This window comes from Rhamphochromis longiceps, linkage group LG6, assembly GCF_057381845.1.
Source record: "Rhamphochromis longiceps isolate RC_006_pf linkage group LG6, R_longiceps_female_GT1.1, whole genome shotgun sequence".
Taxonomy (NCBI): Eukaryota; Metazoa; Chordata; class Actinopteri; order Cichliformes; family Cichlidae; genus Rhamphochromis; species Rhamphochromis longiceps.
The window spans coordinates 34,987,213-35,044,567 of NC_140562.1; the positions used below are offsets into that span (position 1 = coordinate 34,987,213).

Sequence of the window (57,355 nt, forward strand, 5' to 3'; positions counted from 1 at the left end):
TAATGTCTTAGTAAAAACAAGCCACCTTATCATGACTGGAATCTATCACTAACACTTTGGAGAAACTCAGAACCTGAGAATAGTGAAATAACCGGCTTTACGTAAGGCTTACGGTGTGTTTCTTTTCCTCATCAGGACCAGATGGCACCAGCCATTAGTTAAGAATTTGATCTCAGCTGGAAAATGTTGGATTTCGCGGTCAAAGCCAATGCTCTGTGTGACTCAGCTACCTGCAGTCGATGCCAATGTGACACAGATGCTTTTTACACCGTTAGGGAAAATAGAAAATAGCTAAATGCCCTAAAGTGTTTATAGTAGTGCTATTAATTATCTTTGTGACCATTTTCCCTGAAGCTTAGGCTGTTTATTTAGACACACCATATTTATACATTAAGAACACGGCACTGTGGAAGTAAACCTTTAGCATTATGTGATTTAACCTTAGTTTAACTGTGGGACAGGATGGATATATCTGTAGGTGGGTGAAAAATTAAAGGAAAAACATGAACTCCTGACACACCACAGTAGTGGATATGATGCTGTGTAGTTAGTGCAAACTAATAAAAAGTGATAGAAACCTTTCCCTTCCAATAGAACTAGTCTCTTCCCCACTCACAGGACACAACGAGGGTCACTGAAGGATTTTAAATGTATGAAAATTTTAGTAATTTCATACATAATCCAGCTGAACACCTATGGAGGATTTTGGACCAGCTTGTTTGACAGCACAAATGTCTTTCTAATAATGTTTAGTCTGAGAACAAGAGCTCCAGACACTAGAAGCAATGCCAATGTGCTCTGAAGCTGTTCTGTGGTGCTCCAACACCTTACTGAGACACTTTATGGTGGATTTGCTTTCATTTGTTACTCTTCTGCATTTATTTGGCAAGTTAAAATGAGCCTATGCGTGTTAAGGGGCTGAAAGAAAATATAAAATTTGAAAAGTAGCAACAACAAAGCCGTTAACATGTCAATCAGGAGAACTTATTAATACACCAGGGACTTGGAAGTCAAGGCGTCGGCTACCAGCTGAGCAAATAACTCCGCAGGAGAAAAGCAGGGTCAGGACAGAAAACACAGAGGATGTGGAGGGAGATAAAGGACATTTATATTCATTGTTTGCTTTGGGAGAAACACATGGATAAAAGAGTGAGTGGTACACAATATAATTTGTGTACATTACACAGATGCAGGTCTGTGGACACCTGAACATCACGCCAGCTTAAAAGCATTGAACATTTCAGAGTCATGGCCATTCATCATCAAAGTCCTCTGGGATGGCTTTCCACAAGATTTTGTAACCTGGCTGAACTTCAACCCCAGCTGCAACACCATTAGTGAGATTAGCGAGGCGCTGATTTCGGGTGATAAGACCAAGCTGGCAGTCATTGTTCCAGTTCACCCCAGAGGTGTTTAATGGTTTAAAATCATAGGTTTTTACTGTTCGGTTAAGGTTTTCACACATAACTGCGTATTTCTTTACTGGCCTGACTTTGTGAACGCTGTCGTGTTTAAAGAGGCGAGAGCCTTTCATGAAAGCTGAGCACAATCTGTTATTATATGACTGCTTGCTGAGTGCACGTTCTTTTGCAGGAACAATTATTGAAGGTAAAATTGAGCAGATCAAATTTATGACCTCTGCACATGCAGCACCACAAGGTATATTATTGGTTATACAGTAAATCCCACAGTTGATCAATATCAATATTCTAAATGGGATATTTCTGCTGTGATTTTTCAGTGACACATGGGTTCTGCGCTCATCACGCATGTAAATCCTTGAACTTTTGCAATCATGTAAGTGTTACACTGCAAGATTAAACAAGCAAAATATTATGCACTGAATACATTAATGTAATGTTCTACCATTTCTCCAATAAAAAGCCAGTAATCGCCTGCTTCATGGCCACACATGTAATGCCGTAGACTGCAGTTAAATTGGCAGCTCCCAGATGTGAGCATGTAAACTGAAACAATGTGGTCAGAGTAGCTTCCTTGCATAAACAAATGTTTAAAATGTAATTTATGACATACTTTATGTAAGTTGATCCCAGCTCAGAAGGCCTCAGTGATGCCGCTGTCATAATGACACACAGCAGAGATGAATTTTGCAATCATGACAGGCCCTTAACGCTCAATTAACAAACTTATCAGGATGATTTCTTTAAAAAACAATATATCATGACCCATCGGACTACCACACTGAAAACATTGGATTTATGCGCCAGAACAAATACGGCGATTTGATGAGAAAATTCCCCCAATTTATGCTTTCTGTGAGGTGAGAGGACTGTATAAACATGCATTTTTGAGTCCTACAGATGTGCCAAGACACAGCCGCTCAGTCAGGTCCATATTTATTGAAAAATCAGTGCTGGATTTTGCCCAGATATAATTCTTGTCAGGCTTCATATATTTCTATTGTGTAATGATCTGCAGATTACAATGATAGTGCAGCTGACATTTCATAGATGATGAAAACAGCTGAATGCAGAGCAAAAAGATAATAAACTTTGGTCTGTCGAGCTCTGGTGTAATTTGGACTCGGCAGCTACATCATTGTAAAGAGGGACACGAGATGATTGTAACACTAGTGCAGCACAGTGCTGTTAATGCATGAGATCTGCTGTCATTTAAAGGATGCAGATGTTCCAGACATGTTCCAAAAGTCTGGGTATTAAATATGATACAGAGCAGTGTATAGAAAAAGAAGCCAGTCAGTGGTTAAGAAAAGTAGTAGAACGAATCGGAAAACAGAAAAGCAAAAAAGTGACCCGAGTGGTACGGAGTTCAATAAAATCAGGTGAAGTGCATTGTGAGTTCAGCCCAGAATAATACAGTAGAAAAAACCCCACCCACTTCTAATCTCAATGTGCCAGACAGGGAGTCTGTTTACCTGCGCAGTGTTTACAAGAAACCTGGAATCCCCCTGCTGCACAACAAAAGGTGGACGTGTAAATGTGTGAGTGAGCAGTGTTTGTTACTGTGTGTGTACTACATGCACGATTAGAAGCAACACTTGAGCTCAGCAGCCCATTCTCCAACTGTATCTCCAGTTCATTTAGGTGTGACCAGCTTTGTTTGGAGCCTGGCCTCCTGCTCTCTCCCGGCTCTCCGAGCCGGGCCGCAAGGTCGAGCGAGAAAGAGCCTGAGCGAGAGAGGGAGCAGCCCTGACCTCCGGCGCTCGCTGCGGAAACAATGGCGACGCGCCTCACAGTGACAGCGGGAGACAGGAACAGGCACAAACACAGGAACCGTCCATTCTGCCACTGAGACAGACCTGCCGAGGCCTGAGAATCTGGGGGAGGAACTGTCTCTGGCTCGCTTCGTCTCTCTCGGCTTTTCTTGATATGCCCTAATATGACAAAAAAGTGATGCACTTGTTGATTGTATGCTGTTATTAGCCAGTGGTCCCTAAGGGAGATGCTCCGAGCGCCACAGAGTCGTAGGGAATAGCACAGGGATATTTTAGGACACAATGATGGTCTTTTTTCTTTTGAGCTTATGTACCTTGCGGAAGAATTCAGAAGCTCAATTCACAAATGAGACAAACACATCCATCAGAGATGATTTGACCTAAATACTACTGGATTAGGCTGTTAACACACCAATGTTCTAATGTTTCCCCATATAAAGTAATAAGGAGTATTCATAACATCTTATTGGAATATGTCAAAGTTAAATACTGTTTATCAAGTATATGAATCATAATTAGGTCTGTAGAGTTACTGTGAGGACAAATATCCAAGCTGTGTTTATGCCCACTTCTTACCTACAGATAACTACCTGACCATTAGAACACACCTAACGTGACTTCTAAGCTAACTTGTTTGCAGCAAAGGACTTTCCTCCCAAAATCTTTATTACACACACAAACGTAGAACTAATTATTGAGGAAGTCGGACATAATATCAGCCATTTCCTCAATTTCCTCAATTTTGTCTTGTTTCCATTAGTCCATTCTTAGCTAAAAGTTGAGTGTCTGTGTGTGTGTGGGCCTCACACAGATGTGTGTGTTTATATGGTGGCACATGGAAATACCAGCCCATTCAATCAGTTCATAGTAGAAATAACATTAACAGCTGATAGTTAAATAAGGGCGTGGGCATTCTTGAAATGGCCCAAGAATTTGAACTAAAAGATTTTATCTGATCCCCTGAAAATAAATCCACTCCACACAACTTTTTTCTCGACTTAGACAAAGTAAAATATTCAGTTCATCATAAAACACTGCAGTTGAAGTTCGCTTATTAATAACTGTGAATTTTCCTCTGAACCATAATAATAAAAGGCATTATTGATTCTAAGGAAATAATAAAAATTTAAGTTTCCATTAGAATCTAATAATATCCTGTTATTACACTATACAGAAAATAGTAAACATTTTCTCAGCTATATATGAGGTGCATGTAGGCATTAGAATGATTTTATACCTATGAAATATGTTATGAAATTACACCTAAATGTGGATTCAAATCCTGACCATTGCATTAGCCTCACAGCACATGGGGAGCCTTCTTAACCCAGAGATCTAAATAGCACCCCACCCTGAGACTAATTAATCACACATGCAACATTATGAAGCCATGTTGGAGCCCTAAATTAATCATCTCTGTATCACCTTGATAGTCTTCGTTCCTGAAGCCATGGCTCATTTGTCAGCACCTTCTCTTGAGTTTAAGAGGAAAGGGACTAAAAGTTTAGTTGTTGTCTTAAACAAAATAATGAGAAGGATTAAATTTTTCCATTTGGTCCTTTCAGCTGCGCTGTGTCATTAAGAGTAGGTTCTGGGAAAGCTAACATGCTTTTGAGGAATGATTTTCTGGCAGAGATTTAGATTTCTCTCTGTGCGTGTCACATGACTAACAGTAAGTGCAGTGTACAAAAGTGCATGCACTGAAACTGAACTCAAGCTAAAGCTAAAAGACAGATTCATGCCGGACAATGAGACAGATCTTTATTTCAGTAGTGAAAAAAGAAAATGGAACATTTAAAAAATGTAAAATCATAGAGGTAGGAGGTAACTTGTCATGGTCCCCGTGCCTGCCCAGCCGGCCTCACAAGGCTACACTTGTGTTTTTGCTTTTTCTCTCTCTCTCCCCTACCTCTCTGCCTGGGCAGAGCTCACTGCTGGCTCCCGCCCTTGGCTCACACACCTGTTGGCGGTCAGCTGATTTCCCGACTACTATTTGAGGCTGGGCCACAGATCTTCTCATCGCTGGATGATTGTGCTACTAACGTTAGTCTCTCTTCCCAGCTCCCGTGGTCTTGTACCTTTACGCCCTACCTTCATGACTTGTGAGTGATTTTTCCCTTTCTTGTTCCAGTTTACCTTCCCGAACCTGTGACCTCCCAGCTGTACGAAAGTGTGTGAGTTGGATGTGAGGACGTGAGCGAGCGTGAGAGAGAGAGCCTTCCCCTAATCCCTTGGAACCCTGGATTTTTCCCCGTCACTGTATATATTATCACACTGGTGTGTAAATAAATGGTGCTCTGAGACGTCAACCTGTTCTGCGCTTGGGTCCCTGCTTTCAGATTGTGACATAACTGAGGGGACCTGCCTGGACAACCTGGATGTAGTAGAGGTGGAAAGGAGGAGAGTTGTACAACAGACAGCCTGAAAAGAAGGGTGACCCCCAGAAGTCAGACAGGTATTAGACCAGGAAAATGTGAATGAAGTGAATCTGACAGCACAGCAATACGTAAGACACGAATATATAGAAGAGATTGACGCTTAACACAAGAGGAAAGATCTTCCTCAGTGAGCTTGTGTACAAACTTCATTCGTAAACAGTGGCTCATCATCCATCATCTGACAGTGAACATTTGCATTCCGGTCAGAATCGGTTTCCTGGTCACTTAAAAACACAAAATTTTCTTCTTCTTCTTCTTTTTCTCAAAAGGTCAGCTCTAATAGACTTTTACAGAAAAAGGCATTGATATGATTCTGCTGCAGAAAAACGATGCCAATGTCTTGGACTCTCAAAGGGAGCAAGACAGAGTCTATGTGTGACTGAAAAGTTGAAGCTGCGAGAAGCACAGGCGGTGAAAAAAAAAAGAGTTTAAAAACTTAAGAGTCAACCATCCAAAGTAAAGGATAGTGCACAAGAGAGGTGAAGAAGAGAATGCAGGGTGATGAGTGACAGAAGGATAGCAGGACGAGTGAAAGGGGAGGTTTACAAGACCTGCTATGATGTGTGAATTTGAAACAGTGGAACGGACAAAAACATAGGAGGCTGTGGTGGAGGTGAAGATGTTAAGCTTTTCATTGGGAATGGCCATAATGGACAGGGTTAGAAATGAGTACAATGGAGGGACAACTCATGTTGAGCGGTTTGGGGACAAAGTTAGAGAAACAAGGCTGGGATGGTTTGGACATGTGCAGAGGACGTGCAGCGGACACGCTGGACAAATGATACTGAATATAGAGCAACCAGACAAAAGTGGAAGACCACAAAGGAGGTCAATGGATGCAGTAAATTTGGACATGCAGAGGGTTGGTGCGACAGAGGTGGGTGATCGAGATAAGCCGAGGTGTAGGTAGAGGACACTATGAGAGGATGTTGCATAAAAACAATCCACTGATTACAGGAAAGTGCACCAAATGTTTTAACATGAAAGCCACACACTACAGCAAGGCTGAGCAAATATTTTAATGCATTTTTTTTCAACAAATGAATTTAACACGATATTGCACCAGAATGAGTCATAAAAGTGTCAATTTGCCATAGAATGAATATTTTAAAAATGGATGAGCCAATTTAATGAGCTAGGTTCTGTTATGAATCTTCAGAATGAGTGAAGCCAAGAGAAAGTGCACAATAATATGGTATAAAAGTAAAGTTACGGGAGAAGTGCCATGAGGATTGCCAGGATTTATACATCGGGGAAACCAAACAACCTCTGGCTAAGCGGATGGCACAACACAGAAGAGCTACCTCGTCAGGCCAGGACTCTGCAGTCTATTTACACCTACAGGCCAGTGGACACTCTTTCAATGATGAGGATGTACACATCCTGGACAGGGAGGAACGCTGGTTTGAGCGCGGAGTCAAGGAGGCCATTTACGTGAAAAGGGAAAGACCATCCCTGAATCGAGGAGGGGACCAAGGGTGCATCTTTCACCATCTTACAATGTTGTGATTGCAGGCATTCCCCAACTCGCTGTGAATGGTACTCATGGCCTTTGATCAGTGGGCTTTGATCAATGATCATGAGAATTTGTGTATTAATGATCAAGGAACTGACCTCCCAGCCCATTGTTCCTTCAGTGGACTAGCTTCAGTCATTATACAAATGTACTGTTTATAAGATTGGGGAAACCTGCAGTCAGCTGAGACTGAAGAAGTCACTTTGATGAGTGACGAAACATTTCTCCCACTGAAAATGCTGCGTCCGGATGAACAGAATCAACTTTTGGAGATAAAGTTAATGCTGTTTGCCATCTGTTTACTTTTCTGAGGACTCTCATTTTTTTGCATGCCACGCAAGTGCAGTGCACTCAACAGAACTAAAATGAGCAATGCAACTGTACAACAACCTCATCTGAATGTTTACTCTTATGCACACGCATGTAAACCAAGGATCCAGGACTCTTGCCAGAACCCAATAAAAAGGTCAATGACACTGAGATTTAATACATTTTTTATTCTCTATATGCATTATGTTTGAATTCATTCAAACAAATTACTAATGCCACTAAAAGTTCTTCAAACTTATGAAAAGGGACAGCCACCCTTTATGCAGCGTGGACATTTTTGGGGTTACTTACAGCAGCCTTCTGCTTAAAATGCATGATACATGGTTTTTTTGCATCATTTGCATGCTAAGTTCTTTATTGCCTATATCTACATCTATAATAATTCCCATTCTATTCTTTCTGTGTATATATATCAATACTCTATGCTTCATCTCATAAACTACAGTCTACACAATGGAGCTGCTGATAACAGTACTTAAGCTATAAACCTGCCAACCATTGATATACACCAAAACCCGGACTTCCTCTCTTGCACATTGTGCTGTATTCAATGTAAGTAATTGAAGCCACGAGTGGCAACGCTACAATAAGTGACCAGATTACATCACTCAGCACCCAAAGGGCACTCGACACCCCACCTCACCCCACCCTCACACCCTCCTGCTACCTCCTTTCCTCATCCAGTAATGTGGCATTGTTCATTATTGATGAGATTGACCTTGAGGAAATCCCGCTTAGCTCTGAAGTGGAGACTGTCAGTCTGACATGTGCTGCCAAGGTAAACAGAGTTAATCAACCAAATCGGTCATCTTTATGCCCGTGTGACACCTTCCTAATGTGGATTTAGGCTCTTAGTCCCCATCAGAATTCAGGAATGCAAAACTAAGACTGGAACTGGCACTGGGAACACTGGGGACGTAATGTTGGGAGCAGAGTAGTCTTCCTCCCTCCATCCTGTATTAGTCTCTGAGGCCGAGCTTGAGTCGCTCTCCTCTTTTCAGCAGGAACCCCCCACTGGGTGAGGCATTGCTTTCAAAGAATTCAAATGTACAGCGTGACCCACAATTCTTTTCTCTGTAGGTCGGGTGTGAGAACGGGGCCTGCAAGTTGGCTTCAATGTGTTTTTTGAGGGAGGGAAAGTGTATAGAAAAGATTCAGCCCAAAGAAGGGAACCGCCGACCCAAGCGCCTAATGGCTGTTAACAGTTAATGATGTACATTTAACCCACGAACTCTGCTGGGCTTCCTGCAGGGTGGTGCAGTGTTTCGTGCAGGTCTTGTACCATATGCATTGTGAGTACCTAATTAACCTTATAAGGACAGCTGGAGCATATAGCCAATCCAATGCCATTTGGGAATACTACATGCAGAATAAAGAGTCTCCATCTCTGCACATTTTCAATTTATCCTTAAAAGAAATTCATTTTTACCTCTGGTACTGTCTGAAGATTCACACACAGAAATAGAACATTTTTGTTGTGAATTCCCTGGTGAAAGAATGCTGCCATGTTATCAGAAAAGAAAGAAAAACAATTTTGGGTCCAGCTCAAAGTGGGAAATATTTGGACTCCACGAATTAAACTAGGAGACATTTTACCCGAGTACACAATAGGTGTTGTGATGCGTATTACCCATTGTCTATTGTCATATTCCCCCAGCTTCACCCTGTGTTACCCAACAACACATCCATTTGACTATTACTGGAAAAAACATGGAGTGAACCAGAGAATCTGTAACTTTTTTGTTTTCATACACATCCCTCCAGCAAGTCCTTTGTCTGGCTTTGGTCTGCATTGGCAGGGTGGTGACACTCAAGGCTTCGTAAAAAGAACTGATAAAAGAGAAGATGGCACAAAGCCTGTCAGTTAGCTTGCCAGTACAACAGAGGCTGTGCAGAGAATGTCTCCTCTTACTTTGCCTTTTTTCCCTTTCTTTCCTGTTGATTCTTTTATTTGCCACTGGTTGAATATATATTTATATAATGTCATGTTTAGAAAATGTTAATGTTAAATAATATATACTGAATCCTAATATATCTGCGTTTACTTTTGATTTCCTAATAACATAGACAAATGTTTGCAAACTGAATACAAGCAGTAGATTCAGTTTGCACAGGGCTGATATGATATGATATCAGAAAGCCCTGGATGTACCTCTTGTTAGCAGGGATCAGTTGGATCTCCTGTTTTTTGTGGCTTTCAACCAAATGTAACTGTTTTCAATTACAAAATGGGATTTCCATCACTAATATATAATGTTTCTAATCAGACTTAAGGTCATCACCATATGCTTTAGATTTCCTTGGCGACATGGTGGACTAGGATGTACACAGGATCAGTAAATCTAGGAGGCTAAAAAAAGGCAAATATCCCAGATTTGCAGAGCAAGATTCTTTGTGGGTTATTAAAAAAAATGCTTCTGTTGTGATTATAGAGGCACATCTAAACTCTCATTCAGTTCTTTTCTTTTTTCTTGGGGGGGTGGGGTATCATCTGTTCTTCTCCTGCACTAAACTCACAGATGTGCAACAGTGCAGCCTTTGTTTTATGACTACTACTATTATGTGAGTCAAGCTGCAGAGCTTTGTCTGTAGCATAACCTCACAGTTCATTGATGACTATTTGAAACATACAGTAGAAGAATGACTGTTTGCTTCCCTTGTCTCATAGGCTTTCTCCATCCTGCCCTCTCATCCACCTGCACATTCTAATGAGGTGATCACAGCACTTAAATACCAGACTGTGATCACATTGCATGCTTGCCCCATGTGTACACTTTCCTCTCTTTGTTAGCCCACAGCCTCACGCACATATGGAGGCCTGGGCTGTTTCCTGCAGCCAAACAGAGGGATGTATGTTTCTAATTATAAACTTGATCTCAGGTTAAACACACTCTCTGCTGGCCACCGCAGTAACCAGGATTTATGGTGCCAACGTTTGGGCTCTCACCCCAGAAACCAAGCAGTGAAGCTGATCTGTTGCTGTGTCGTTCACACGGGGAGAAAATAAATCTAAGGCAACAAATCTAGTTAGACGTGTGCGTCACTTTCGTATTTGTGTTGGCTTCTCAAATATAAACTTAACCTGTCTAAGTGTGAGCGCAAAATGTTTCTTAATAGGCCATTGCAGGGAGGCCAGGAATGCACTTTGAATGGCAGTTACTGTTTGCTAGTTGGAAATGTGCTAAAAACAAGGTGGAGTGGTTTTATTTCCTTTCTAATGGTAAGATTAAGGTATTTGGTTAAGGCCATGCAAATGTTTCATTACTTGTAAATTAAATTTAATTATTTTACTAACTAGTTTTCTGGCCAAGGATGGTACATTCATGAAAAAATATTTCAGCAAATATGTTTTGACTGGTCAACTCACACTAATGAAGAAACCCAAGAAAGTATTTGTTAAAAAAGGACTAAACAGACAAACCATACCATGTTTTTCTGAGCTAATCACTTTGAGCTCTCCATAATAAACAGACCTGAGACTTTATCCGACTGTTGGTCAGAAAGCAAATATGTGTATTTCCCAAAATGAGGAACTACATACTTAAAAGCATCTGGCAAAAATATCAGTGCAGTGCTTTTCAACATGAATGTTGTGCAAAATTTAAAAAGTACAGTACTGTGCAAAAGACTTGGTTCCCTTTGTTTCTTTATATTTTCCTTCCAAGGAGCCAGATTTTGTTGTAATTTTAAAGTGATCTTGAGCAATAGTTATCGAGTGTTTCTGGACATTTTTCTTTGGCTTCTTTTTTACCGATTTTCAGTCCAGTGCTTGTACCTTCAAGGTTCAAGGTTCAAGGTTCTTCATTTGTCACATGCGTAGTTATACAAGTATAACACACAGTGAAATGTAACCTGACACGCTCCTCGACATGAGCAAAAATGGGGGGGGGGGGGGGGGGTAGAGGAAGAACATTATATATATATATATAGTATATACATTGGGTGAATGTGCAGTAGTAGCACCTGTACCTGACCATTTTCAGAGTAATGCTTTTTAGGGAACAAACATAATTAGCTCCCATTTCTTTAGTCGAATTGATGAAAAAACAAAAATAACACAGTTTGATAGACATAAAACAGTATTTTTGCAGCAGCAAGAGTCCAAAAATACAAAGAGCAATTAGCCAAAGGTATCTACAGCAGATGAACAGTATCTGAAAGTCCTTACCTTAAGAAGTATGGGGGGGAAATCCAGAAAAGACCTGACACAGGACTTGAGAGATGCATCTCGTCCTTCAGTTGATTATTCTACTGTTCACTGAAGCTTCATCAGAAATATTCCCAGCGGTTTGCATCAAGAAGAAGGGAAACAAGGGGAAGGGGCTGAGGTATACCAATTTACATAAATCTAGCCTGAAAGTTGCAACAGGTCTGATGGAGAGATGAATGTAAAATCTTTGGTTCAAGTATAAATATGTACAGAGGAGACTGGATATATGCCTCTGTCATGGTTTGGGGCTGAATTTCAGCCAGTGGCTTTCAGGATCTTGTTAGAGTTGATGGAACTATGAACACAGAAAAGGACCGTCAGATTTTGATCCACCATATGTTACGGTTTGGAAAAAGTGAGGCTGGCAAAAGCTTCATTTTTCAGCCTGACAATAACCCCAAACACACTGCCAGTAAAAACATACCTGGATAGAAAAACAGACAATGAAACACCATCAGTCATGGATTGGCCAGTCATGAATCGTATTGACGTAGAAGGGTGCAATAGAAATATTCAAAGAAGAGCTAAAATGTCCTTCAAGAAACTTGGAGAACTATTTCTGAAGACTACTTCAAGAAATCTCAAGAAAGCTACCTGATAGAGTTAAGACTTTAGTGAAGAATAGTTGGTCTAACCAAATACTGACTTTCTGGTTTTGCCTTATATACTGTGTTTCCATGCATGGTTGAATATATAATCCAATAAAGCATTGCACCTATTTCCAGTTTTCCTAGCGAAATATAAAGGTTCAGTTCAGTTCAGTTCAGTTCAGTTCATTTTTATTTCAAACATTTCAAACATGTGCCTTCACAATCATTACAAAATATCATTCCATTATTTGTTTGAAAAGGAGTAGGCTGAAGTATTTACTTATTTGTCCCTACCCCCTCAAGTTTTACCTCTCATTCATTAAATTTTTTTTTTGTCTTAAATTAAACAAACAACATATGAAACATATAAACATATGAAGTAAAACAAAACATAACATACATAAATCAAAAACAAGAAATTAGCAAGCCCCACCACAGTATAGTTTCTTTCATATGAAAAATACAGAATGTGTATATTTGCAGATACACAAGTTATGGAAAAACAACAAACCAAAACAAAACAAAAAAACAACCAAAAAAGAACCGCAACACCATTACCAGCAACATTACCATCCTGGGTTAACCCCGTTTTCTTCATTCTTATACTTATTTAAAATTAGGTTTTTATATTTTACTTTAAACTGTTTTATGTTTTGACTGTCTTTTATTTCTTCTGTTAGACTGTTCCATAATTTAACTCCTGCAATTGAGATTGACATAGTTCTTAAAGTTGTTCTAGCACTTTGTATTTTTAAATTCCATTTCCCTCTTAAGTTATACCCACCTTCTCTTTCTATGAACAATTTACAGATTTCTTTGGGAAGCAATTTATTTCTGACTTTATACATTATTTGCGCTGTTTTAAGCTTCACCAAGTCTTGGAATTTAATAGCTTGCATTTTGACAAAGAGTGCATTTGTATGGTCCCTGTACCCTACATTATTTATTAATCTAATGGCCCTTTTCTGTATTATAGTTATTGTTTGTGTGTTACTTTTGTATGTGTTTCCCCAGACCTCTACACAGTAGCTCATATATGGCAGTAGTAAAGCACAGTATAAAATGTGCAGTGCTTTCTGATCCAACATATGCTTTGCTTTTCCCAGGACGGCAATGCCCCGTGCCAATTTCCCCCGAACATAAGTAATGTGTGGCTTCCAACAGAGCTTGTGGTCAATGATCACCCCAAGAAATTTTATTTCATTTACTCTTTCTAAATATACATTGTCAACACATATTTCTACTTCGATGTTTTTCTTTTGGTTTCCAAACAACATAAATTTGGTTTTATCGAGATTCAATGATAATTTATTTATATCAAACCACTTCTTTAATATCGTTAATTCCTGTGTGATCATTTCCAAAACCTGTGGCAATTCCCCACCTGCACACAGTATATTTGTGTCATCTGCAAATATTACAAACTTTAAAATCTCCGATACTCTGCAGATATCATTTAAGTACATAATAAACATTTTTGGACCCAGTACTGAACCTTGAGGTACTCCACAAGCTATATCCATCAAATTAGATTTATATTCATTTATTTGTACATATTGTTGCCTATTCCCTACATAGCTTTTTAACCATTCCAAAACCACTCCCCTAAACCCGTACTTTTCCAGTTTTTTTAATAGAATTTCATGATTAACAGTATCAAACGCCTTCTTTAGATCTAAGAAAACTCCGAGCGCATACCTCTTATTATCCATACATTCCGTTATCTTTTCCATTAGATCTATCAGTGCCAAAGCTGTTGATCTGTTGTTTCTGAACCCATACTGACTATCTGTCATTAATTCATATTTTTCCACAAAACTGTCAAATCTTTTTATGAAGAGTTTTTCCAGTATCTTAGAGAACTGGGAGAGTATTGACACTGGTCTATAGTTTGTAAAATGATGTCTTTCACCGGTTTTGTAAATGGGAATAACTTTAGCAACTTTCATTTTTTGTGGAAAAACTCCTTTTTGAAACGACAAGTTGAATATATATTTTAATGGTTTTACGATACCATCAATAACTGTCTTTACCGTTACCATATCAATATCATTCCAGTCTGTACTGGTTTTGTTCTTAAGTCCTCTAACCATGTCATAAATCTCTTTCTCTTCCACTGCTCTTAAAAACATTGAGCTACTATTCCTTTCAATATTTTCACCAGTGTCCCTTTCTATTCCATCAACCTTTATTTCTTCTGCCAGTTTTGGCCCTATGTTTACGAAGAATTCATTAAAGCCATTTACTATCTCCTCCATGTTATTAATACTTCTTGTCCCTTCTATAAAGTACCCAGGGTAATCATTATTCCTTGTTTCATTTTTGATTATTCTGTTTAATACATTCCATATATCTCTTGTGTTATCTTTATTGTGTTCTAACCTTTTAATTTAATACTCTCTTTTACAGGATCTCATTATATTAGTTAATTTATTTTTGTAAGTTTTATACTTCATTTCAGTTTCTATTGTTCTCTTTTTTATGAATTCTCGATATAAGGTATTCTTTTTTTTGTAATATTAAACTATTGTCACACCTTATTAACTGCATCCAGAGGGAGATGGTGGTTTATAAAAGATTAGATTATAGCCAATCTGCAACACATGCATTTCAGGTTGAGGGGTTACTCAAGACATTTGCACAGAATTGTATTTAGAGGAATGTCACAACAGCAGGAAGGAATGCCAGTTTGTGTTAGTCAGAAAATGTCAAGGGACTGTTGTTGTTGTTATCCCCAAACAGTATTTGAAATAAACAACATCTAAAATGTGATTCAAGCCAAAATGAATCCAGCTCTGGATTATTTTAGCTTGAGTCTTTTCATTATTCAAAATAAGAGGAAATCCTTCAGAGACAGGAAGGTTTCCCTTTTGTGTAATAAAGATCCAAAATGTTATGCCAAAAACAATCTGGAATGTGGTAAACAATATAGGGGCACGCACTACCCGCATGACACACGTGTGACTACGGGGTCTTGGCGTGGCTGGAAGTTCATCATAGTAGAGTCATGCAAACCCCAGGGAGCGATGGGCTTAGTTTAGCACCTACAGGGAGTTGTACAAACACGATAGTATCCAGGTTGCACTGTGGTAAATGCCTGCCTGGCACAACACAAGCCCCATTTGGCATACTCAGGCGTATTACACATCAGTTCAAAAAAGCTGTGCATGCCTTCCTATATATTGTTAATGACTAACGAATCAGAGAAAAGCAGCCAAAATATTCATAAACACAGGAAATTGTATTCAATCTAACAACAAAATCACTTGGGAGGCAATGGAGTCGAGGTCAGTGTAATATTGTTGATCATAGGAAGCTCGTCTCAGAGTGTTAACAATGACCAAACAAACAAAGGTGGGTCTGCAGTTGGACGCTTCGGATCAGGACAGCAACAAGTACAAGTGGGGCTTTCCTACAATCGAGTGGAGCTCCGGGGCCTGCTTCAAAACATGAAACAAGCGCTTCGAGCTGCCAGAATCCTTTTCAATACCCTGAGGTTTTTGCAAAGGAAAAAATTCCAATCGAGTATACCTTTGTTCCTTTGTTCATGTTCTCAAGTGTTCTTCTGGGAGCCCATAGGTGAACTGAGGGTGTTCTTTATCCAGGGTGTGACTGCAACCACAAAAGGTAGTTCCCATCTTAGACACATGTATAGATTATCAAAACAGCAAATTAACCCAGCCAGAAGAGGAATATGACAAAAGCATGTTAACAATACATTTCCCATGGAATGTCGGGTGATGCAAGAGATGTGTTTATGACTTTGCATCTCTCAAATCCTGAAGAAGCAATAAAATAAGTAAATAGAATATTAAATAGTATAAAGCATAAAACTAACACTGGGGTTAGATATACTAAATTGAATTATAGTGTTTACATTCATAGTTTTTCACTGATGGATTTCGACATATTGTGCTGTTTTAGGAGCGTCTTTTGGCATTCTCTAGTTTTTTCTTGATTAGCCGCCCAGAGACAATAGGACATTTATTTTAAATCATGTTCTTCTAAAGTGAATCTTAATCTTAATTGATTCATTTCAAAAGAACACAACTTGATTAAAAGATCACACCGAGCTGTTCTATCAGTACAGAGCTGCTTAATTCATTTCCGGGAACACCAGAGAGGCGTTACATGGAGTCTAGTGACACCTGGCGGTGTAGACAATACACTACACTACACAAAAGGCTAGTGGTAAGTGGAGTTACATGTGCTCTTAGCAGAGGGGTTATGCTATGAAGGAACCTTTGCACAGCCAGGTTTTCTTTGCCTAAACTGGCTCGACAAAACTTCGAAGTCCAGTTGGAGATACGGTATCACCGTTATGAACTTTCTCTGTTAAGAAAGACTTTCTGTTGCATTTTTTTTTCATTGGGGCAGAAAAAGATTAATGCTGCCTAAAATACTTAATCTTTGGATTTACCGAGGGGTAAAATAAACAGTTTAATTCAAATTATGTTATTCTCAATGCTGTTGTTTATTTTAAGGAGATTGCTGCACATGGCAGCTCTGAAACTTCAAATTTATACATTCAAACATCGCTGTTAATATAGTTTAATAAAGGAGATGTGGAAACTGCTTCAATTTGTCGCCATATGAAGATGAAATTGATTTTACTGATTGAACAGGTGTTCTTTGTGTGTTCTGTATTAACAAAGAAAAAGAAAGAGAGGAGGATGGATGGAGGACAGCTGGAGTCTGGAATCTGGAAGTACAGAGAATTACCACGGAGGAAATGAGGGCAGCTAAGAAGAGCTATGAGGATGAAGAGAGGAAAACTTGTTGGTACAGATGACAGAACTATAGAGGTATGGGAGATGTCTAGGAGAGAGGGCAGCTGGCTTTATAATGGAGTGAAGTGTGGTGCTGATTTTCAAGAACAAGGGTGATGTGCTGTAGGAATTACAAAGGGATAAAGTTGTTAAGGACTTTGCTGATAACAGAGGCTTGCAAAGAACACAACAGATGTGATGTTTGTTTAAGAGTGTTGATGGGGAAGTACAGGAGTTTGCTCCAAGTCAGGAGTTTCACTACAAATCTAGATATCAAAGATATTGTGACAAAGGAGGGATTGTGGTACTGTATGACGAAGTCAGGAGTGGCAGAGACATATTTGAGGGTGGTGCAGGCCATGTAAGAGAACAACAAGACACTAATGAGGTGTGTGGTAGGACTGAGAAATGGGTTCAAGGTGGGAGTGGGATTACTTGTCCACAAGTAAGGAGGAGAGTGCAACCACGGTGGTTTGGGTGGAAATAAATGTCAGGGCTGATATGTGACAAGGAAGATTTACAAGACGATGGATCATCTGCCTCGAGGCAGATGACGTTCTCCACAGCTTGTCCAGATGCTTTCACATCTTTCACAGGTGCTCAGGGTGTACCTGCTGTCATCTGTGAAAAGCACAGTGGTGCCAGTGGTGGATCTAACAATCCCACTATTCTATGGCAAATTCCAATCAGGCTCAGGCTCTTGAGACTGCACTGGAAGACACAGCGAACCTTCTGGAACGTGTCATATTAATGTGTCATCCTGGAGGAGTTGGACTACCTGTGCAACCTTTGCAATTCCAAGTATCGCCTTATGCTACCAGTAGTTACAGATGAAGACGGTAAAGAAAAAAAATGTCAGTGACCTCCACTTGTCAAACCATTCCTGTTTTGGGCATTGTCTGTTTGTTGCTGCTCTAATGCATCTGCTTTGAATTTCATTAACACCAAAGCAGCTGAAACTGCTAGTCTGCTATTTAGCTGACCAGATGAGTATCACAGAGGTTTAATTGACTGTATGCATTTTTGAACAGTGTATAAGTAGGCTAGAGTGTAAGTGCCATCATATACACCTATCTTCAATTAAACCACAACCCACAGGAGCTAAACAAACAAATAACCGAAATACGTGACTAATACGTGACTAAATTTAAGCCGTTGTACATCAATAAGGATAAATACCAATCAAGAGTATCAAAACAACAAACGAACCTTTGATTGGTGTATAAGCTGAGGACTTAACCAATCAGAATGCACCTCAACTAAAGGGAACCCACCGATTGGTTTGTTGTCACGCGTGCCCCGTGAACGTTGAATCCTGCTGTTTGGGGACGAGCAGTGCAGGCGGTGTTGTGACAAGGTGAGTTAGCTTTTCATTGTCGTATCCCTAAAACATTGTAATAACACGCTGTTTGTGTTTGTGTTCACACACACAGAGCGGGTCTTTAACGTGTGAGCAGCACAGTGTAACTATAACGGTAGCTACTTACGAAACACACGTACGTGCAGCGTCAGTTTTGTAACTGTTCCCTTCAGATGTCAGCTGTGGCTATCGGCCTCTGTCTGTGAAATATTTCTCCCAAAACTAAGGTTTTTAAGAAGATGCGTTAAAGGGATAACACAGTAATTCCTTCACCTGGCGCTTGATCAGCTAACAGGGAAATGTGGTGCATTAAAGGACACAAACTGCTTTTGCTGTCACGTTAGAAAGTGATATTGTAACCTTGTAAACAGGCTGTTTAACCGTAACCGTATTAGGCTACACAAGCATATATATATTTTTTACTTTAAATAAATAATTTTAACTGGTGACAAGTTGTTTATTTTGATGATTTAAATCTTTTCTTTTATTTCCTGCTCGTATTTGTTTGTCCTGTACATTTTTCTTTAAATATCTGCCTTTTCTTATTAAGGGCAAAATATAACCAGTATAATGGAAAACGAATTCCCACCAGAGCCCAACAGTGCCAAAAAAGGAAGGGCAATGATTGCTTTGGACGATGACAATGATGATGAAGTTCTCAGGTATGAAGAAAACAAAGTAAATAAGCAGCAATTTATCTTTGCTGCTATTTTGTCATTCAGATAAACGGCTAAGTGTTCTTTTGTGTTGCCCTTCCTGTCCGTTTCTGCTTCACCAAGTCCAACAGACCTGTCTGAGCTGTTGGCCGAGGGGACCAAGGAGGCCCACGACAGAGCAGAGAACTGCCAGTTTGTAAAAGATTTCCTCAGGGGACGCATTAAAAGAGAGCTGTTTAAGGTTTGATTTTTCACTATATAAAGGCAAGAATTAAGGCAGCTAAAGTTGTGAACCAGTGAAAGTAATGAACTACTGTACACAGGAGAGCGTCACACAAAGGTCTTCAGTTTGACCCTGTATATTGAAAGTGCTTAGAGACATAGGCCTACATTTGGTGTTGTCAGTGTGATAAAGTCTCGATCTATGCTTTGCCTTGGTTCTAAGGCATGATCAGAAAAATGCTGCCAAAGAAACTGGCAAAATGTGAGCTGTCTGGAACATCAGTTTATCAAATAAAATCATATTTCACCATTTAACTGTATATTATGTCTAACAGTTTCTGCTAGATGAAACACTTTATGTCTGACTCTGACCCACTTATTCTCCCCTCTTTCCTCCCTCTGCTGTCAGAGAGGCACAGCAGCTCTATATTTTGTCTACTCGGCTATGGAGGAGGAGATTGAGAAGAACAAAGACCATCATCATATCGCTCCAATCTATTTCCCCGTAGAGCTGCACCGGCGTGAGGCCCTGGCCCAGGACCTTGAGTATTTCTATGGAGAAGACTGGGAAAACCAGGTCAGTAGGAAGCATATGGAGGATAAATATGTCAGTCCCAGAGAATGCTGGTCTTTTCTGGCACTTAAGTTATGATTATACAGGTATCATCATCCCAAAAGCTGTATTTAATCAACTGGACTTTCACAGTTGTTCTCTCTCTTCAGATTAGCCTCTCTGCAGGCACCAAGCCTTATGTGGACCGCATCCATGAGGTGGGGGAGAAGGACCCAGTGTTGTTAGTGGCCCACTCCTACACCCGCTACATGGGTGATCTCTCAGGTGGACAGATCCTTAAGAAAGTGGCACAGAGGGCTTTAAAGCTCCCCTCAACAGGAGAAGGTCTCAATTTCTACCAGTTTGAGGGAATCCACAGTCACAAAGGCTTCAAGCAGCTTTACCGAAGCAGGATGAATGAGCTGGAACTGGACGCTGAGACCAAAGACAGGATTGTGGAAGAATCTAATCAGGCTTTTGGCTTCAACATGATGGTGAGGAAACTGCTTATAGGAATTATACAATGTACAGCAATTTGCAAAAAGGTGCATTGTTTGAAAGATAAATTTAAAGTTAATAAATATTTAATTTTATTATTTACAAAAAGGTATTCACAGAACTTGAAGAGCTTGGAAAGACTATCAAAGAGGAGGTCCAAGATGCAGGGTTTGGACACAGTCATGCAGAGATGATGGAGGGTGGAGATATCAACAAGTGTCCATATTATGCAGCTAAAATGGGTAAGAAATGCATCCCCTTTACTGTATTTATGAAATTTTGTTTCTTGCATTTCATTCTGCAGATAGAAAGTTAAAAATTTGGTGCTCAGTTTGATAATAGTTTATAGACTTGCCTTTAAAAGATTGGACAGTGTCATCATGGACTTCAGTTAAAAGGGATCCTTTTAACTGTGGGATGTCTGAGTGCAAAGTGTCAGACCATTCATAGCTACAAAGTTACATGAAGTACCTAATTCAATTATCCTGTTTTTTTCCCTCCTTTTTTCTGTGTTCTCATCTTCATGTCTCCTCTGAACAGCTGTTAGTGGAAATCCTACGCATGCGTGCCAGTTAGCCATGACACTTCTCAGACATCCGCCCTGCCAGGTGGTTCTGGCTGCCTGGATGGCCGCCCTGGCTGGGTTTACTGCCTGGTACTTTATGTGACACAGCTTTCTACTTCAGAAACAGCTTATGTCGGTGAAAGAGCTTTTGCAGTGATGCAGTTGTTTGAAAAGCTATTTTATGATGCATGCACTTTGAGTTAAGCGACACTTTATGGATGTAGAAATATTAAATGCATACTCTTCTGTTATGTTATTAAAATGTTTTTGAACAGTTTTAGTGTTAAGGACTCTTATGAGAGTTGAACACTTGAGGCAAAGTAACCAACCAAGAGAGGACCTTGGTCAGGGAGGACTGTAAATATGCAATAGATTCTAAAAACATGTTTCCACTTTGTTATGGTGGAGTTTTTATTGTATACATTTAAAGATAAATACAGTAAGGTGTGCAAAGACAAAGGAAGAAAAATCTGTTTGAATTCCTTCTGAAGCAACTCAACATTAAAATATTTTGTGAACTAATTCTGTTCTTTGACTTTTTATTGGTCAATTGAAATGTTTAAAGATTTTTTTCTTTCTAATATAAATCGTTTCTTCAACATTTGCATCTGCTATGTTAAAATTCACCAATACTTTGTATGGATCAATTTCAAATCATGTTCTGTGACATGAAAAACATGAAGGAAGAGAAACAAACAAACAAATGTATAAAAGCAAGAGAAAGCCAACAATCCACCCCAAAGGCACATACTGATGAGTCAGATTAAACTGAGTGAGTGCTTATAAATCACGTATTGCGAGTGTTTCTATTGAGTTGATAGGATTGCTGCTGATGTGTAGAATTCACTGGAAACATCTCTGCAGAGTTTTAGGCTGAGAAAGTTCTTACAAATGAGTGTAACTGAAGACATTTGGATTTGAAGTGGACACAAATTTTAATGTTCATGTTTTTTTTTACCTGAAACACCTGTTGTCAAAACGATCTCTACACACTTAACAGCTTTTGTGGAGCGTTCACTAACTGTGTATCAGGTGCACAAGAAGCCTTCATTAAGCAGGATGTAACTAAGCTTTGAGCTCAATCGTCATGGTCAAACTGACGGGAATGTTTTTGGAGTTTTGAAGGTTTTTGATGCAAAAAGATCCCTAAAGTTCAAACAATTCATTTTGCACACACCATGAATTTTTAAACCGTTTTTGGAAATTTGTTTCCCCCTTACACAATGAGAAATGAATTCAGCATATGCATTATTTCAGTTTTCATTAAAGATCTTGAGTTCTTGCAAGCACGAGACACACTTCTCCAAACTTTTCTGAAGTCAGCGATTTTAAAGGATTGCATTTTTGTCATTTCATTTCACCCTGAGACTGAAGCAGATTGGTCTGCTTTTCACCAATATCCATTTACTTTGTCTACATTTAGTCCTTCTGAAACACAAAACATGTCGTGTTTTTCATCCACCATCACATTCACCAGACAAACCGTGCCTCTCTTCTGCTCTGTTCTAATATTATGAATACAATCGTTATCCAAATGATTTGCAAATTTCATGATTGTTTAATTTTTGTCACAGTACAAAAAATAATCCAATCAATCTGGAACTGTCAAGATATGTCAGTCTGGACCGAAGTGGTTAACCAACGTTACATTCACAGACCTCCACATGTGGCTAGCTCTGCTAACGCTGCAATTTTGAACTTCTAGACAAACTAAAATCGGTCCAGGTCCATAATAACAGCGTGAAAGCTGTTCTTTCATGAGACACGTAGAGTCACATGTTTTTTGTTTTGTCTTTTTCAAAGAGGAAATAAAAAGCTTTGTGAAGCTGTGGCCATATGTGGCAATATGTCCATGATACATGTTTGTGCAGTGCTTTTCTACTGTTTCTGAGAACTCGGAAAACATTTATAAAAGCTCTTTATCTATGATACACACGCCTTCATATTTGCAAATCACTTTGACATGAGCCAAGAAACCTGGATCAAATCACCAGCTGGTAGTTAACCCGCTCTACTTCTATTTCTGGATGTCAGAAAACATCTTAACCAAGATAGAACTGAAAACTCACAGGTTCTTAAAAACTCAGCAAGAGAAACTGGTCCCAAAGTGACATTTCTTTGAACCAAACCTGAGGCAAAATGTGTGAATAATTCCCTGTTTCTACAGCCAGGATGCCCCAACCCTAGCCCAGTCAAAAACAATGTTGAAGAATACTTTCTTTAATGCATTTTACACAATAACAGAGTTTTTAGGTTTACACTTTAACCTAACACACAAAAAAAATCAACATCAGGAGGGGACAAATTCTTTGGAGCTTGCAGCAAAAAGGACATGTGGTGTCTGACCTGTGGAGCTATCCTATCATGGTCTGATGATGCAACATGACTATTCGGACAATGTTAGGCCAATCTCACCTGATCTTTTATTTCAGCTGCATACATAGTCACCATTTAGTAAACAACTGTTAACCTACCACAGTCCAGATTTTTTTTTTTTAATGCAATCTTAGTTCTCAACCTTAATTAAGATTAAAAAAATAATAATAATAATAAACCAGTAATTTATCAACTGTGGATGATTCAGATCTATGTCAGCTAAAATATCTTAGATATAAAATATAACAGCAAGCGTCCTCCACTGTATAATGTGTTTTCATTTAGAATATTGTTCATGGACAATAGATGCATCTCTTAATATGTTATGTTTTCATAATACTATTCAGAATACCTCACATTTTTTTTCTAAACAAATAATCATTTTAAACTTCCAAACACCTTTTTAAAAGCCTGTTCATCCACCACACGTCCAAAATGAGTAGAGAAATACAGAGTCTCCTGACTGCTGTATCTCTTAAATTTCAGTATGGTCTCATTTACGGAGTCCCCTGTGTCTCCAATGGTCATGACATCTGACACCGGCAGGTACATATCGTGGCGCTTTCCCCAGAAAGTGAGGTGGGACACTTTGAGGGTGGTCTGAGACGGATCCAGATACATCATTCCCACCACCCTTCTGAAGAAGTAACTGGCAGTATACAGCATAGCACCAGCAAACAGAGCTATCCCTGTCGTGTAGCTGACAAGAAAGGTGGAGGCAGCTCCCTGAAAGTAGAGGACGTACACCGGGGGCAAGATGACCACAGTTATTGCAGTTTGGAGGAGTTTGAGCCTGGACACAGCTCTAAGGAGCTTAATGTATGGCAGGGTGTAAATCATAGTGTACTTCTCTGTGGACACATCCGAGTATTTAACAAAGGCTGTGATTTTGGGGATAACAGGTCCATGTAGGTGTTGCTGAATTGGCCTGAGACTTGGTGAACAAGGCTGCAAACTGGAAGGTGTTCGAGCTGCGGGCAGACTTGATCCTCTGGTGAAGGACAGGACGTGGGGAGTTAATCTGCACCGGAGAAGTGACCTGATCTGTAGAAAGATAAATGACATAAAACAGATAAATTCAACATGACATGTTTGGAGACAAAACTGTTATTATGTTGATGATATAGAATATAGAATATTTGATTAGCTAACATCTATGAGAACAAACTGACTACACCACTTAATAAAATAACTCCTGGATCAGCCAACTGATGCATCAAAAATTAACTTTAACACAAACCAAGACAAAACGTACACAAACACCTTAGACTAGATCCCCGTTAACAAAATAACTTTAAAAAATAAGTTTAAAAAAACTGCAAATTCTCTGTCAGTATTTCCTAACATAGTTCATCAATACTGTACATATGGTCTTTAACAATAAAGCTGACTTTGATCTTGCAAACCTTCCCCGTCACTCTTGCTGCTATCCTCCCGTCATATATCACCTCTGGCCTTCATCTCCACCCACTCCACCCTGTCTGTACTCTCTACTTCACTTATTTTGTGCACTGTACGTTGTTATTGCAGTAATATACAAAATATAATATTGTGCAGTTGCTTAAAAAAATACAAGTGGTATACCCAGACGAACACTTGCAGTATATGTACAGCAGCTGTTGTGTAGCCGCTGTGTGGAATAAAACAACCTGAAGGTGCACATGTCTTGACTGAGCTGTCACCAATGACTGTAGAAAACACACAGCCCTGGCACAGCACTAATGACCTTCTGTGGCTAAAAATTAATCTTACTGATAATAAAAGTCAATGCTGGATAAGAGTTTGGATATAAAACGAGGCTTACCATGATCAGAGACCGGCTAAATGAAAGAAAAATGCAAAAACAAGAAAGATGGATCACCAAATGATATGAATGGGAGCTAACAGGAAGCAGTTATGCGGTGCAACCCGGATGTGCTCACCTTTAACGTCTCGGGGGTTTTTTGTTAATGTTTATTTAACTTTTTTTTTTATGTTGTTCCGAGACATCCTGTGAGAAAGCTGTCAATCATCGCTCTGTGACAGCTCAGTAAGAATAATAATTACAATTTTATTATAATTTTGAATACATCAAATTCATTTTGAGGATGTTAGCTTAAATGCGGAAGCATCCACCGGGAAGCGTAAATCAGCAGTTCTCTTCGAGTCACGGGGACTGTCTCTCGGTAATGAGTGTTTTATCGCCGGGCAAAACATGTTCTTATCTCATTTAGGTCGTTTAAAGAAACTAAAATTAGGACAGTAAACGTCCCACACCTTAAATGCGGAACATTTCCTGCCAGGTGCTATCTTCTGCTGTGGGACAGGTGGAGAAGACAAAAAGAGGACAACGATGCTCCAGCTAGGAGATGAAGCCACGCTGTACTCCCTTATCTTCGTGGGGATCCTGCTGGGGACCCGAAGCCCGGTGTGGACAGTGATCATCACCGCCTCCCTCTATCTCTTTCTAGCAATGTTCCGCTTCCCACAGGTACCGTCCAGCCGAACCCAGAAGGTACTCCACCCAGTCAAGGGCACGGCGGGCACGGGCAAGGTGTCGGTGATCGCTCACCGGGGCGGCGGGCACGATGCACCGGAGAACACGATAGCATCTATCTTAGAGGTGAGAGAATGAGGTGGGGAGGGTTTTGGAGCGATTATCCTTCATTTGCCCTTTTTTGTTATGGCCGTGGTTGCAAGGGGAACTACTGCGACGTCTTTAACTTCTGGTATTCACGCCCAGTTTGTATCTGGACAACTTACCAGCACAGAGAACATGCATTTTAAGGCCACCACTCTTCCAGCAGCACCTTGTATCACAATGTTATCAGCCAGTTCCCAACTAGCCAGCCTCGTTTAACTAATCTGCATGTTGAGATAAAGTAAAGATGTGTGAGTAATAATTAATCTAATAGCATCTGGATATGAGTAGTCCCATGTATTGGTTTTAATTTATACAAATAAAGATACCGAATACAGACCACATGCTTATATCAGGTGTATATGAGGTGCGAGTGTTCTGAGCCAGAAATTTGCAAGTCAAAAATACACCTGCTAGTGCTTTTTAGTGTACAGACTTTGTTGCAATGGTGTACACTTTCGAAGAGTATTTCTTAACTGTGATATACCCCCATTTATAGGTCAACACATAGAGAACAGATATACTCAGTTTGCTAGTCAAGTAAAATTTTCTTCAGATGGATCATGGCTTTATGGCTAATTTTGTTGTATAGTAGTTGCAAATTAAGCTGCAAAGTTCATAAGGAAGGTAGGAATGACTTTTGGGTTTTAGGGCAGATTTGTGATCACCAACTCCATCTGAAAAAACATCAAGTGCAGACAAAAATTGTCTGTTCTGTTGTAGGCCAGTAAGAATGGGGCGACTGGTGTGGAATTGGACCTGGAGTTCTCAGCAGATGGCGTCCCAATACTGATGCATGATGAGACTGTGGACCGAACCACCAGTGGGTCAGGATTCCTCAGCAAGATGAAAATGTCAGAGCTGGCTAAACTGGATGCAGCTGCTAAACATCGACTCAGGTAAGAAAGAAGCGTATAGTCAGGAAGGCGCAAACAAAGCACACGGTAGTGAGGTGCTTTAATGTGATACAGGTTCTTCCACACTAATATACTAGCAGGTTTAAACATCCACTGAAATAAGGTAATTTTCCCCTCGAAGGGAGGACGTATGTAATCCGCTCAGTTTGTCTGTTTGTTAGCAGTCTAGCGTACACAGAAGCCACAACACAAGATTTAATTTTTAATTTTATTTTGATCAATTTGAGGTTACAAGGTTACACCAAATGTGAAATTCAGTAAAAACTTTGTTATCCACAATTTATAATCTGTCTTTAAACTTTAAAGCAATATACAAGGCATTGTTAGAAATGAGTACCTAGGTGGTCGAGCATTTCACCTTGGCCTTCACTGCGCATGGAGAGAGCTGTACAACACAGGTTTTTTTTTTCAATGTGACGCCATATGATGTCACAATGACGGCATAAAGTTTTGCAAAATCACACACTGGATGATTATATCTTATCTTAAAGTTGTTACAGCTTATCAATGCCAAAGCTTTCAGCCAGTTCTGCTCCAATCATATGGGTAAAGATAACAAAATACACAGATTCTAGTGTGTAATGTTTCAAGGTCAAAAGTCAGGGTCACACAAATAAGAAAATATTTCAGTTTCTACTGGATCATATCCAACGTTTAAAGTAATATATTAGTCACTGGGGGGCGTATGCATTTTTTAAACTTTAACTTAAATGACTTTACAATAACACAGAAATATAAAAATTATATACTACCATATTAACAATGCTCACTATTCCAACCAATTTGTGCACTGTACCACTGGCAGCAAAACACCCCCGGAGCATGATGCTACCTACCACCATGCTTGACAGATAGTACAGTGTTCTTAGGTTTGAAAGCTTCTCCGTCACTCCTACAAACACATCTCTTGGCATTGTAACCAAAGAGCTCAATCTTTGTCTAATCAGACCATAAAACTTTTGTTTTGAAGGCTTTTGGACATGTGGACAGCTGCAAATTGCAGTTGAGCTTGAAGGTGTCAATTTTGGAGCAGTGTCTTCTTTCTTAGTCAGCTCCCTCTCAGTCTATGCTTCACTGTGACACTGGTATTCCAGCAGTTTCCAGTTCATGACAGGTTTGAGCCTCAGTGGTTCCTGGGTTATTTCCTCTCATCTAAGATGGACTGTGTGTGTCTTTGTCCAGACCTTGGCAAAGTGGTTACACATCTGAATAATTCATGCTTATGTATAAGCGTTTTAAACAAATAATTTCAGACTCTTAACAAGAAGTTCATAGGTTTTTGCTTACACAAACCCCAAATTAACCCATTTACACACATGTTCAAATAATACTTTCTCTATGACAGTTTGATTGTGCTGTGTTAGATAAACACTATTTTGCCCGAGGACGGCATGTAGATTGGATGTGCCAAGGATCAAATATCTAACTGAAAGATATAGCCCAGGGAAATATCGGAGCAGGTAAACGGCGGAGAACCGGAAACTTATGCTAGATAAGAGTGAACGAGTATATAAGTGACTTTGGCAAACTGTGTAGTGAGACATATGAAAGATCACTGGCACAATATAAAAAGAAATCCAGTTAAAACGAGCCTTACTTGTTTTATTTCCACCAGGGACAAGTTTGCAGGAGAGAAGATCCCCACCCTGGAGGAGGCAGTGGAGGAATGCATCAAACTGCAGCTAACCATCTACTTTGATGTCAAAGGTCATCCAGATGAGGTAACGCCAACAAAACTGCCTGCATAACTGAGAGATTGCACATCATCATCGTCACAGTTTGCCCGTGTTGATTTTAGTGATGGCTTGATACAAACTGATCACAAGTCCGCCATTTCTACTTTTTTATTCATTACCAATAGAATGGCACTATAATACATGTCACCACTCTATTAGTTACACAAAACTAATCATTAAAATTAGTTGTGGCAAGCCAGAGTCATACCGGGGAATATCCAGAGAAGAGAAACACTACTAACGCTGACGCACTTTAAGACGTCCAGAACACATGTTCCAGGTTTGTCTGTACTCAAACAAATAACAAACCCCTAAAACGCACACGGACACACACACACACACAACTTCTCACAGATTGAGGACAGCACCACTGATAAGCAATGTTTTGTTTGTGTGGTAACATTGTGCATGCTGTTAGACGTTCCTTGTTTGTTTGCTCTTTAACAACCAAATGTAACTTTGTTTGTGTTGGCAACATAAAAACTGAGCCAGGGGCAGTAGTCTCTTAGCTTAAAGTTAGGGTATTCACTCAACTCCTTAAGTGCAGCATTTGCACGTTTTTAAGGAAGGGAAAGCTGCAGTTGTGGTTGGAGGCTCACGTACTGACATTTATGATTTGCGGGCCCGTATGCCTGTGCATACACAGCTGCTAGTTACCACCTAGTGGTCGGAGAGGAACACCCACAAGCAAAAACATTAAATCTGCAAACAGCTGAATGACCTACGATAACCATTTGTTTCTTCTTCCTACTCAGGCAGCCGCAGCTCTAAAGGAATTGTATAAGAAATATCCGGTCCTCTACAACAGCAGCATTGTCTGCTCCTTCGAGCCCAAAGTCATCTACAGGGTAAGACGGCTCATATCTGAAGAGTTTAAAGCTTAGTTCATGTCAGTAAACACACTATTTTTTCAGGGGGGATTTTTCTCTGTGGTTTTCTTCATACGATCTAGTCCAACTAGAGGAAAATTACAATTTAGAAGAAAATACACCGAGGTAAACTAATATGTAGTATAAAGAATCAAATTCCAGACATGAAGAGTTTCTGGTGACTGTCAGGTCACGTAGCACCGTTTGTTCCCAAAGGGGTAATTTCAACGCTGCAATTACACACCCTTAAAAAGTACAAAAGATAAAGATGCACAAAGTTCAGACAGTTTGGCTGCACACAGTGAAACAAAAAAAACACAAGAAGAAATGTAGAAACAAGTTTGTGTGGGTCAGCTTATCTTATTTATCCTACATTAATTAACTTCTGCTATAAACTAGAAGTTCAAAGTTCTCTATGCATGATTATGAACCCTGACCACTTTCAGAACTTTTTTTTTATTTTATTTTTTTTAAACTTGCAGCACATTGGCAACGTGGTTAACGCTGTTGCCTCATAGTATGAAGGTCCTGGGTCCAAATCAAGCATTTGGCCCGGGCCTTTCTGTGTGGAGTTGGCATTTTCTTCCCATGTCTCTGTGGGTTCTCTCTGAGTACTCTGGCTTCCTACCATAGTTTTTGGGGTAGGTTAATTTCTGATTCTAAATTGGCCGTAGGTGTGGATGTAAGTATGCCTCTGTGTTAGCAGTGCGACAGGCTGGAGACCTGTCCAGGGTGTGCAGGGTGGCAGCCGTTACAGGCTCCAGCCGCTCTGCAACCCTGAGTAGGATAAGCGGATATCTGTGTGTTACACTTTGCACCTCCTAGACACATTTAGGTGATGGATTGCAAGACTAATTAAACAGTATGAGCACACAGCTCTTAGTGCCTTAGCTCTTGGTTCCTATTTTCATTCATTTGTTACCAATTAAAGTGAACGCTAAGATGACCTGACATCAGCTGACATGTGGCTCAAAGTAGTTTACAGTTTTAATTGTAGTTATTTTTGCACAGTCTAAGAGTTAAGTTAAAAACGTATTGTAATAAATAGTGTTGACTCAGAAAGAGTGGGGAAACAAATACACAAATTGCTTTCTAACAAAACAGCATGCTAATGTTCACCAACACTTTGTGTCTAGATGAGACAGAGTGACCCAGATGTGGTCACGGCACTGACCCACCGGCCTTGGAGCCTGAGCCGGTTCGGGGACGGTGCCCCACGTTTTTCATCGCTGTGGAAACATCACTGGATGACTGTCATGGACATCTTGTTGGACTGGGCACACCATAATGTTTTGTGGAAGCTCTGTGGCGTTTCGGCGTTCCTGATACAGAAGAACTTTGTCTCACAGTGAGTTTTGTAGCTGGAACATACAGTGATATATTCTATATATGCGTTAGATTTCATTAGAATACAGATGTGTTAGAGGTACATTTCAATGGCACTGCTAACTGTCTTATTCCATGCTCGGGTTTATTGTTGTGGATCATCAATAGGAGGAAATCTAAACATTACATATATTTGTATATATTAAGTATCTCACTTTTACATTTATTTTTTTTAAGTTATACCAAAAAAGTTATCGTTGCTTTGTACTCATCCTTAAAAAGTTCTTTTTGGGTCATTCAGACCAGATGAACATCACTCACCGATTGTGTGTCCTGTCTGCAGGGACTATGTGCAGTACTGGGCCCAGAGGGGTGTCGAGGTTGTAGCCTGGACCGTCAACACACAAGTAGAGAAGGAGTATTACCAGGAGGTGCTAAAAGTCAACTACATCACAGACAGCATGGTGGAAGACTGTGACCCTCATTACTGACGTACACATAAATCCACTCCACAAAATGTTGGCATTTATTAAAGATAAAAGAAACTGTCACCCATATGTAAGCTCAAGCAAGAGATCATATACTCCTTTTATTTCCAAGAAGACTGTTTTTCTATGGGTGTATGTTTCCTGAAGAATTTTAACTGGGCGCCATAACAAAATACAAAGTAACAGATTTTATTACGACTAAATCACTTTAATAATGAATAATGATGAACTCGCCTGTTATATTTACAGACTTGTTAATGCAAGGTGCTGGTAATATGTGTCTATAATAGACCTGCAGCAACATGATGTATTCATCCACTCAGGACTACATTGGGGGTTTTGGGGGGGGGGTTTGTTTGTTTGTTTTTTGTATGTTTGTCATGTTAGTTGTGTTTATACAGTCTTTCAGATAATGCAGAGCACTGTGTGCACTTTTTACTCACTAAAATCTGAAGAAATCTACCTTGAGATGATTTTTTTTTTTTTTGTCATTTATGACATGTGAATACTACTTATTAAAGAAACATACATAAATGCTTTATAGAGCAGCATAGACAAACTAATAATAAGTAGGCTTGGTGATTACTTATGTTGTTAATGTATGGAGAAAACAAACTTTTGTACTGTACAGTATATGAAACCACAAGGACATTTATGAGGGATCAATTGTGGCACAAATACACGAATGGAGTTAATGCATGGCTTTGTGTAAGGCTCGAGTGTTACCAGTAACACAGTGCCTGTTTTTAAAGAGTAAACCATTTTTTAGCAGTATGACAGTTTTGTAACTGCTTTACTTGAATGGGTAAAAACTAAAGTTAGACGTTGCTTGATGTTGCTGTTTGTCTGGAAAATCAACCTCGTGCTTTTGCATTTCATATATGCTGAATGTAAAGTAAGCTGGCTTTACTTTTTTTCATCCCTAAACTTGAGTGTAGAATTTCAAAATGTAAATTACACAATTTGGTGTTGCCGTAAGGCTTTAAATGACTTTAATAAGCCTGACTGATTCTAGATTTTTGGGGCTAATGACTGCCAGATTTTGGTGGTCACCACATTCTAGTATCTGATGATATCATTATATCTATACACTGTAGATATTACTGTACAACAGAGGTGGACAATTAATTTTCCTAGGTGGACATATTAGAAACTGGAACGGTTTTGGAGGTAAAATAGATATAAAATTTTTACTCAACCATAAAATCTATTTTTACTAATCAAATTGCTCCAAATAACAGGAAAATGCATCAACAGTTTAAAGTAAGGTGACACGGACTCTCTTGTGAATAACTACTTGATTTTTTATTTTTATTTCTTTGTAATAGTTGTGGGAATGTAGAGCTGCTTGGCAGACTGAAAATGTTGGTCTGTCATGTTCTGTGTCGTTATGTGACGGCTCTGGACACTAAAATGGATCAATAAAGGTGAACGGTTTGAGCTGATATCTTGCATCGCATCATTCAGTAAACACAACTGTTGATTATTAGCTTTTGGGCCTGCAGAGTCAGACGATTGACCCAGATAGCGCAGATGAATGGGGGTTGAGTGAGAAGTGTAGTGTTGGATATCACCCTGGTTAAGCCTGTCTGAGCCGCTTCTTGTCCCGGCTGATCTTCAGTTGCTAAATGCAGAATTTCAGCTCAGGCAGTTTGGAGGCACTCAGCTAATTTTTATCTGAGCAAAAGAATCAGTTTACCTGCGTGTTTAAAAAAAAAAGAAAAAGAAAGAAATGTTAGATTTCAGGTAGAAATTATCAAAGGATAACAATGACGATAAGTCCCCAGAGAGATTATGGTGAGTGCCAAAAGCTGATTTAAAAACTAAAGCCCTATCCTTGTTAATAGAGGTTTTTTTTAATGCTCACAATTGGTCAAACATTCGTAATAATTGTCTAATAAATATTTTTGAAGTGTGTAACCAAACCTTCAAACTGCACCAAAATGTAAGTTTCCTGTCAGCTTTCTTTATTACTGTCAAAGCGCCTGGAGATCTGCGAATTTGGTTTAATAGGTGAAAGGTGAGCGCTTCGCGGCTCCTAAAACCCGGCCTGAGGGGCGTTTAGTGACGTCACGCACAGGCGGACTAACCAGAAGTAAATAGAAACAACGCGACCGGAAACACAGCAGCTCCGACTTCAAAATAAAAGGCTTTTCAAAGTGTGGAAAATTTTTAAGATCCCTAGAAATGAATGCAATTAATTAATCGCAAGGTTAGGAAACAGTATGTAAATATTAAGTTTAACACAACAAAAATATACTTAAAATAGCATGAAGCTCAGTGAACTAGAAAACAATGAAAAATAAATCTTAAAAAGGTCAAACCTAATCTGAAATAACTATACAATAAAGTAAAAGTATACTAAAGAATAAAGTATAAGTATAATAAGTATAGTAAAAGTCTAATATGCATGTACATTTAAACTCTAAATTCACCATTAAATAATAATGGACTATGTAATAAAAAAGTGAATAATAAAAATAATGGAAAGGTGTTGTTGTGTGTAAATCCTAACTATGTATAATTTATGTTGTTATTATAACTAATTCCAACTTAATTAAAACTATTAATTTAAACTATGATACGTTTTATTCATTTTGTTAAAGTAATACAAAAGAGAATAATTAAATGGAAAATCTAAAATAAAATACAGTGCTGTGCAAAACTTTATTTTACTTCCAAGGACCCAGGTTTTCTTGTAATTATTATTTACAATTTGTGTCTTTTTTCTTTTTCTTTTGTGGTCCTGAGCAATACTTCTCGGGGCTTTTTTAGATCTTTTCTTTGGATAGTGGCACCTCCTTGACTCATTTTCAGTGAATAACCAATTCTAGAGGGATGTTTGATGAGAAGAAGACAAAACGCAAACAGAAACACTTGAAAACAACTGCTTATGGAACATGACAAGAAGCCCAATGACCACAAGAAGTCAGACACTAGAGGAGTATATCCCTAGAAGTCCATGCTCTGTTTGGTCCAGATCTTTACAACATTAGGCTGGGTTTTTAATGTTGTGGCTAATCAGTGTTTAAGTGCATAGTATTTGTAGCTGCATGATAATCAATAGTATATAACTGTGTCGTTTTTAATGTGATATAAAAGTACATATGGTGTCACCTCAAGATTGTGCTTATCATATTTTAAATGGTGCTTCAGTTTAAAGTAGCTGTAGGCTTGTATACTCCAAAATTAGTTTTATTTTGAAATGTTCAGGCGGAAGCCCTGTTCTGCATTTGGACTTGCTTGACGCTAGCCCAGCATGCTCGCTTTCAGTCCTGAAGAGAATAAAGTGTGCAGTGCCCTTGTAACCTGTCAGAAATCAGAGGTGGTACAGTCGGTTCCGGAGCACCAGCAGATGAGAGAGGGTAGGAGTGTCCGGCTTAGAGTGTCACAATTCAGGGACGTCAGGAAGCTTGCCCCCGGCTCCCATTAATGATCCCCGGCATGTGGAACTGCGTTCTCCTTGAATGACCTACACACAACCTATTGCACGAGTCCTGGACGTCGTTTCATCTCAGTTGAACCACCTGCCGGAGAGGAGCTGCAGCGGGCGGTCTACACAGCGGGCAACAAGTCGAAGCGAGTCTCTGGCAGGCCTCGAGCTGACTGTGGAGCAGCTGACCTGGACAACAATCATTTCGGGGGGCAGCCTCAGAAGGACCGGACAAGAGCTACAAGTTTCAGAGTCAGCGTTCAATGCTTGAGGCCGACAATTAAGGAGAAGGGGCAGTGCAGAATTTCTCGAGGGTATCGGCGTTCACATGATGTACACAATCACCAGAGGTCCCAGCAAACTCGTTACACAACGGAGGACAGGTGAGTGAATGTGGCCATTACCTAACGCGTGATGCAATGTAACGTCAGGCTGCTTTTGGCTCAAGAAAGCGAAAGTTTCGGGGTTGTTTCGTAAGGTGAAATGTTTGAGTGCTGGGTTACATCGAGTCTACAAACGCGTAATTTTTCCGTTTTTGCCCCAGGTAACACTCAGCAGGTCGAGAGCAAGTTCGGCGACTTGAAACTGAAGCCGACGTCCTGGATCACGTCAAAGTGAGTATGTTTACTTTGTGTTTTTATTTAATGTTTACCTTTTTTTTTTTTTTTTTTTTTTTTTTTGAGGGTTGCTTTGGGCGTGCTGCTGTTTGAGCAGCGCGAGCTCAAAATACTTTCCACGTGGACCGCGAGCGCGATCATATAACACGTAGGTTGGTTCCATTATCGGACACAACTTCTCTGGCGGCCCGTCAGTTTCTCGGGCCAATCAGAGGCGCCATTAGTTGAGGTGTGACACTGCATGGTGTAGCCGAGAGCTCTGCTACCTGAGGGGCCAACCCACCTCGCCTGCTGTGATTTATTAAGGTGTAGAAATATAAAGAAAATAATATAAAGAAAAGCCTAAATCTAGCCTTGATTGAAACTTCATCTACAAATGGCAAAACTAACTTAATGTACTGAGATAGTTATGGTGGACTAACCAATACAAAGCTGCAGTCTCCAAAATGTCCAGGAAAAAATTGACCACTCTAAGAAAACCTTCTTGTGTGAAAGTGTGCAAGACTTAGATTTACACTTAGATTTGCACTAATATATAACACCCCACCTTCAAGAAAACACCAAGTAGGTAATGGATGCCCTTTTCAGCTCATGTTCACCCTGCCCATGAAGAACCAAGTCAGTCTGTCCTGTCATAATCAAAGTGGCCACACCTTCACCAAGTAATCCAAGCTGCTAAATGAACATAAGACTTTTACTCTCACTTTGTAACGTGACTCCTGTGACTGTCTTCATCCAAAAAGCCGCTCCTCTGCAATTAGCTCTTGTGTTTTCTCCTTAGCTCTCCTCCTCCAAAGATCGTGTTCAATCGCCTCAACGGGAAACGGTACCACAGTGCGGCCGCACAGAAGTCTGAAAGCCCAGTGGAGGGATTCACTCCTGCACACGAGGAGAATGTCCGATTTGTATACGAAGGTGAGGATAAGGGGACCAATAGATGGGTGGTGATGTAAGTCAGAGTGCAAAGTGAGCCCTCCAAGACAAAAAGTCAGATCTTTATCTGAAAGGGGAGGTGGTATTAGTTACTAGAGTAGCTTTACATGATTCATAGTTTATAATGAGCCTTTTCAACCTGTTCTGGGTACTAGTGTAGCCCTTCAGTTCATCTCTTAAACCATTGTAGCTCCAGTTCCTCTTCTTTTTAAGACCTCTTAATACTTCCTATTGGCGGCCTCTCACAAAAGTTTGCACAGCAAGTGGTGGACCTGCGGTGCTCAGAGGCAGAGCTGTCTGCCTGAGGGATCATACTGGGGCTTTCCACTCTGTCTGAAACCAAGCAGTTTAGAGCCCAAGCTTTTTGGTACTTGTACAATCAGTGATCTCACTTTTTTGACACTTTGGTCATCTTTAATAAGCGTCTTTAATAGGCTGATGATAATTTGGAAATCAGATGATCTTCTGCAATACACGTCCTCCTCTGCATAAGAAGCTTTGGATATACAGATGTGCAAAATTGTAATATTTACTGTTTGTATTTTTACCGTGTTGGTAAATTTCTCTTCATATGCTTAGGTTCAGAATTTATATCCTAAGGTAGTTTTCAGTAATGTTGGGTGTTGTTTTGCAAACTAATAACCCTTTTTTTTTTTTTAATGACAAATACCTGGACTACTGCAAAAATTCAACTAGTTGTCAGTAGGTCTCAGACGAGTGCTGCTTCTAGTCAGTAAACCCTAACAATGAGTTAAGTCCAGGCCCTGCAACATTCACCCCCGTCTTGGAAGATTGTCCAGCATACCTCAGCGCCGGCCAGTATTTCATGCCGTGCTCGGATTGAATGATTTGTGGAGCTGAATCGGCATGAGCCAGCTATCTGTGTTACTCTTGGGCTGCTGCCAGTAAAGACTGCTCTGTGGCGTCCTTTTGTGACCACAAAGTTCAGCGCTTCACTTTTGTTCTCTGCTCAGACACAAGGAGGAACCGCTCTCACGCTCTGTCGAGTTGTTCGAAGAGAGAAAACCTCCTGCGGTTTATTCCAGTTGAACATGTTCACACAAAAAAGATAAAAATTGTAACAAATGTAACCTGCAGACATGATTAGAAAGCGTTTTATGCACCCGCATGCACACGTTCAACTGGTTTATTGTTTAACATCCTTAAAGCCGTTAGACATTAAATGTTTGGCTGACTATTGGAGCTCCAAGTAAGCAGAAGACATGTCCACAGAAACTAAACCTTGAGATTTATCTTGATTATTAAATGGAAAACCTTCACCCTCAGCTGATAAACACAATCCGCCTACCAGACCAGTCCTCTCAAGGTTTGCAGCCTTCAAATGAATTTAGATAAATAGTGGTCAGAGCTGTGTAGATGTGCCCTTGAGCTCAGCTGCTGGTTGAAGATTTATTTTTATTTTTAGTGTCTTTTTGTATGAGTTCAAAGATTACAGGAAAAAATACACCAGTGTATCCATCCAACATCCAAATGGTAATTACAACTCCACGCGTGTGTGACTGTTTGCAGTGTGGCAGGAGGTGGAGCAGAAGCTGGAGGACGGCGGCAGAGGGGAGCTGGCTGGCAGCCAAGGGCCCGTTCAGTACTCCGAGAAGACCCCGAGTGCTGCGATGAAGAGTAAGTTCCCATGACTTTTAAAATGCCTCCAGTCATTTAGAAACTAACGTGACCACACTCATTTAATGTAATCTTACCGTATGTCTTTATGGCATCCTAACAGATAAACCTCTTCCTACTCATTAAGCTGCTCAGCTTTTGAACCTGTAATCTATGCATTTATTATGTCTGGGCCTTTAAACCCCTGAACCGATTGGCTATTTTCATCTCTCTGAATGAACAGCATGCAAGGCAGAGGGCAACTGTTGTAATAGTATTGCTTTAATTTTTAACCTCCTTTAATTTGAGAACCTGGCTATTCCAGATAAACCAGCCGTGACGACCAAATGTAGAGCACACACCTACCTGCCTCTTCCGCTTTCCTTTGTGTATCGCTACCCCGAAAAGCTTAAACCAAACCGGTTTCTAATCCTGAATTCTTTAGAATGTGAAGAAAAAAATATTATTATATATTTTTTATTTTTAAGAAGACCGAAAGCTTTTCAAATCTGAGAAATTAACAACATGACAAAAGGAGCTCTCCATTCAAGTGAAGGACAATGAATCGATTAAAGAGGCAGGCTGGAATTCTTCAGCTGTTAATGTAACATTTTGTTCACGTGTAGAAAACGTACTTGCTCATTTGATTCAATCTGAAGTTAAGCTTTCGTCTCTTGTCTCTCCTGCCGTCCTCCCCTCTGTGCAGACTTTGTGCCCATAGACCTGGAGGAGTGGTGGGCTCAGCGCTTCCTTGCCAACATTGCCAACCTCTCATGACTGTGATGAGGCATCGAGCCGGGACGAGGAGATGCACCGCGCTGATGCATCCGGAACTTGCCACACGGGTGGAAAGGAGGCGAGCCCGTCTTTGGGATCTGTAGCGTTGTGTCTAATTTGGAATGTGATTTGATGCCTCGTGCTTCACAACTGCTGTCGAGAAACCTGAGTGCACAACGATGCAAACACAGCGACCTGACTGGGAACTCTTGACAGCATTGACTTTATGTTGTGCTGCTCTAACGGCTCTCTCTCTCTCTCCCCCCCTCTCTCTCTCTACTTGAATGATGTATCAGAAGCTATGAGATCTTCCCCTTGTTCAACAACCTGCTTCCTTTCTCAAGTGTGTTCAGCTCTGCGAGCATCTTGGTTAATCTTTGGATAAGGAAAAACAAAAAAAAACACACAAAATGCCTTTTCAACAACTTCTGTGAGATTGCATTTCTTTGCGCTTAACTGGCTCATATTTTGTTGTTGCAACACATAACACCTGACTGTTGTGCAATACAACACACTGAAGATTAACTTTGTATCACTGGGCGGACAAAGTGTAATATCAACTTTATTACATCAAGTGGTTTTGCTGTTTTGAAATTTTTAAATCAAAAGCCCTTTTCAGATATAACTTTACTGGCTGTTAAAGTGACAGTTTGGTCATTCAGACAGACATGTGACAGTATTGGAAAGACTGACTATAATCAGTATAAACTTAGTGGATGGCAACTTTTTAATGTTAGTGACAATGGAGAGGAGAACAAAGAGCAGGGTGTACGTGACATGTTGTGCTGTTCAGGCTGTTCTTCTTTGGGCTGATGTGTAAATGTTACTCTCTTAAAATTCCTGTCATGACTTTTATGGAAAAAGTGACCCAGGTGCTCATTTCGGACACCTTGTAAGGTGCAACAGGAATGCATGTCTGAAGGGGGCTAAAGCAGCCATTTGTCAACCCCACACTACAGCCGTCATTAATCTGATTTATTTTCTTAATAAATGCAACATTGGGGGGGGGGGGGGAAACAAAAAAAAAAAACAGTTAAAATACACCCGGTCCTGGAAAAACGGTGTCAATAATTACATAGTTATAAACCTGTTTTTACTAAAGATTTTCTCACCTGGGAATAATCAGTCTTTGTCTTGATCACTTAGATTTTCTTGTGGCCTTTTCAGTTATCAGACAAACGTTCCAAGCACAGAAATAAAATCTGCTATCTTTAAGTTTCTACATAAAACCATTCTTGCAGTGAGTTTAAAAGTGCGACTGTAATGCCTCCTTCCTCGCTTGCCTCTCTTTCACCTACTTTTGCCCGCCTTGCCTGTCCTCTTGACCCGCCTGCGGCTCGGTGCGGCGCGGCCTGGCTTGGCTGTGGTGAAGGTGATGCACTGAGAGTCCAGGTAGTCCATGAGCTTGGCGGCCCCCAGGCGTATCCCCGCTGCTTTGAGTTGCTCCTGAAGCTGAGACAGAACCAGAGGCTTATACTGGAGGATCTGACTGTACAGCTTGGAGTCGGACAAGATGAAGGAGCGCACGGCTTTGAGTCGATCCTGGAGCCGGGACGCTGCTTGAGAGGCAGAAATCCCGCCATCGCTGTCGGAGTCGCCGTCGGACGAGATGCATAATTCTGGATTGGACCTGATGAGAAGGAAGCGGTTAATTTTATAGACTCTACTAAGTGTCTGATTTTTAAAATGAGTGTCAGGTATCTAACTTGTATATCTGAGGGTCAAACGTGCACACACTAAGCAACAGCTGGAACTGGAAAGCTACTTCAATGGTTCCAAAATGTCTCCAATCAGCCACATGTCAGTAGTTGTGTGGTCGTGTGACCCCAGCCAGGCGTGTAAGGGGTCATGTTGGCACCAAATGATCAATCACAAAACATGAATGAAATCAAGTTTTAACCTCCCAAATATGAGGAATTGTACCTGTAAAATGGGCTAAAAGCAACTCCTGATATTGGCTAAATTATCTGATCCAGAAACTCAGTTGATGGATGTGTGCAGATTGTTTTCTCTCTCTGTCCTGCATTACTGGAGCTGCTGCTGTTCTTTCTGTGCAACACTGTAATTGTGTTAAAAGAAGCCAAAGGTCCCTGAATACTATTGCCCTGCTAATCCAACCACCAAGCGTCACTACAGTAATCCCATTTTCCAGGAGAACTGAGCGGGTGAGTAGTGGTGCTTTTCTACACACCGATCTGTTACCTGTTACAAAAACAGCATTCAGGCAAGTTACCTTAAATTCTAGTTCATATCAGCGCCATCAGCTCATGATACAGAATATCTGTGTGTGAATTTGAATTAATGCTTCATAGTATATAAAAGCAATTTACAGTAGCGTTCAACACATTTGCTGATAAAGTTTATATCACATATAATCAGCATCATTTTGAACTTTTTCCCCATTCTGTGCATTTTAAGCTCTTTCTCTCAGGAGCACTAACATCACAAGTCTTTGACTCATCGTTATATGGCTGTTATCTCCACTCTGTTAATGTAATTTTAGATAGTGGACATAATTAGATGAAGTATTTTAAATCACAAAATGGCATTTTTATACATTTCAAATTTCCCCCAAAGAATCTCATTCATAAAGGTTGTTTATCTTGACTTTATAGCTGTGCAGTCACTACTGACTAAATTCATTGTTGTTTTCCCAGGTAGGAACAAAAAACAACATTCTAGAGCTCAATTAATAAAAACACTAAAAATGTAAGCACCCTCTGTATAGCTGTGGGTTGTGATGTACACAGGTGAACACTTTGGTGTCATTCTGAGGCAACAGCACAGCAAATTACACACAATGACCATAGCAGGTTACAAACTGGTGCTATTCAGCTGTGAAGGAGGGCAATGGTGTCTAACATCCTCCTCTTCACAATCCTCATGCATTGTGTCGACTCTTGATGGACTTCACATCTTTAAACTAAGACATTATCTTCTGAATGTTCACGACTGCCAAGAGATGACTTGGTGTGAACCTTTGATGTCATTTGATTTGTTACCAACACTAGTACAGGTGCACACAGGCGAGCAACTCTGAATCCATCAGAAACATGGCTCCTGGAGAACACAGGCCACTGACTGAGTCTATAGTCAAGCGCTCTGTTATGTAACACCTAAGATGATCTACACGCTGCGGAGTACCTTTCCGATTCTTCACTGGCTCCAGCTGAGGAGGTGTTGGAGCCCTGTGAGTTGGACAGAGGCTCCGCCACCTCATCACCGTTGTGCTTCACAGGGCACACATCAGCAGGTGCTCGGGGTTCTTTAAACTTCACAGTCTGGGCGCAGGACACTGGCCTGCTGGCAGGGGGCTTCATCTGAGCTGTGGCTCCTGAGACTGAGGCCTCATCCTCAGAGTCTGAGCTGACCAGCTGGTGTGTGTATTGGTGGATCTCCTTCAGTTTTAGGATCATCTGGCGCTTCGGTAAAGGCCGAACGCCAAACCTGCACAGAGGCGAAAGTTAAAGGCATTTGCGAGGCACAGACGGACTAACAGATGGACAGAAGGAAAACAGCCTGACAGCGAGCAGAGCCAGACAGACTGCGTTGACAGTGACACCAGGGGAGCTAATCGGATAGATACCTCACTTAATCGCTGTGATTAGTTAGAAAAAAAAAAACTTGGCCTTGTATCTAATCTTTAACGAGAGGATGAGAGTGAACCAACTGACCTGTTGAGCTTGTTCTTGAGCTCCGGCGTGTCCATGTCAGAGTAGTGGGGCATGGGAGTGATGGGCACCAAGGTGCGCTGCCTTTTGCTGTGAGACGACACTGATGAAACACAAGAAGAAGACACTGTTTAGGCACAAAGTCTAATTTCTACACTAGAAGTTCATAAATAGAAGACAAGTGCGTGCAGTCCTTTAAAAAATCCCAACTAATTATTTATTCAACAGAAATTAAGCAATATATCTGTAATAGCCCGCAATCATATCTTAAGTTATACTAATTGTAAAGCATTTGAATGAATTGGTGATATTAAACAATATAGATAAAATGAACCTGATAAAGCAATAAGCCCCCAAACAACACATTATTCCTTGTTTTCCACTTGAATTTAATCAATACTTCAAACTTTTACCAGTCAATTTGGTTTTAACCTTGAAATGAGGCTCAGATATAACATTCTTTCACAATTAACAAGTTCGTGCTTATTAAAGTTAACGAGCACAACATTAATTAATGTTGCAGAGTCTCGACTTTAAAATATAAAGTGCCTTGAGATGCCTATTTTTTTTGTTTGGTGCTTTTTAAATAAAAACAAACTGAATTAATTGTGGAGGCTGTTTGAGAACTTGTGGTCGATAATAATAATTATCTGTCTTTTTGTGATTTTATTGCTCTGGAATGTGTCGGTTGCTTATGTATATAGCACTACTTTGTCTATATTTCTCTTGCTATAAGAGCTGTGTAACACTAAAATTTCTAATTTTGGGGATAATAAAGGTTTATTCTATTCTATTCTATTCTATTCTTTCTGTCTTGGTGGAGAAGAGCATGTTTTTAAGCCTGTCACTCGATTTTTATAGTATGTGTAGCCCTGTGCAGGCTTGTCGTCCCAACCACAAAGGTACAGCATGTACAACCCTGTGAATACAGACAATAACTTTCTACTTCAGGCACAGGTTGTCTGGTAGAGTGAAGAATCTGATTAGATTTTGAAGCAACTCTAGTATAAATTATGTATTAGAGGAAAAATACTTCTTGATATTTAATAAAAATTAAGACCTGTTGATACATATTGGGATGGTTTTTATAATTTAGGCTAAAACAAATATTATTTAGTAATATGCAGTTTATATTTATGCTGGCAAATTACACAATAGAAATACTTACCTGGGATCTTATGATAGGTTGAGGGGTTCACCCTCTTAGAGAGAGGAAGGTGTTCCTCCTCCTCTTCTTCTTCTTCCCAGCTGTCCCATATTTTGGAGTCCAGGAGGCCGTTGTCAATCTCTGGTGTGGTCAGCAATTTGGCTTTAGGTGGGGACGTGGTGATGGAGGGACCTGCGTGCACCTGAGAGCTGTGACATTTAGGTGTGGAAGGGGTAGTCACGCCACCACAGCGGTTTAAAGACTCGCTGCTGTGTCTGGACGATTCAGGTCGACTGGTGGGAGAGGTTAACGACTGGGCTGTTTCTCGCTGCCCGCTGTCCTCCAGCCTCAGACTGAAGCATCCTGGATCAGCGTCTACACACACATCGAGTCCCCATGAATCATTGAACGCTATGGGAGGCTCATCCATGGCCATGAAACTCTGCTGAAAACTAGATTCTTCAACATCTGCCTCTATTTTTATTTCTCCCTCCTGTCCTTCATTGAACATTTCTTCAGTATGATCGGAATCTGCCTCTCTTCCTTCCTTCTCATTCCTTAACCTCTTTTCATAAATGCTGGAATTAAGAGAACATCGACTCTGACTAGAAGACACGGTGAGCCTCGGTGAACTTTCTAAACTATGAGAAGACGAAGCGCGTGGGCCTGAAGGGTCAGACAAAGGGGAGAGGTGAAAGCTCCCCAGGTCTGTTTTCTCTGGGCTATCTGATGGTGCTCTCTCCCTTTTCTGACCCATTGAGTTCTGCTTACTGGGATGAGTGTGAAGCAGGGAGGAAGCAAGACGCATAGGGGAATGGTGGAGCTCCGTTTGTAAGGGAGTACTGCTGTAAGGTTGGGGGTGGCGCTGAAGAGGAATATCACGCTTTGAAGAAGCTTGGAGAGAATCAAGGTGAGTCGAGCTTGAGAGATTTGACAGTTTAGGCTGAGGCAGGGGAACTTTGAATCGCTCTCCATCGTTCCTTGAATCATCACTATTCTCTCTTTTTGGAGAAAAGCTGAAGTTCCTTTCTATCTTCAACCTGGAGACACTGCCCTTCATTTGGTCGGTGTCGGCAGAATCCTTGGTTTCACTGTTGGAGGGGTGAAGGGTGCTCTTAAGAGTAGGAGAAGAAAAAACAGAGGGTGATGATGGGGATGTTTGACTTCTCCGAAACAGCTGCGTCCTGCACATGCTGCTTCTGGTCTGAGTGGAGCTGCTCCTGGTGCCGCTGCCAGGACGGACAGGTGTGGACGGGATCAGCCAGGAAACTTCTGGAGAACAGTCTAATTGATCACCAGCACTGTGCCCCAAACTACTGGCCTCTTTATTCAAAGCTGGTTCATTGGGTGCTGAGTTGTGCCTGGATTTGATTTCTGTATAACCGGGAGAACGTGGTAAGGGGCTACGGGAACTAAGAACAGCAACATCCCCCTCAAGCTCCTCACTGGAGTCTGACAAAACTATGAGCTCAGGTTCGTCTTTTTTCTGGGCTGAATCAGGAGAATGAGGGGTGCAAATACTATAAGGACCTTGGCTTTCTCGCTTCATGTCTTCCAATAGATCTTTCTTGGGCATTTTCAATTCAACTGGATTTTTTCCCTTGTCTCCACTGCCACCCATGTCACCTACTTGTCCAGGGGACACACCTGGAACTGGCAAGTTGGATGTCCCTGGTGGAGGACTGATGGAAGGATCACTAACTACACTTGCTGAAGACTGAAGCAAAGCTCTCCCTGAAAATTCATATGATGGTTTACAAGGGGACTGCTGAGAAAGGTGCACCTTTGGCAGACCAGAGGTAGAAGCTAAGGAGGAAGGCTCTGCTTCCTCGTACACCCCCCACGAATCTGAAAAGAGACGGCTGTAGCTGCGATCCAGGCTGGGGTCGGGCTCACGTTGAAAGTCAGGTTGCAGCTTTTTGTCACTTAAGCTTTTTTTAGTTTCTCCATCTTCTTCTTCATCTAGCGCCTCCTCCTCCTCCTCCTCCCTCTTTCTCTGCGTGGACGCAAACTCATAGATCTCCTCCAACTCTTCCTCATTCACTTTCTCTTCGTGAATCTCTCTATCGCCTGACGTGACCTCATCAGCTTGATGATCCACTTCCAGGCCTTCATCTCTTCCTCTGTCTGAATCTTCCCCGTCGTCACCGTCAGCATCGTCTTCGTTCCACATGGAGCGGAGGAGCTCGATGAAGGCCTGGTCTGTTTCCTCCTCCTGGGTTAAGTAGTTGCCCTCGTCTCTCAGAGTCTCCTCTTGCCCAAGATGACAAAGCTGTTGTAGCTCCTGCAAGTCAAACCTGAAACAGGAAAGAGAAACGAAAGAAAGAAGCTTTCACAACAGCGTCAAATTTTAAGAGTTCTTACATGAAATTCAGAAAATATCAAAAAGAATAATACTTTTTTAAGTATTGTTTTTTATATGATTTTAATGTTTTATTTAAAAAAATGGAAACTCTTAACAGAAGTTCTTTTCACACATGCATTAGAGCCCTGAACCTTTCTCAGCTTATCTAAAGCAGCTGTATGAGAGAAGTCAATTATCTGACTCAGTCACATCACAGTCAAACCTGCCAGCTTCCAACACGCTCTCTCACATGTACGCCGTCTCCTCGTGTGTCCTACATGTGAGAAAGAATAACTGCGAACCACATCCTGACTGCATTCTCCAGATGTTTCCCATGTGTATATGTTTAAAAACATCTGGGCTTCTAATTTAAGTGCAATTACGAGAACCAGCTCTGTTTAATAAAGAACAAAGCTAGACAACAAACAAGATCCTGGTTTATAGGATGAAATATCGACTGTTTAAGGCATTTGAGCTTTTTGGTGGGAGCAGACATCCACTCTAGTTTTAGGTTTTGCCATTAAAACTTCCCTCTTTAATAAGACATACTGTAATTGCTGGTTCAGGTGACCCTGAACCGCCCCATCGTTGTGACACTATTGCCCCGGGCTACTAAGGGAACTCCGAGCGGCATTCTTTTTTTTGTTTTGTTTCTCTCTCATTTTCAGTCTGCATGTATTTATGCCACTGCTGCACGCATAAACTTTTGCTTTGTATTTTGTGCTTTGGACTTTACATCCTCCATCTCCTAGTACCTTTGTGCCAGCTCCAGCACATGAGGCTGCAGCGATGCCGGTAAGGAGAAGTGGGCTGTGTAGAGATACTGTAGAAGAGCAAACACTGCTTGGGCCGGGACGTCGCTGATCAACACCCTCTGAGCAGGAGGCACGCTTTCCTCCTGCACCCCAAAACCACTTTCATGCATCTGTGACGCGAGCAGAAGAGCAAATCGACTCTGAAAAAGCTGAATTAATTCATAAGAAACTAAAGAAACAACTTTAAACAAAACAAAATTCCCAATTTGTTTTTAAAGCATTGAAATAAAATCACATTCACACGGCTTATTCTTTCAAGCAAAATGAAATCTCAACCTGGAGCATCGCACACTACAGTATGCATCAGTGTAGACCTTTAATTACCTCTTACAATCATACTATTATTATTTATACTACTTGCGTCAATTTTTACACTAATTAGATTATATTTCATACTTGCAAAACATGACAGAACAATATGCATAATAATGCATCCCTGGTGTTGCACATCAGCAGAGCTTTGATGTGCAACACAGTAATAACTGATTTACCATTTCTGCCAGCAGGGGGCAGCGAGCATACACCATGAAGGAATGTGCAAAGAAGACTTCTCCACTGTCCACCTGGAGCTGGACATCACTGAGCTGAGGGTTGTTCACCATGCTGCTCAGGTCTGACGCCAATGTGGACAGCGCTAGCTACAGGGGGAAAACCATCATAATACAATGACGTATGTTAACATGTTATTTAGGTCCTGATATTTATTTTATTATAATTATTGCTTTAAAAGAACACAATGAATTAAGGTGATTTAGAAACTGTGTCATCACAAAGTTAGCCTGCAGCATGCAGAACGGTTTGCATCACAGCTGGGCAGATGGATGTTGAGCCAAACTGTGCATTGATGGAAAGCTTATAAAAGATGACATCGTTTATAAACATGACATCATGAGTCATGTTATAGGACTCTGTGCAACCATATGAAAAAACGAATTACACCCCATGACTCAGTAGGCTGTAGAAGCATATCTACCAGTGATCAACTGAAATAATTCTTTTATATGTGTGACTGTATCAGTGTCTCTGTCTCGCATCACTGTGGAGGAATTTTGTCCCACTTTTCTTTACAACATTGCTTCTGTTCATTAAAGGTTTGTGGGAATTAGTTGGCAAGTTCCCGCCACAGCACTTAAATCAGGTTGAGATTTGAATTTTGGGCCAACTGCAACACCTTGACTCTATTTTTTTTTTTTTTTTTAGCAGATTTGCATCACTGTCCTGCTGCATGACCCAGTTTGAGCGAGAGAGGTGGGCTCAAATTTGACTCTACAAATACTTTGTTATTCAGATGAGTTTATGGTCAAATCAATGACTGCAAGGTGCCCAGGTCGTGTGGCTGCTCTTCACCAGCACAGCGGCTCGTACCAGCGTATGAGGTATCTTTATTGGACAACTTACTGACAAGTAGCCGTATGACTGTTCACTCAAATAAAATATCTGGAGGCGACTCTTTATATTTGGCAGCTTTTTACAACAAACCCTTGTTTATACTCCAGAACAAGAGGGCCAGATTAAACTTGGCCTGAAAACATCTAGGGACCTTACTACAGATCTAACTGAAAGAAAATAAAGCGGTCCTACAAAAATAGTACTTAAAAGATTTGGATAGATGAAATTAATGAACATAATGGAAATGTTAAGAAACATCTTACTGATAGGTGGCTGTCTCCAACTTTTTCCCTTGGTTGCTCAGCTGCTGTCATCGCTTGGCTATGTCTTTCCTCACCATGAGTGTGGGCCCTTTCTGGCAGGAAGCCACTGGCACAGAGGTCAGCCTGCTCCTCTGATTCCTCCTGGATGAAGCCGCTCTCGCTGGCGTTGTCTGCAAAAAAAGGTTAAATAGTTTAGCCTCATGTTTAGCACGATGTTAAAATGTTTATAAAACTTATATAACCAACACCCACAGTTTTAGTTTTTCTTCAACATACACAGCAAGAACAGAAGACAGTGAACAAAGGTGTGTATGTGATGTGTTCACCATATTTTAGGCGCTTTGCCTTTTATTTAAATGTTCAAATTAAACTCTACAGGTAATAACATCATAATTTTATATCATATAAAATATCAAACTGTCAGTTAACTTATTGGTACAATTTTCACATTAGGTAAGGCTTTAATGCTGCTCCACTTTAAATAAAAAAATGTTTTAGGACATAATTTCTGTCCGCGTGTTTTACCTTTGGCTGTGTATCCATACTGTGTGAGTGTCATGCCTTCGTCAGCCAGGTCCATCAGGTCTTGAAGAACCTGACTGCTCACTGAGAGCTGCCCTGTACCGGGCGTGGAGGGAGCCGGGGAGCAGGAAGCCGTCTTGGCAGAGGATGGTAGGATGGAGGTCCTGAACCCAGTGGTGGGAGTTCCTTTGGCCACAGGTTGAACACAAGACTCGGGCTTGTCGCTGGAGCCTTCTGAGGCTGCATCAGTCTAGAAGTGGAGGAGTTTTTGGTCAGATATTGTAAGACATGCAAGATCACACTCTTCTCAGTATGAAGATCCACTGGGACCCATTAGTGATTCCAAAACACAACATTTTTCTCTCAACAGTTTTATCTGTGCTTAAAGTTGCATCTGATTAAAACAAATGATCAAAAGAGGTGCTTCCATTCAATCGAATTGATTAAATCCTCCATTTAGTTGAAAACTGACGCAATAACACAATAAAAAATAAACATGTCTTAGGTCTCACTCACCATTGCTGATACCCAGGGTGAGAAGAACTCCCTGAGCTCCGGAACGTAGAAATCAGACAGACAGCTGGAGTCTCCGTCAAGCAGTCGGCTTTTCTCCCAGAGGGGGGCAGCACCGCTCCAGCTATGCAGAGTGCTGGGGCTGCGAGGCGGGGTTGGGGGACAGTCTGGAGGGCTGCGCAGGAGAAGAGCAGAAACACGTTCCTGCAACCTCCTCAGTGCCCCCTCAGCATCCTGAATGAGAAGTAATGGAGCAGGGCGAGGGGCGACTCCTTTTTTTCTCTTTCCACGCCCTTTACCTGCACGAGGGGAGCAGAGGATTTAGGTCCTGCCGATATTTGAAAACTTCCTCATTAAATTTGAGTAAAAAACAACTTAATGTAACCTTTTAGTTATTAAATATCTAATAGACAGTCACATATACACTGCTGCAGGGCTTTAAAACAGCAACAGGTATGCAAACCCACAATCTACCAACTGTACTGTTAAATATTTGTTACTCATTGACAAAAACAGGACGAAAACCTTCCTTGTTAAACCTTTTCTTTGCTCACGTTTGCTCTTGAGCTGTTACTGGTATTTATTCTGACTTGGTTTGATAACTGAGAAATGACCGGTCCTGATCAGCTATCATTATTAGAGACAAAGCTAAACCAAGATCAAAGGCAGGGTATCCTGGCTGCAGGGTGTGTTGATAATTAAATATTAAACTAAAGCTCAAATGTCAAATTAATAAACCACACCTAAGTTTCTGACTTTGAAAACTGAGTTGGGAATTCAGTAAATGTAAATGTGTTTTATCTCTTCTGTACTTTGGGCTTTTCCTACTGTGACCTTGCTTAATGCAGGCATTTCTGTCTCTGGAGCTGCAGGTTTCTGAGGTGTGACAGAATAAGAAGCTGGAACAAGAAATTGTTGTAGGAGAAGATTTGAATTTGGTACTCGAGTTTTATCTATCTTTATTTATCTTCTCCCCTCTCCCTGCTTTTTGAAAAACACAGATACCTGCGTCTGGCCTCCACTTCAGATCTTGAGTCACTGACGTGTGAGAAGTGCCAGTCTTTGTGTGATACTGCCTCTCTTCCTCTTTCTTTTGTTCCAGCAGGGAGGAGGACAGAGCCAAAGCCACCATGGTCTCTTCATCCAGGGCTTCGGGCTTTTTCTTGGGCTTCTTCCGTGCCTGCAGGCCTGGCTTGGTTGGGCCTTTCCTTTTGGTGCCCACAGCTTGAATGCTGAAGAAGAAAATGGCTAGAGTTAGATGTCATCTATCTTTTAGTTATGCAACAAAGTTATCGTCTGACTTACAGTAAATTAGCAGTGGCAGCACTCTGGGTTTCCTCAGCTTGTCTCTGCAGAGCCTGTATCAGCACAGCTGGTGAGACGTCCATATCTGAAGAACAGCGCTTCAAGTGGACCGAGCGGCTCTTCTGGGACTTGAACTTCTTACCACAGATGGGACAATCAGGAACACCAGAAGGTGGTGGAGGAGGAGGTGCAGGAGCCGCAGGGCCACTCTTTTCACTCTCATCCAAACACCTGTACAGAGAGATTTTTGACAAAAATGAAAAAATATATATATTCTGATTATTCAGAGAGACACTTTAGGTAAGAGTTCATGTATCTGCAAAGAAATCAAACATTTTGTAAAACACAGAAACTGAGGATGATTTTTTTTTATTTGTGGAAAACTCTTATAACCCCAGGATTTCATTATTTTAATCAGATGTTTGTCATTATACTTTATGAAGTTATGACCTGAAAATTAGAAAAGGTATTGTTTTATTTTCCAACAAATCATTTAAATGCAACTTGGTGCACTCAATGAGTGGAATCCTTGAACTCCACATGGAGGCTACTTGTCCAATAAACACTCTCTTACAGTGCTGTAACAGTGAAGACAAACTTTTTAATGTCATTTAGCCTCCCTGTGTGTCCACTAGTATGTAAAGCTATCATCTAAAATGCAATCAAAATCCTCAGACCTGTTAAGATGCTGTGTGCGACCCTCTGCTGTCATGTGTGTTAAGTCTCTGTGGCAAATCTGACAGAAGAAAAGCCCTCCATCCTCCAAGTCCACAATCTGGGCCTGCGCTGCCTCTCTGTCCAGCTCCTGCTGCAGCTGCAGAGCAAGAGCCTCATCGTTGTCTTGAGGCTCTGGAGGAAGAGCAGAGCTGAAGGTATCTGGAGTATCTGCGAACAGCCCGGAGACAGAAATATACGGGTTAAAGTGAGGGATAGCAAGAATAACACAGCAACATTTCAGAAAACAGGATTTCAAAATAAGGAAAAGGTATGGGCCACATTTCCTATTTTTCAACGATAGAACTCAGTCCCTGGGTAACAGGTTGTTAGTAGTTTGTCAACAGTCAAGGTAAATTCTATATGGCATATACTGAAATATAATGATGCAAATTTAAAGTGTAAAATTTGGGAAAAAATATGTCTCGGATCAATACAGACACAGAAAACCCTACATAAAATATTACAGTGTTTATAAGGTCTACCTTTGTCTTCATAATGTTGCTGCTTTTGCCATGTTTAGACTGTCAGGCAGATTAATACTATCCTTGTGTCACAAATCACCCCTGACACTCACCATCAAACACTCCATCCTGTCAACACTGTCTTCTTCAGCTCTTTTGTGCACTGCTCATTGCTTTTAATGGTTGAACTCAGGTATTTAAACTCATTCACCATTACTACCTCTACTGTTCAAGGTGTAGCCCGTCTCTCACCCTATAACAGCTGGAAACAGCTTCAACCCTATAAACCTGAACTGGATAAGCATAAGAAAGAAGGTGTATGCTTATTATAGTTAAGTAAACTAAACTAAACTGAACTAAAAGCTAAAACTTGGTGTGCAAAAAAACTTTTAATTATGTAATATAAAAATAAAATCTAAACTAAGTAAAATAAAATAAGAATGTAAAGCAAATGTCTTTAGATTTTGTCAGTTTGATCAAATTTGTTATTGCAGTCAGTTTGATCAGACTCTTGTGCATCTGTTAATCCAGAGAGCAGAGATTCATATTTTTATATTGTTGTATTTCTCTACTGTGCAGTTCTGAGCCTGGCAATTCTTGCCCCTGACAAATACCACCCATTAGATAACAAAGGAAAACTGAATATAATAAAAACCAAAGCTAAACATTTTAACTACAAAAACTAACCCACTCTAAACTGCCTGAACCTAAATTGAACACAAACACAACACAAACAAAACTAATGAAAAAACAAAAACTGAGCAGGAAAAGAGAGCACATCAAAGTAAGGGATGCAGTAGACTGGAGAGGATTCTGTCATCTCACCCTGATTTTTTTGCTGTGTAAAAGGAGTAGAGTTGTTCTCGTGGTTTGCTGGTTGGATGTGAGTTTTGTGCACCATCTTCTGTGGACTATCTCTCTTGAACTGCTTCATCCTCAGGAGCACTTTGTCTTTCGCTCTTAGGCCGCTTTGAGGACTTGGCCCTGCTTCCTTTAAAGGCTCAGCTGATGGCCAAGCATCCCCTGACTGATGTCCAGCCTCTCCATTGACCACACGCGTTTCTCCTCCACCATCATCGCCAGCACCAGCAGCAGAAGCAGGCTGCGTCCAAGATAGCCTTTTGATAGAGTTAAGAGCTTTTTTGTTATTTCTCCTTCTCTTATCCTCTTCGCTTGCTTGACTGGAGGTCTGCTTATCTGCTTTCCTCGCCTGTCTGGCTTCACCTGGTTTCTTGCGGACTCGTCTTAGATGCTTCGAGCTGAAATCTTCAAAATCCTGGTCCGAGTCATCCATTATACTGTATTTTTTTTCGCAATAAGAGGCTTTTACGATCACCCTGCAAAAAGACAACTAGTTTAAGCTGGATCCACTGATGTGAAACGATGGAGGGAAAAGGTTTAATTTGCATGTAAGTAAATTTTGCGCGGGTAATTCTGTATTCAAATAAAAACAGCGATGCTATAATTACATGCACACTGAGACAAATGGAAATAGTTATATGTGGCACAGATGTTTGACAAATCATGCCACAAAAGGTATGGAGTGAAAACAACAGCTAGCTACTTATGCTAGCACCTCTATACTTACCCATATTTGAAGAATTAACTGTTTAATTTTCTGCCTCATTGTTTACAGAGGCCGCCGAAGAGTTTATTTTCATTCATTTAAAACCATATGTAATTCTATAGAGTTTTTTATTAACTAAAAAGCGTAGAAGACAGCAAACAACACTTGTTTTCATTTCAAAGCTACGCCCCAAACCGCTTCATTTAAAACTTCCGGTCATGTGACGGTGAAAGCAACGAATAACTGGCTGCTGTCGAGGTCATGTGACTAAAGCGAGTGACTTTGGACGGAATCCGTAAATAACAGTTTAATATAATCATTTATAAACGCTTTATTAAAGATTTCCAACACTTTTTTAATTGTTTTAAACTAAATAATGATTTTTTAAAAACCAGTTTAAGACCCAGGCTTGATCAACATGTTCCTTAAAGCAATCACACTGCAGCAACTCAATGAATTTACACATGTCAACATGGTCAAGATGACCTGAAGCTCAAACCATACCACCACAATGGGAAAGAAAGGTGATTTTAAGTGACTTGGCATGCGACATGATTGCTAGCGCCAGACGGAATGGTCTGAGTATGTAGAAACTGCTGAGCTGCTGAGATTTTCCAAAACAACCATCTCTATGGTTTATAGAGAATGGGCCGAGAAAGAGAAAATATCCAGTTAGTGGTAGTTCTCTGGAACTTGTTGATGTCAGCGGAGGATGGCCAGACTGTTCCAGCTGATAGGAAGGCAACAATGACTCAAACAGCTGTTGCAACCGAGGGAAGTGGATCTCTGCACGCATGACACCTTGAAGCAGATTAGCTAATGGAGAAGTTCACAAAGCCTACCTGAGCACTGTTGCTGATCATGTCCATCACTTTATGACCACAGTGTAAAGATTTTATCCATATCGGATGGATAAGTTCTTTGTACTCAAATAGCCTCCACAGTCACCAGAGTTTGGGGATGTGGTGGAACAAGAAATTCACATCGTGGATGTGCAACCGATAAATCTGCGGCTACTGTGCGATGCTGTCATCAAAATATGGACCTAAATCTCGAAGGAATCTCTGCTGGGAAGAATTAAGGTAGTTCTGAAGGCATAGGGGTCAAAACAGGTACTAGCAAGGTATGACTTATAAAGCGACTGGTGAGTGGATAGGCTTTGATGAATACTGTTAGAATGTGAAGGCATGTAGGAAGCAAGCAAATTCAGATACATCTTATAAATCTGCAGAGGTAAATCTACAGTAAGATTTACTATACACAGAGGAGTTTATAGTTTACTTCTTTGTGTCTAAGTGTACTTCTGTGCCTGTAGTTTACACAGAGGGACAGACACCGACTCAGACATCATAGACTTTTTAAAGAAAAAGACTCCAGTAATACACACTTAAAAGATCTTTCCAAACCTCATGACTTGAATTTGAGACAGAGACTAAATGATGTTACCTGACTGAAAATTTCATTACACTTTCACTTCTTAATGCAATTTATATATTTTGTAAATGAACATTCAGATTCTAACTGGCTGCTATATGAGTGTGACTTCACCAACTGGGCATCACAGCATATTTCCCACAGCCATTCAAGTGGCAGAGACTCAGTGCAAGACTTTTGCAACCAGGATGATCTCCAGAAGATCAGAAACATTTGTATGGAGTGCCAAACAAGCTGTCTTTTAAGAGAAAGAACCAGAACTCATATTTGTGCAGCTGTGTGGATGTGATTATGCTGCACCGGCAGACACACAGACAACTGCTAAATCATTACCTGCTCTGATGAGTCTTGATGCTGCCACATTCAGATTGTAAGGTCACATCTGGGACTGAAAAATTAACCTAAACACGAAGTGCCAAAAATTGTAGTTCCTCCACCAGCCACAAGGCCATCTACACTGCAATCGTGAGTCAGTTCCCCTTATATCAAAATCGCACCCTACAGATTTCTACACTCTTTCATAAGGACTGTTTTTTTTTTTTTAATAACTTACTTTTTTAAAAAGTTTAACATCTAAAATTATGGGTGTAGCCACATACAGCTATATCCATTAAGTCTGACTCCTCCACTAATGATTACTTTGAGCCACTAAGCGGCACTGGCCTTTTAGGGTATTAATTTGCACCCACCTGCAATCCATCATTCCACCACTTCTGTTTCCAAAGAACAAATAAGGTGGTAGCCAAAACACAAACAAATGGGTAAAATCAGTGTCTGGATTCCCCTTTTATGGGCATTGTAACAACTCTCGATGCTGATGGTGGTTGAATGGTGTGGTGGATGTCTTATTGGACTGCTAAGCACCAATCACCCATTATTTATATGGTACAGCCAACCTGAACTACTGTTGCTCGTTATGTCCATCTCTTTATGACCAGTGTTTCCGTCTTCTAATGGCTATTTTAGCAGGTTAATGCACATTATAAAGCTCTTATAATTTGAGACTATTTTCTTCTAAATGACAATTACTTTAGTGCACTAAAATGTACTTAACAGGTTTCACAGACCATTGTGAATGTGCTGCACAATGCCGTCATGTACCAAATGTCTCTGAGGAATGTTTCCAGCAACTTGTTCAATCTAAAACACTAAAAAAATTAGCAAATGTGTACCTGACATAGTGGTTAAAATGAGTATTTTCTGTAATCGCACAGGTTCTCACTAGACTTTTTGTAGAGCCTAGCAGGTTACTTATTAATGCTTTGCACTTCGACTGAAAGAAGGGGGTCTTACATTCCTGCTAATAATAAAACCAAGTGCCAATTTTTGCTGACAATAGTCTGGCTTTGGTGGAAATGCATGAATCCGGTTCTAGCTCAGGCACCAGATTCACATGGGTGGAAAAGAGGCATCGGTCACTATTTGTAAAGTGCTGCATCGATACATATCATTTTACTAAACACAACAATTCAACTCCATCTTTTTAAAAGTTCAGGATGAGGACTAAAGTTAAAATAAATGTTATTTTAGGTGACATGAAAACCGAACAGTCGTTGCTGGTAATGTAACACCGGAAACAAATGAATACACACCAACAGGAGGAAGTGATGCCTCATTATTTAGTCAACAGAGTACTGGAGTTCTTCTGTTGCACACAGTTTATTTAACAATATGGTATATAAGTAAGAAATGAGTCTTTTACCAGTTTATACAGTGATTTCATTTGCTCTTCCTTATATCTATAGTATTTTGCTTAACTTGATTTACAATAGGAGAAAAATTAAATCCCCCTAATTCAAGTTTTTTTTTGTGAGAGGAATGAGGGTTGATGACATTTAGTTCTCCTCCAGGTGAATCTCAAATGTGCCCTTCATCCCCTGATAGCACACAACTTAGTGTAAAATTTGGAGAACTGGGCAGCATCAGAGACATTGCCTACAAACAACCACTGCTCATTCCACCTCAGCTTAGGGGGCTGGTCTCTTTCTCACAATCTCTTTACACTTTACAACATTTGTATGACAAAAAGTATGACAAATTCTTTTTAATGTCAAAGCAACAACTTTCTACACCTGCAAGACGTTTCCAAATTCCAGGCCACTGAGTTGTAGGCTGCAGTCCTTATTGGTGAACCAATCAGCTGTATATCTCTTAAGCCGCGTGTCCACCCAAAAGTACCCGGAAGTCGTAGTCACAGAAATTTTTGTTTCCAAGGAAATAAAAAATGTTTAAAAGGCCCGTGAAAATTAAGCAAAAGAAAAAAATTTAAAGAAAAATCCGCTGACATAATAAAAAGAGACGGCTGCTTTTACACCCTGGAGTTGGTGGTAAAGACGGGTACTCCAATCAGAAATGTTCAGCGCTTCAAAACCACCCAAAGCAGGGACCTTTTTGGTGGGGGGTTAAATAATTACCCCAAACGTAACTGAAAGTATGGTCCCTAGTCCCTGGTAAAAGTTCCTGTGGTGGAAACGCGGCTTTAGTGACGGTGAGGGTTTGTGTCAGTGTCTTCATGTGCTCCTGCATACATGCCTGTTTACACAAACTGCTGCAGGCCATTTCCTACTTTAATACAAATGAGTGCTCTTCATACAC

General features: G+C 40.5%; 5 protein-coding genes across 7 annotated transcripts; 3 read left to right on the forward strand and 2 right to left on the reverse strand.

Annotated features, from left to right (window-relative positions):
- The first annotated feature begins 18,292 nt into the window (after nucleotides 1–18,292).
- On the forward strand, nucleotides 18,293–21,418 carry hmox2a (heme oxygenase 2a). The gene is made up of 7 exons (XM_085410383.1): nucleotides 18,293–18,406; nucleotides 18,960–19,071; nucleotides 19,189–19,306; nucleotides 19,697–19,864; nucleotides 20,011–20,334; nucleotides 20,448–20,580; nucleotides 20,879–21,418. The coding sequence occupies exons 2-7, from the start codon at nucleotides 18,980–18,982 to the stop codon at nucleotides 21,004–21,006; spliced, it is 963 nt and encodes a 320-aa protein (XP_085266509.1). The 5' UTR covers nucleotides 18,293–18,406; nucleotides 18,960–18,979; the 3' UTR covers nucleotides 21,007–21,418.
- Nucleotides 21,419–21,975: 557 nt separating this feature from the next.
- Nucleotides 21,976–25,189, reverse strand: tmem186 (transmembrane protein 186). The gene is made up of 2 exons (XM_085410387.1): nucleotides 25,084–25,189; nucleotides 21,976–24,323 (listed from the first exon to the last, which is right to left on the reverse strand). Exons 1-2 carry the CDS (start codon nucleotides 25,084–25,086, stop codon nucleotides 23,658–23,660), a joined length of 669 nt encoding a protein of 222 aa, XP_085266513.1. The 5' UTR covers nucleotides 25,087–25,189; the 3' UTR covers nucleotides 21,976–23,657.
- A 9-nt stretch (nucleotides 25,190–25,198) lies between these two features.
- On the forward strand, nucleotides 25,199–32,680 carry gde1 (glycerophosphodiester phosphodiesterase 1). 3 transcript variants are annotated; one of them, XM_085410386.1, is made up of 7 exons: nucleotides 25,199–25,308; nucleotides 25,562–25,881; nucleotides 26,623–26,798; nucleotides 28,432–28,537; nucleotides 29,308–29,400; nucleotides 30,558–30,769; nucleotides 31,091–32,680. In XM_085410386.1, the coding sequence occupies exons 2-7, from the start codon at nucleotides 25,612–25,614 to the stop codon at nucleotides 31,236–31,238; spliced, it is 1,005 nt and encodes a 334-aa protein (XP_085266512.1). In that variant the 5' UTR covers nucleotides 25,199–25,308; nucleotides 25,562–25,611; the 3' UTR covers nucleotides 31,239–32,680. The 3 variants fall into 3 exon arrangements, with proteins under 3 accessions (XP_085266512.1, XP_085266511.1, XP_085266510.1); XM_085410385.1 differs by lacking the exon at nucleotides 25,199–25,308 and adding an exon at nucleotides 25,309–25,444; XM_085410384.1 differs by lacking the exon at nucleotides 25,199–25,308 and having other exon boundaries at nucleotides 25,356–25,881.
- Nucleotides 32,681–34,469: 1,789 nt separating this feature from the next.
- On the forward strand, nucleotides 34,470–39,622 carry mcrip2 (MAPK regulated corepressor interacting protein 2). Its single transcript, XM_085410389.1, has 5 exons — nucleotides 34,470–35,051; nucleotides 35,213–35,282; nucleotides 36,067–36,200; nucleotides 37,749–37,856; nucleotides 38,542–39,622. The coding sequence occupies exons 1-5, from the start codon at nucleotides 34,997–34,999 to the stop codon at nucleotides 38,610–38,612; spliced, it is 438 nt and encodes a 145-aa protein (XP_085266515.1). The 5' UTR covers nucleotides 34,470–34,996; the 3' UTR covers nucleotides 38,613–39,622.
- Nucleotides 39,623–39,626: 4 nt separating this feature from the next.
- Nucleotides 39,627–53,536, reverse strand: slx4 (SLX4 structure-specific endonuclease subunit homolog (S. cerevisiae)). Its single transcript, XM_085410388.1, has 14 exons — nucleotides 53,348–53,536; nucleotides 52,585–53,096; nucleotides 51,259–51,466; nucleotides 50,582–50,812; nucleotides 50,282–50,508; nucleotides 49,280–49,575; nucleotides 48,767–49,013; nucleotides 48,242–48,411; nucleotides 47,081–47,227; nucleotides 46,530–46,699; nucleotides 43,452–45,727; nucleotides 42,287–42,386; nucleotides 41,757–42,059; nucleotides 39,627–40,242 (listed from the first exon to the last, which is right to left on the reverse strand). The coding sequence occupies exons 2-14, from the start codon at nucleotides 53,051–53,053 to the stop codon at nucleotides 39,903–39,905; spliced, it is 5,184 nt and encodes a 1,727-aa protein (XP_085266514.1). The 5' UTR covers nucleotides 53,054–53,096; nucleotides 53,348–53,536; the 3' UTR covers nucleotides 39,627–39,902.
- Nucleotides 53,537–57,355: the final 3,819 nt, after the last annotated feature.

Coding starts and splice junctions, on each gene's coding strand:
- hmox2a (XM_085410383.1), top strand. CDS start 18,980: ATGGAAAACGAATTCCCACCAGAGCCCAACAGTGCCAAAAAAGGAAGG. Junction 19,072..19,188: donor AATGATGATGAAGTTCTCAG/GTATGAAGAAAA, acceptor TGCTTCACCAAG/TCCAACAGACCTGTCTGAGC. Junction 20,335..20,447: donor CTTTTGGCTTCAACATGATG/GTGAGGAAACTG, acceptor ATTTACAAAAAG/GTATTCACAGAACTTGAAGA.
- gde1 (XM_085410386.1), top strand. CDS start 25,612: ATGCTCCAGCTAGGAGATGAAGCCACGCTGTACTCCCTTATCTTCGTG. Junction 25,882..26,622: donor CGATAGCATCTATCTTAGAG/GTGAGAGAATGA, acceptor GTTCTGTTGTAG/GCCAGTAAGAATGGGGCGAC. Junction 30,770..31,090: donor CAGAAGAACTTTGTCTCACA/GTGAGTTTTGTA, acceptor TCCTGTCTGCAG/GGACTATGTGCAGTACTGGG.
- mcrip2 (XM_085410389.1), top strand. CDS start 34,997: ATGATGTACACAATCACCAGAGGTCCCAGCAAACTCGTTACACAACGG. Junction 35,052..35,212: donor CGTTACACAACGGAGGACAG/GTGAGTGAATGT, acceptor TTTTTGCCCCAG/GTAACACTCAGCAGGTCGAG. Junction 36,201..37,748: donor TGTCCGATTTGTATACGAAG/GTGAGGATAAGG, acceptor GACTGTTTGCAG/TGTGGCAGGAGGTGGAGCAG.
- slx4 (XM_085410388.1), bottom strand. CDS start 53,053: ATGGATGACTCGGACCAGGATTTTGAAGATTTCAGCTCGAAGCATCTA. Junction 50,813..51,258: donor CGCACACAGCATCTTAACAG/GTCTGAGGATTT, acceptor CTCTCTGTACAG/GTGTTTGGATGAGAGTGAAA. Junction 48,412..48,766: donor GTATGGATACACAGCCAAAG/GTAAAACACGCG, acceptor CTTTTTTTGCAG/ACAACGCCAGCGAGAGCGGC.